The sequence below is a fragment of the Manis pentadactyla genome, chromosome 15 (assembly GCF_030020395.1).
Source record: "Manis pentadactyla isolate mManPen7 chromosome 15, mManPen7.hap1, whole genome shotgun sequence".
In the NCBI taxonomy this organism is placed as follows: Eukaryota; Metazoa; Chordata; class Mammalia; order Pholidota; family Manidae; genus Manis; species Manis pentadactyla.
The window spans coordinates 28,475,559-28,547,647 of NC_080033.1; positions in this window are offsets into that span (position 1 = coordinate 28,475,559).

Here is a 72,089-nt window from a genome sequence, read left to right on the forward strand (position 1 = left end):
AAACACAAATACCAGACCAAATGCATAATGTGAACCTAGGAGCAAACACGGCACTGGGGGCGACCACTTTGAATATCGCCTTGAAACCTGATGATGTCCAAGGCCATCAGAGGCCTGTGAAAGTAGGATAAATGCAGCCGGTGTGGTGGACACGGTACTGGTATTTCTCACATTTGGAGCTACCATGGCATAGCTCTTCTTATACACATAAATATGCGCCCTCATATATGTATGTATATGTGCCTGAAGAATTAATGTTTGCTGTCTAAGATGATGGACCTTTCCAGGCTGGGGCAATTCAGGCCCTCTAGTGGAGGACGCTGCAACTGCAGCAGTGTTGCCTGCAGGTTCTGTGGCATCACAGCAGCGACCGTTTCCTCGAGACAGAATGTGCTCGGTGAGGGGAGCAGTTTCCTAGCTCCGGGCTTGAGGCCTCTGCCTTGGGAGTGACTTTGGTGAGGTGGCAGCTGACCACCTTGGCAGCATTAAGGATCATGTCACCCAGAGCCAAGGCAATGTGTGTTTCTTTTCTGCGACATTGCCCTGACCCACGTGGCTGATGGAGAGTGCTGCTCAGATCCTTCTGAAGAAGGTGCGTCCGGGTCATGCTCATGAACTCTACTGTAGCCACAATCCTAGGAAAACCCGCGTCCTGCCAAAAATGACAAATGGCAGCAGTCTGAGTGCGGCTTTACCCTCTTGAATATTGTTATGGGAACAGTTGGCCAGGGACCTACTTCACTCTCACCCTCAGCATTATCGTTCTCCCCTCACACTCCATGCCTCACCCACACCTCATTGATGAACCAGCACACGACACACAGCAATCTCAACACAGCACACAAACAGGGATCACAGGAAACACACTAAACCACACAACAAACACACATAACGGAACAGGGAAACTACAACGCACGTAACACATCAACGAGCTTACGCACAGCACAACCATGGCAGCGAAACACAAGAATCAACACACACGGTCCACACACAACATGCAACCCGTAGAAACACAGATGAATCACAGCCTCACATATCACACACAGCGAATCACACACAAAATATCACACAGACAACACATCTCATACACACAGATTTCACACATCCAAGCCCACACACACACACACAAACAACACCATGCAGAAAAGATAATCGCAATTTCAAAGCACACACAACCCACAGCACAGGACACGAAATACTGCACATAACCCACAACACGAAGAACACAGGACACTTGCAACACACTTCACATTCCTACCCCACCCACAGAAGCACACATTCAACACACACCATGCACACCGCCAGCCTGCAAACTTTGAATAACCAACACAAACACAGCACACAAACACACAAAATAACAGTCACAGCACGCACAGTGAACACAACAGCACGCAACACACACCGAACACTAAACACGCACTACGCTCAACATACAAAGGACCATATACACAGCACAGAGCACAGTACATCACACAATACAAAACAGAGACGACACACGGATCACACCCTGCACATGAGGAGGGAAAGACACACAGAATCTCACACACACACACACACACAATACACAACCAACACGATCACGGACACAGGATGCAACACACACAGTGGAACACACACAATACTACACAACACGCTCAGCACAGCTGAGAGCAATCAATGCAAAGAACACAAACAGCGAACAACCACACAGAACACACAAAGCACAATCACACACACAACACATATAAATCGCTCCCAACAGACGGTAAACACAATGCACCCACCATAAACACACAACACACTCAACACAACAGACACAATACATCCAAAACTAAGGACGGAATGACACAGTCAACGCACACAACCAAGGAAAACAACACACTTACAAGACAGACATCTCGCCCAACACAGCACACACATTACACACAACCTAACACACGCACATCACAACACAGGCAACAAGCACACACAGTACCACGCAACGCACAATGCAGAGTATGCACACCACACAAAACACACAACCACACAACTTAGTAGACAACACAGCACACCACACACACTCAACACACTGCACACTGCACACCAAACACGGCCACAATGCATAACACAAGAAGCGTAAAGGGAAACGACCAACCCACACAGAACCTCAACTTTATACGCTAATTCAAATGCGTGACACTGTCCCTAACATTCAAAACTACGTTGAATATGAGAGGTCACCTTTCCATGTACACTGTGATCCTTAAGCCAACAAACTCTCGCTCAGCCTGAAAGTGGCTTACCGCCCCTCATTGCATTGTGGGGAAATGCGAAACATTGTAACCCCTGCGATGATACCCATCCACAGCTCGCAACCCAAGCATGGGCTTCACACGTGAGCCCCAACACAAATACCAGACCAAATGCATAATGTGAACCTAGGAGCAAACACGGCACTGGGGGCGACCACTTTGAATATCGCCTTGAAACCTGATGATGTCCAAGGCCATCAGAGGCCTGTGAAAGTAGGATAAATGCAGCCGGTGTGGTGGACACGGTACTGGTATTTCTCACATTTGGAGCTGCCATGGCATAGCTCTTCTTATACACATAAATATGCGCCCTCATATATGTATGTATATGTGCCTGAAGAATTAATGTTTGCTGTCTAAGATGATGGACCTTTCCAGGCTGGGGCAATTCAGGCCCTCTAGTGGAGGACGCTGCAACTGCAGCAGTGTTGCCTGCAGGTTCTGTGGCATCACAGCAGCGACCGTTTCCTCGAGACAGAATGTGCTCGGTGAGGGGAGCAGTTTCCTAGCTCCGGGCTTGAGGCCTCTGCCTTGGGAGTGACTTTGGTGAGGTGGCAGCTGACCACCTTGGCAGCATTAAGGATCATGTCACCCAGAGCCAAGGCAATGTGTGTTTCTTTTCTGCGACATTGCCCTGACCCACGTGGCTGATGGAGAGAGCCGCTCTGATCCTTCTGAAGAAGGTGCGTCCGGGTCATGCTCATGAACTCTACTGTAGCCACAATCCTAGGAAAACCCGCGTCCTGCCAAAAATGACAAATGGCAGCAGTCTGAGTGCGGCTTTACCCTCTTGAATATTGTTATGGGAACAGTTGGCCAGAGACCTACTTCACTCTCACCCTCAGCATTATTGTTCTCCCCTCACACTCCATGCCTCACCCACACCTCATTGATGACCCAGCACACGACACACAGCAATCTCAACACAGCACACAAACAAGGATCACAGGAAACACACTAAACCACACAACAAACACACATAACGGAACAGGGAAACTACAACGCACGTAACACATCAACGAGCTTACGCACAGCACAACCATGGCAGCGAAACACAGGAATCAACACACACGGTCCACACACATCATGCAACCCGAATAAACCCAGATGAATCACAGCTTCGCATATCACACACAGGGAATCACACACAAAAAATCACACAGACAACACATCTCATACACAGAGATTTCACACATCCAAGCCCCCCCACGCACACACAAACAACACCATGCAGAAAAGATAATCGCAATTTCAAAGCACACACAACCCACAGCACAGGACACGAAATACCGCACATAACCCACAACACGAAGAACACAGGACAGTTGCAACACACTTCACATTCCTAACCCACCCACAGAAGCACACATTCAACACACACCATGCACACCGCCAGCCTGCAAACTCTGAAATAACCAACACAAACACAGCACACAAACACACAAAATAACAGTCACAGCACGCACAGTGAACACAACAGCACGCAACACACACCGAACACTAAACACGCACTACGCTAAACATACAAAGGACCATACACACAGCACAGAGCACAGTACATCACACAATACAAAACACAGAGGACACACGGATCACACACCGCACATGATGCAGGGAAAGACACACACACACACACACACACGCACACACACACACACAATACACAACCCACACGATCACGGACACAGGATGCAACACACACAGAGGAACACACACAATACTACACAACACGCTCAGCACAGCTGAGAGCAATCAATGCAAAGAACACAAACAGAGCGTACAACCACACAGAACACACAAAGCACAAGCACACACACAACACATATAAATTGCTCCCAACAGGCGGTAAACACAATGCACCCACCATAAACACACAACACACTCAGCACAACAGACACAATACATTCAAAACTAAGGACGGAATGACACAGTCAACGCACACAACCAAGGAAAACAACACACTTACAAGACAGACATCTCGCCCAACACAGCACACACATTACACACAACCTAACACACGCACATCACAACACAGGCAACAAGCACACACAGTACCACGCAACGCACAATGCAGAGTATGCACACCACACAAAAAACACACACAAAACACACAACCACACAACTTAGTAGACAACACAGCACACCACACACACTCAACACACTGCACACTGCACACCAAACACAGCCACAATGCATAACAAGAAGCGTAAAGGGAAACGACCAACCCACACAGAACCTCAACTTTATACGCTAATTCAAATGCGTGACTCTGTCCCTAACATTCAAAGCTACGTTGAATATGAGAGGTCACCTTTCCATGTACACTGTGATCCTTAAGCCAACAAACTCTCGCTCAGCCTGAAAGTGGCTTACCGCCCCTCATTGCATTGGGGGGAAATCCGAAAGATTGTAACCCCTGCGATGATACCCATCCACAGCTCGCAACCCAAGCATGGGCTTCACACGTGAGCCCCAACACAAATACCAGACCAAATGCATAATGTGAACCTAGGAGCAAACACGGCACTGGGGGCGACCACTTTGAATATCGCCTTGAAACCTGATGATGTCCAAGGCCATCAGAGGCCTCTGAAAGTAGGATAAATGCAGCCGGTGTGGTGGACACGGTACTGGTATTTCTCACATTTGGAGCTGCCATGGCATAGCTCTTCTTATACACATAAATATGCGCCCTCATATATGTATGTATATGTGCCTGAAGAATTAATGTTTGCTGTCTAAGATGATGGACCTTTCCAGGCTGGGGCAATTCAGGCCCTCTAGTGGAGGACGCTGCAACTGCAGCAGTGTTGCCTGCAGGTTCTGTGGCATCACAGCAGCGACCGTTTCCTCGAGACAGAATGTGCTCGGTGAGGGGAGCAGTTTCCTAGCTCCGGGCTTGAGGCCTCTGCCTTGGGAGTGACTTTGGTGAGGTGGCAGCTGACCACCTTGGCAGCATTAAGGATCATGTCACCCAGAGCCAAGGCAATGTGTGTTTCTTTTCTGCGACATTGCCCTGACCCACGTGGCTGATGGAGAGTGCTGCTCAGATCCTTCTGAAGAAGGTGCGTCCGGGTCATGCTCATGAACTCTACTGTAGCCACAATCCTAGGAAAACCCGCGTCCTGCCAAAAATGACAAATGGCAGCAGTCTGAGTGCGGCTTTACCCTCTTGAATATTGTTATGGGAACAGTTGGCCAGGGACCTACTTCACTCTCACCCTCAGCATTATCGTTCTCCCCTCACACTCCATGCCTCACCCACACCTCATTGATGAACCAGCACACGACACACAGCAATCTCAACACAGCACACAAACAAGGATCACAGGAAACACACTAAACCACACAACAAACACACATAACGGAACAGGGAAACTACAACGCACGTAACACATCAACGAGCTTACGCACAGCACAACCATGGCAGCGAAACACAGGAATCAACACACACGGTCCACACACATCATGCAACCCGAATAAACCCAGATGAATCACAGCTTCGCATATCACACACAGGGAATCACACACAAAAAATCACACAGACAACACATCTCATACACAGAGATTTCACACATCCAAGCCCCCCCACGCACACACAAACAACACCATGCAGAAAAGATAATCGCAATTTCAAAGCACACACAACCCACAGCACAGGACACGAAATACCGCACATAACCCACAACACGAAGAACACAGGACAGTTGCAACACACTTCACATTCCTAACCCACCCACAGAAGCACACATTCAACACACACCATGCACACCGCCAGCCTGCAAACTCTGAAATAACCAACACAAACACAGCACACAAACACACAAAATAACAGTCACAGCACGCACAGTGAACACAACAGCACGCAACACACACCGAACACTAAACACGCACTACGCTAAACATACAAAGGACCATACACACAGCACAGAGCACAGTACATCACACAATACAAAACACAGAGGACACACGGATCACACACCGCACATGATGCAGGGAAAGACACACACACACACACACGCACACACACACACACACAGTACACAACCCACACGATCACGGACACAGGATGCAACACACACAGAGGAACACACACAATACTACACAACACGCTCAGCACAGCTGAGAACAATCAATGCAAAGAACACAAACAGAGCGTACAACCACACAGAACACACAAAGCACAAGCACACACACAACACATATAAATTGCTCCCAACAGGCGGTAAACACAATGCACCCACCATAAACACACAACACACTCAGCACAACAGACACAATACATTCAAAACTAAGGACGGAATGACACAGTCAACGCACACAACCAAGGAAAACAACACACTTACAAGACAGACATCTCGCCCAACGCAGCACACACATTACACACAACCTAACACACGCACATCACAACACAGGCAACAAGCACACACAGTACCACGCAACGCACAATGCAGAGTATGCACACCACACAAAAAACACACACAAAACACACAACCACACAACTTAGTAGACAACACAGCACACCACACACACTCAACACACTGCACACTGCACACCAAACACAGCCACAATGCATAACAAGAAGCGTAAAGGGAAACGACCAACCCACACAGAACCTCAACTTTATACGCTAATTCAAATGCGTGACTCTGTCCCTAACATTCAAAGCTACGTTGAATATGAGAGGTCACCTTTCCATGTACACTGTGATCCTTAAGCCAACAAACTCTCGCTCAGCCTGAAAGTGGCTTACCGCCCCTCATTGCATTGGGGGGAAATCCGAAAGATTGTAACCCCTGCGATGATACCCATCCACAGCTCGCAACCCAAGCATGGGCTTCACACGTGCGCCCAAACACAAATACCAGACCAAATGCATAATGTGAACCTAGGAGCAAACACGGCACTGGGGGCGACCACTTTGAATATCGCCTTGAAACCTGATGATGTCCAAGGCCATCAGAGGCCTGTGAAAGTAGGATAAATGCAGCCGGTGTGGTGGACACGGTACTGGTATTTCTCACATTTGGAGCTACCATGGCATAGCTCTTCTTATACACATAAATATGCGCCCTCATATATGTATGTATATGTGCCTGAAGAATTAATGTTTGCTGTCTAAGATGATGGACCTTTCCAGGCTGGGGCAATTCAGGCCCTCTAGTGGAGGACGCTGCAACTGCAGCAGTGTTGCCTGCAGGTTCTGTGGCATCACAGCAGCGACCGTTTCCTCGAGACAGAATGTGCTCGGTGAGGGGAGCAGTTTCCTAGCTCCGGGCTTGAGGCCTCTGCCTTGGGAGTGACTTTGGTGAGGTGGCAGCTGACCACCTTGGCAGCATTAAGGATCATGTCACCCAGAGCCAAGGCAATGTGTGTTTCTTTTCTGCGACATTGCCCTGACCCACGTGGCTGATGGAGAGTGCTGCTCAGATCCTTCTGAAGAAGGTGCGTCCGGGTCATGCTCATGAACTCTACTGTAGCCACAATCCTAGGAAAACCCGCGTCCTGCCAAAAATGACAAATGGCAGCAGTCTGAGTGCGGCTTTACCCTCTTGAATATTGTTATGGGAACAGTTGGCCAGGGACCTACTTCACTCTCACCCTCAGCATTATCGTTCTCCCCTCACACTCCATGCCTCACCCACACCTCATTGATGAACCAGCACACGACACACAGCAATCTCAACACAGCACACAAACAGGGATCACAGGAAACACACTAAACCACACAACAAACACACATAACGGAACAGGGAAACTACAACGCACGTAACACATCAACGAGCTTACGCACAGCACAACCATGGCAGCGAAACACAAGAATCAACACACACGGTCCACACACAACATGCAACCCGTAGAAACACAGATGAATCACAGCCTCACATATCACACACAGCGAATCACACACAAAATATCACACAGACAACACATCTCATACACACAGATTTCACACATCCAAGCCCACACACACACACACAAACAACACCATGCAGAAAAGATAATCGCAATTTCAAAGCACACACAACCCACAGCACAGGACACGAAATACTGCACATAACCCACAACACGAAGAACACAGGACACTTGCAACACACTTCACATTCCTACCCCACCCACAGAAGCACACATTCAACACACACCATGCACACCGCCAGCCTGCAAACTTTGAATAACCAACACAAACACAGCACACAAACACACAAAATAACAGTCACAGCACGCACAGTGAACACAACAGCACGCAACACACACCGAACACTAAACACGCACTACGCTCAACATACAAAGGACCATATACACAGCACAGAGCACAGTACATCACACAATACAAAACAGAGACGACACACGGATCACACCCTGCACATGAGGAGGGAAAGACACACAGAATCTCACACACACACACACACACAATACACAACCAACACGATCACGGACACAGGATGCAACACACACAGTGGAACACACACAATACTACACAACACGCTCAGCACAGCTGAGAGCAATCAATGCAAAGAACACAAACAGCGAACAACCACACAGAACACACAAAGCACAATCACACACACAACACATATAAATCGCTCCCAACAGACGGTAAACACAATGCACCCACCATAAACACACAACACACTCAACACAACAGACACAATACATCCAAAACTAAGGACGGAATGACACAGTCAACGCACACAACCAAGGAAAACAACACACTTACAAGACAGACATCTCGCCCAACACAGCACACACATTACACACAACCTAACACACGCACATCACAACACAGGCAACAAGCACACACAGTACCACGCAACGCACAATGCAGAGTATGCACACCACACAAAACACACAACCACACAACTTAGTAGACAACACAGCACACCACACACACTCAACACACTGCACACTGCACACCAAACACGGCCACAATGCATAACACAAGAAGCGTAAAGGGAAACGACCAACCCACACAGAACCTCAACTTTATACGCTAATTCAAATGCGTGACACTGTCCCTAACATTCAAAACTACGTTGAATATGAGAGGTCACCTTTCCATGTACACTGTGATCCTTAAGCCAACAAACTCTCGCTCAGCCTGAAAGTGGCTTACCGCCCCTCATTGCATTGTGGGGAAATGCGAAACATTGTAACCCCTGCGATGATACCCATCCACAGCTCGCAACCCAAGCATGGGCTTCACACGTGAGCCCCAACACAAATACCAGACCAAATGCATAATGTGAACCTAGGAGCAAACACGGCACTGGGGGCGACCACTTTGAATATCGCCTTGAAACCTGATGATGTCCAAGGCCATCAGAGGCCTGTGAAAGTAGGATAAATGCAGCCGGTGTGGTGGACACGGTACTGGTATTTCTCACATTTGGAGCTGCCATGGCATAGCTCTTCTTATACACATAAATATGCGCCCTCATATATGTATGTATATGTGCCTGAAGAATTAATGTTTGCTGTCTAAGATGATGGACCTTTCCAGGCTGGGGCAATTCAGGCCCTCTAGTGGAGGACGCTGCAACTGCAGCAGTGTTGCCTGCAGGTTCTGTGGCATCACAGCAGCGACCGTTTCCTCGAGACAGAATGTGCTCGGTGAGGGGAGCAGTTTCCTAGCTCCGGGCTTGAGGCCTCTGCCTTGGGAGTGACTTTGGTGAGGTGGCAGCTGACCACCTTGGCAGCATTAAGGATCATGTCACCCAGAGCCAAGGCAATGTGTGTTTCTTTTCTGCGACATTGCCCTGACCCACGTGGCTGATGGAGAGAGCCGCTCTGATCCTTCTGAAGAAGGTGCGTCCGGGTCATGCTCATGAACTCTACTGTAGCCACAATCCTAGGAAAACCCGCGTCCTGCCAAAAATGACAAATGGCAGCAGTCTGAGTGCGGCTTTACCCTCTTGAATATTGTTATGGGAACAGTTGGCCAGAGACCTACTTCACTCTCACCCTCAGCATTATTGTTCTCCCCTCACACTCCATGCCTCACCCACACCTCATTGATGACCCAGCACACGACACACAGCAATCTCAACACAGCACACAAACAAGGATCACAGGAAACACACTAAACCACACAACAAACACACATAACGGAACAGGGAAACTACAACGCACGTAACACATCAACGAGCTTACGCACAGCACAACCATGGCAGCGAAACACAGGAATCAACACACACGGTCCACACACATCATGCAACCCGAATAAACCCAGATGAATCACAGCTTCGCATATCACACACAGGGAATCACACACAAAAAATCACACAGACAACACATCTCATACACAGAGATTTCACACATCCAAGCCCCCCCACGCACACACAAACAACACCATGCAGAAAAGATAATCGCAATTTCAAAGCACACACAACCCACAGCACAGGACACGAAATACCGCACATAACCCACAACACGAAGAACACAGGACAGTTGCAACACACTTCACATTCCTAACCCACCCACAGAAGCACACATTCAACACACACCATGCACACCGCCAGCCTGCAAACTCTGAAATAACCAACACAAACACAGCACACAAACACACAAAATAACAGTCACAGCACGCACAGTGAACACAACAGCACGCAACACACACCGAACACTAAACACGCACTACGCTAAACATACAAAGGACCATACACACAGCACAGAGCACAGTACATCACACAATACAAAACACAGAGGACACACGGATCACACACCGCACATGATGCAGGGAAAGACACACACACACACACACACACGCACACACACACACACAATACACAACCCACACGATCACGGACACAGGATGCAACACACACAGAGGAACACACACAATACTACACAACACGCTCAGCACAGCTGAGAGCAATCAATGCAAAGAACACAAACAGAGCGTACAACCACACAGAACACACAAAGCACAAGCACACACACAACACATATAAATTGCTCCCAACAGGCGGTAAACACAATGCACCCACCATAAACACACAACACACTCAGCACAACAGACACAATACATTCAAAACTAAGGACGGAATGACACAGTCAACGCACACAACCAAGGAAAACAACACACTTACAAGACAGACATCTCGCCCAACACAGCACACACATTACACACAACCTAACACACGCACATCACAACACAGGCAACAAGCACACACAGTACCACGCAACGCACAATGCAGAGTATGCACACCACACAAAAAACACACACAAAACACACAACCACACAACTTAGTAGACAACACAGCACACCACACACACTCAACACACTGCACACTGCACACCAAACACAGCCACAATGCATAACAAGAAGCGTAAAGGGAAACGACCAACCCACACAGAACCTCAACTTTATACGCTAATTCAAATGCGTGACTCTGTCCCTAACATTCAAAGCTACGTTGAATATGAGAGGTCACCTTTCCATGTACACTGTGATCCTTAAGCCAACAAACTCTCGCTCAGCCTGAAAGTGGCTTACCGCCCCTCATTGCATTGGGGGGAAATCCGAAAGATTGTAACCCCTGCGATGATACCCATCCACAGCTCGCAACCCAAGCATGGGCTTCACACGTGAGCCCCAACACAAATACCAGACCAAATGCATAATGTGAACCTAGGAGCAAACACGGCACTGGGGGCGACCACTTTGAATATCGCCTTGAAACCTGATGATGTCCAAGGCCATCAGAGGCCTCTGAAAGTAGGATAAATGCAGCCGGTGTGGTGGACACGGTACTGGTATTTCTCACATTTGGAGCTGCCATGGCATAGCTCTTCTTATACACATAAATATGCGCCCTCATATATGTATGTATATGTGCCTGAAGAATTAATGTTTGCTGTCTAAGATGATGGACCTTTCCAGGCTGGGGCAATTCAGGCCCTCTAGTGGAGGACGCTGCAACTGCAGCAGTGTTGCCTGCAGGTTCTGTGGCATCACAGCAGCGACCGTTTCCTCGAGACAGAATGTGCTCGGTGAGGGGAGCAGTTTCCTAGCTCCGGGCTTGAGGCCTCTGCCTTGGGAGTGACTTTGGTGAGGTGGCAGCTGACCACCTTGGCAGCATTAAGGATCATGTCACCCAGAGCCAAGGCAATGTGTGTTTCTTTTCTGCGACATTGCCCTGACCCACGTGGCTGATGGAGAGTGCTGCTCAGATCCTTCTGAAGAAGGTGCGTCCGGGTCATGCTCATGAACTCTACTGTAGCCACAATCCTAGGAAAACCCGCGTCCTGCCAAAAATGACAAATGGCAGCAGTCTGAGTGCGGCTTTACCCTCTTGAATATTGTTATGGGAACAGTTGGCCAGGGACCTACTTCACTCTCACCCTCAGCATTATCGTTCTCCCCTCACACTCCATGCCTCACCCACACCTCATTGATGAACCAGCACACGACACACAGCAATCTCAACACAGCACACAAACAAGGATCACAGGAAACACACTAAACCACACAACAAACACACATAACGGAACAGGGAAACTACAACGCACGTAACACATCAACGAGCTTACGCACAGCACAACCATGGCAGCGAAACACAAGAATCAACACACACGGTCCACACACAACATGCAACCCGTAGAAACCCAGATGAATCACAGCCTCACATATCACACACAGCGAATCACACACAAAATATCACACAGACAACACATCTCATACACACAGATTTCACACATCCAAGCCCACACACACACACACAAACAACACCATGCAGAAAAGATAATCGCAATTTCAAAGCACACACAACCCACAGCACAGGACACGAAATACTGCACATAACCCACAACACGAAGAACACAGGACACTTGCAACACACTTCACATTCCTACCCCACCCACAGAAGCACACATTCAACACACACCATGCACACCGCCAGCCTGCAAACTTTGAATAACCAACACAAACACAGCACACAAACACACAAAATAACAGTCACAGCACGCACAGTGAACACAACAGCACGCAACACACACCGAACACTAAACACGCACTACGCTCAACATACAAAGGACCATATACACAGCACAGAGCACAGTACATCACACAATACAAAACAGAGACGACACACGGATCACACCCTGCACATGAGGAGGGAAAGACACACAGAATCTCACACACACACACACACACAATACACAACCAACACGATCACGGACACAGGATGCAACACACACAGTGGAACACACACAATAATACACAACACGCTCAGCACAGCTGAGAGCAATCAATGCAAAGAACACAAACAGCGAACAACCACACAGAACACACAAAGCACAATCACACACACAACACATATAAATCGCTCCCAACAGACGGTAAACACAATGCACCCACCATAAACACACAACACACTCAACACAACAGACACAATACATCCAAAACTAAGGACGGAATGACACAGTCAACGCACACAACCAAGGAAAACAACACACTTACAAGACAGACATCTCGCCCAACACAGCACACACATTACACACAACCTAACACACGCACATCACAACACAGGCAACAAGCACACACAGTACCACGCAACGCACAATGCAGAGTATGCACACCACACAAAACACACAACCACACAACTTAGTAGACAACACAGCACACCACACACACTCAACACACTGCACACTGCACACCAAACACGGCCACAATGCATAACACAAGAAGCGTAAAGGGAAACGACCAACCCACACAGAACCTCAACTTTATACGCTAATTCAAATGCGTGACACTGTCCCTAACATTCAAAACTACGTTGAATATGAGAGGTCACCTTTCCATGTACACTGTGATCCTTAAGCCAACAAACTCTCGCTCAGCCTGAAAGTGGCTTACCGCCCCTCATTGCATTGGGGGGAAATGCGAAACATTGTAACCCTGCGATGATACCCATCCACAGCTCGCAACCCAAGCATGGGCTTCACACGTGAGCCCCAACACAAATACCAGACCAAATGCATAATGTGAACCTAGGAGCAAACACGGCACTGGGGGCGACCACTTTGAATATCGCCTTGAAACCTGATGATGTCCAAGGCCATCAGAGGCCTGTGAAAGTAGGATAAATGCAGCCGGTGTGGTGGACACGGTACTGGTATTTCTCACATTTGGAGCTGCCATGGCTTAGCTCTTCTTATACACATAAATATGCGCCCTCATATATGTATGTATATGTGCCTGAAGAATTAATGTTTGCTGTCTAAGATGATGGACCTTTCCAGGCTGGGGCAATTCAGGCCCTCTAGTGGAGGACGCTGCAACTGCAGCAGTGTTGCCTGCAGGTTCTGTGGCATCACAGCAGCGACCGTTTCCTCGAGACAGAATGTGCTCGGTGAGGGGAGCAGTTTCCTAGCTCCGGGCTTGAGGCCTCTGCCTTGGGAGTGACTTTGGTGAGGTGGCAGCTGACCACCTTGGCAGCATTAAGGATCATGTCACCCAGAGCCAAGGCAATGTGTGTTTCTTTTCTGCGACATTGCCCTGACCCACGTGGCTGATGGAGAGTGCTGCTCAGATCCTTCTGAAGAAGGTGCGTCCGGGTCATGCTCATGAACTCTACTGTAGCCACAATCCTAGGAAAACCCGCGTCCTGCCAAAAATGACAAATGGCAGCAGTCTGAGTGTGGCTTTACCCTCTTGAATATTGTTATGGGAACAGTTGGCCAGAGACCTACTTCACTCTCACCCTCAGCATTATCGTTCTCCCCTCACACTCCATGCCTCACCCACACCTCATTGATGACCCAGCACACGACACACAGCAATCTCAACACAGCACACAAACAAGGATCACAGGAAACACACTAAACCACACAACAAACACACATAACGGAACAGGGAAACTACAACGCACGTAACACATCAACGAGCTTACGCACAGCACAACCATGGCAGCGAAACACAGGAATCAACACACACGGTCCACACACATCATGCAACCCGAATAAACCCAGATGAATCACAGCTTCGCATATCACACACAGGGAATCACACACAAAAAATCACACAGACAACACATCTCATACACAGAGATTTCACACATCCAAGCCCCCCCACGCACACACAAACAACACCATGCAGAAAAGATAATCGCAATTTCAAAGCACACACAACCCACAGCACAGGACACGAAATACCGCACATAACCCACAACACGAAGAACACAGGACAGTTGCAACACACTTCACATTCCTAACCCACCCACAGAAGCACACATTCAACACACACCATGCACACCGCCAGCCTGCAAACTCTGAAATAACCAACACAAACACAGCACACAAACACACAAAATAACAGTCACAGCACGCACAGTGAACACAACAGCACGCAACACACACCGAACACTAAACACGCACTACGCTAAACATACAAAGGACCATACACACAGCACAGAGCACAGTACATCACACAATACAAAACACAGAGGACACACGGATCACACACCGCACATGATGCAGGGAAAGACACACACACACACACACACACGCACACACACACACACAATACACAACCCACACGATCACGGACACAGGATGCAACACACACAGAGGAACACACACAATACTACACAACACGCTCAGCACAGCTGAGAGCAATCAATGCAAAGAACACAAACAGAGCGTACAACCACACAGAACACACAAAGCACAAGCACACACACAACACATATAAATTGCTCCCAACAGGCGGTAAACACAATGCACCCACCATAAACACACAACACACTCAGCACAACAGACACAATACATTCAAAACTAAGGACGGAATGACACAGTCAACGCACACAACCAAGGAAAACAACACACTTACAAGACAGACATCTCGCCCAACACAGCACACACATTACACACAACCTAACACACGCACATCACAACACAGGCAACAAGCACACACAGTACCACGCAACGCACAATGCAGAGTATGCACACCACACAAACCACACACACAAAACACACAACCACACAACTTAGTAGACAACACAGCACACCACACACACTCAAAACACTGCACACTGCACACCAAACACAGCCACAATGCATAACACAAGAAGCGTAAAGGGAAACGACCAACCCACACAGAACCTCAACTTTATACGCTAATTCAAATGCGTGACACTGTCCCTAACATTCAAAGCTACGTTGAATATGAGAGGTCACCTTTCCATGTACACTGTGATCCTTAAGCCAACAAACTCTCGCTCAGCCTGAAAGTGGCTTACCGCCCCTCATTGCATTGGGGGGAAATCCGAAAGATTGTAACCCCTGCGATGATACCCATCCACAGCTCGCAACCCAAGCATGGGCTTCACACGTGAGCCATAACACAAATACCAGACCAAATGCATAATGTGAACCTAGGAGCAAACACGGCACTGGGGGCGACCACTTTGAATATCGCCTTGAAACCTGATGATGTCCAAGGCCAGCAGAGGCCTCTGAAAGTAGGATAAATGCAGCCGGTGTGGTGGACACGGTACTGGTATTTCTCACATTTGGAGCTGCCATGGCATAGCTCTTCTTATACACATAAATATGCGCCCTCATATATGTATGTATATGTGCCTGAAGAATTAATGTTTGCTGTCTAAGATGATGGACCTTTCCAGGCTGGGGCAATTCAGGCCCTCTAGTGGAGGACGCTGCAACTGCAGCAGTGTTGCCTGCAGGTTCTGTGGCATCACAGCATAGACCGTTTCCTCGAGACAGAATGTGCTCGGTGAGGGGAGCAGTTTCCTAGCTCCGGGCTTGAGGCCTCTGCCTTGGGAGTGACTTTGGTGAGGTGGCAGCTGACCACCTTGGCAGCATTAAGGATCATGTCACTCAGAGCCAAGGCAATGTGTGTTTCTTTTCTGCGACATTGCCCTGACCCACGTGGCTGATGGAGAGAGCCGCTCTGATCCTTCTGAAGAAGGTGCGTCCGGGTCATGCTCATGAACTCTACTGTAGCCACAATCCTAGGAAAACCCGTGTCCTGCCAAAAATGACAAATGGCAGCAGTCTGAGTGCGGCTTTACCCTCTTGAATATTGTTATGGTAACAGTTGGCCAGAGACCTACTTCACTCTCACCCTCAGCATTATCGTTCTCCCCTCACACTCCATGCCTCACCCACACCTCATTGATGACCCAGCACACGACACACAGCAATCTCAACACAGCACACAAACAAGGATCACAGGAAACACACTAAACCACACAACAAACACACATAACGGAACAGGGAAACTACAACGCACGTAACACATCAACGAGCTTACGCACAGCACAACCATGGCAGCGAAACACAGGAATCAACACACACGGTCCACACACATCATGCAACCCGAATAAACCCAGATGAATCACAGCTTCGCATATCACACACAGGGAATCACACACAAAAAATCACACAGACAACACATCTCATACACAGAGATTTCACACATCCAAGCCCCCCCACGCACACACAAACAACACCATGCAGAAAAGATAATCGCAATTTCAAAGCACACACAACCCACAGCACAGGACACGAAATACCGCACATAACCCACAACACGAAGAACACAGGACAGTTGCAACACACTTCACATTCCTAACCCACCCACAGAAGCACACATTCAACACACACCATGCACACCGCCAGCCTGCAAACTCTGAAATAACCAACACAAACACAGCACACAAACACACAAAATAACAGTCACAGCACGCACAGTGAACACAACAGCACGCAACACACACCGAACACTAAACACGCACTACGCTAAACATACAAAGGACCATATACACAGCACAGAGCACAGAACATCACACAATACAAAACAGAGACTACACACGGATCACACCCTGCACATGAGGAGGGAAAGACACACAGAATCACACACACACACACACACACAATACACAACCCACACGATCACGGACACAGGATGCAACACACACAGTGGAACACACACAATAATACACAACACTCTCAGCACAGCTGAGAGCAATCAATGCAAAGAACACAAACAGCGTACAACCACACAGAACACACAAAGCACAAGCACACACACAACACATATAAATCGCTCCCAACAGACGGTAAAAACAATGCACCCACCATAAACACACAACACACTCAACACAACAGACACAATACATTCAAAACTAAGGACGGAATGACACAGTCAACGCACACAACCAAGGAAAACAACACACTTACAAGACAGACATCTCGCCCAACACAGCACACACATTACACACAACCTAACACACGCACATCACAACACAGGCAACAAGCACACACAGTACCACGCAACGCACAATGCAGAGTATGCACACCACACAAAACACACAACCACACAACTTAGTAGACAACACAGCACACCACACACACTCAACACACTGCACACTGCACACCAAACACGGCCACAATGCATAACACAAGAAGTGTAAAGGGAAACGACCAACCCACACAGAACCTCAACTTTATACGCTAATTCAAATGCGTGACACTGTCCCTAACATTCAAAACTACGTTGAATATGAGAGGTCACCTTTCCATGTACACTGTGATCCTTAAGCCAACAAACTCTCGCTCAGCCTGAAAGTGGCTTACCGCCCCTCATTGCATTGTGGGGAAATGCGAAACATTGTAACCCCTGCGATGATACCCATCCACAGCTCGCAACCCAAGCATGGGCTTCACACGTGAGCCCCAACACAAATACCAGACCAAATGCATAATGTGAACCTAGGAGCAAACACGGCACTGGGGGCGACCACTTTGAATATCGCCTTGAAACCTGATGATGTCCAAGGCCATCAGAGGCCTCTGAAAGTAGGATAAATGCAGCCGGTGTGGTGGACACGGTACTGGTATTTCTCACATTTGGAGCTGCCATGGCTTAGCTCTTCTTATACACATAAATATGCGCCCTCATATATGTATGTATATGTGCCTGAAGAATTAATGTTTGCTGTCTAAGATGATGGACCTTTCCAGGCTGGGGCAATTCAGGCCCTCTAGTGGAGGACGCTGCAACTGCAGCAGTGTTGCCTGCAGGTTCTGTGGCATCACAGCAGCGACCGTTTCCTCGAGACAGAATGTGCTCGGTGAGGGGAGCAGTTTCCTAGCTCCGGGCTTGAGGCCTCTGCCTTGGGAGTGACTTTGGTGAGGTGGCAGCTGACCACCTTGGCAGCATTAAGGATCATGTCACCCAGAGCCAAGGCAATGTGTGTTTCTTTTCTGCGACATTGCCCTGACCCACGTGGCTGATGGAGAGTGCTGCTCAGATCCTTCTGAAGAAGGTGCGTCCGGGTCATGCTCATGAACTCTACTGTAGCCACAATCCTAGGAAAACCCGCGTCCTGCCAAAAATGCCAAATGGCAGCAGTCTGAGTGCGGCTTTACCCTCTTGAATATTGTTATGGGAACAGTTGGCCAGAGACCTACTTCACTCTCACCCTCAGCATTATCGTTCTCCCCTCACACTCCATGCCTCACCCACACCTCATTGATGACCCAGCACACGACACACAGCAATCTCAACACAGCACACAAACAAGGATCACAGGAAACACACTAAACCACACAACAAACACACATAACGGAACAGGGAAACTACAACGCACGTAACACATCAACGAGCTTACGCACAGCACAACCATGGCAGCGAAACACAGGAATCAACACACACGGTCCACACACATCATGCAACCCGAATAAACCCAGATGAATCACAGCTTCGCATATCACACACAGGGAATCACACACAAAAAATCACACAGACAACACATCTCATACACAGAGATTTCACACATCCAAGCCCCCCCACGCACACACAAACAACACCATGCAGAAAAGATAATCGCAATTTCAAAGCACACACAACCCACAGCACAGGACACGAAATACCGCACATAACCCACAACACGAAGAACACAGGACAGTTGCAACACACTTCACATTCCTAACCCACCCACAGAAGCACACATTCAACACACACCATGCACACCGCCAGCCTGCAAACTCTGAAATAACCAACACAAACACAGCACACAAACACACAAAATAACAGTCACAGCACGCACAGTGAACACAACAGCACGCAACACACACCGAACACTAAACACGCACTACGCTAAACATACAAAGGACCATACACACAGCACAGAGCACAGTACATCACACAATACAAAACACAGAGGACACACGGATCACACACCGCACATGATGCAGGGAAAGACACACACACACACACACACACGCACACACACACACACAATACACAACCCACACGATCACGGACACAGGATGCAACACACACAGAGGAACACACACAATACTACACAACACGCTCAGCACAGCTGAGAGCAATCAATGCAAAGAACACAAACAGAGCGTACAACCACACAGAACACACAAAGCACAAGCACACACACAACACATATAAATTGCTCCCAACAGGCGGTAAACACAATGCACCCACCATAAACACACAACACACTCAGCACAACAGACACAATACATTCAAAACTAAGGACGGAATGACACAGTCAACGCACACAACCAAGGAAAACAACACACTTACAAGACAGACATCTCGCCCAACACAGCACACACATTACACACAACCTAACACACGCACATCACAACACAGGCAACAAGCACACACAGTACCACGCAACGCACAATGCAGAGTATGCACACCACACAAAAAACACACACAAAACACACAACCACACAACTTAGTAGACAACACAGCACACCACACACACTCAACACACTGCACACTGCACACCAAACACAGCCACAATGCATAACAAGAAGCGTAAAGGGAAACGACCAACCCACACAGAACCTCAACTTTATACGCTAATTCAAATGCGTGACTCTGTCCCTAACATTCAAAGCTACGTTGAATATGAGAGGTCACCTTTCCATGTACACTGTGATCCTTAAGCCAACAAACTCTCGCTCAGCCTGAAAGTGGCTTACCGCCCCTCATTGCATTGGGGGGAAATCCGAAAGATTGTAACCCCTGCGATGATACCCATCCACAGCTCGCAACCCAAGCATGGGCTTCACACGTGAGCCCCAACACAAATACCAGACCAAATGCATAATGTGAACCTAGGAGCAAACACGGCACTGGGGGCGACCACTTTGAATATCGCCTTGAAACCTGATGATGTCCAAGGCCATCAGAGGCCTCTGAAAGTAGGATAAATGCAGCCGGTGTGGTGGACACGGTACTGGTATTTCTCACATTTGGAGCTGCCATGGCATAGCTCTTCTTATACACATAAATATGCGCCCTCATATATGTATGTATATGTGCCTGAAGAATTAATGTTTGCTGTCTAAGATGATGGACCTTTCCAGGCTGGGGCAATTCAGGCCCTCTAGTGGAGGACGCTGCAACTGCAGCAGTGTTGCCTGCAGGTTCTGTGGCATCACAGCAGCGACCGTTTCCTCGAGACAGAATGTGCTCGGTGAGGGGAGCAGTTTCCTAGCTCCGGGCTTGAGGCCTCTGCCTTGGGAGTGACTTTGGTGAGGTGGCAGCTGACCACCTTGGCAGCATTAAGGATCATGTCACCCAGAGCCAAGGCAATGTGTGTTTCTTTTCTGCGACATTGCCCTGACCCACGTGGCTGATGGAGAGTGCTGCTCAGATCCTTCTGAAGAAGGTGCGTCCGGGTCATGCTCATGAACTCTACTGTAGCCACAATCCTAGGAAAACCCGCGTCCTGCCAAAAATGACAAATGGCAGCAGTCTGAGTGCGGCTTTACCCTCTTGAATATTGTTATGGGAACAGTTGGCCAGGGACCTACTTCACTCTCACCCTCAGCATTATCGTTCTCCCCTCACACTCCATGCCTCACCCACACCTCATTGATGAACCAGCACACGACACACAGCAATCTCAACACAGCACACAAACAAGGATCACAGGAAACACACTAAACCACACAACAAACACACATAACGGAACAGGGAAACTACAACGCACGTAACACATCAACGAGCTTACGCACAGCACAACCATGGCAGCGAAACACAAGAATCAACACACACGGTCCACACACAACATGCAACCCGTAGAAACCCAGATGAATCACAGCCTCACATATCACACACAGCGAATCACACACAAAATATCACACAGACAACACATCTCATACACACAGATTTCACACATCCAAGCCCACACACACACACACAAACAACACCATGCAGAAAAGATAATCGCAATTTCAAAGCACACACAACCCACAGCACAGGACACGAAATACTGCACATAACCCACAACACGAAGAACACAGGACACTTGCAACACACTTCACATTCCTACCCCACCCACAGAAGCACACATTCAACACACACCATGCACACCGCCAGCCTGCAAACTTTGAATAACCAACACAAACACAGCACACAAACACACAAAATAACAGTCACAGCACGCACAGTGAACACAACAGCACGCAACACACACCGAACACTAAACACGCACTACGCTCAACATACAAAGGACCATATACACAGCACAGAGCACAGTACATCACACAATACAAAACAGAGACGACACACGGATCACACCCTGCACATGAGGAGGGAAAGACACACAGAATCTCACACACACACACACACACAATACACAACCAACACGATCACGGACACAGGATGCAACACACACAGTGGAACACACACAATAATACACAACACGCTCAGCACAGCTGAGAGCAATCAATGCAAAGAACACAAACAGCGTACAACCACACAGAACACACAAAGCACAATCACACACACAACACATATAAATCGCTCCCAACAGACGGTAAACACAATGCACCCACCATAAACACACAACACACTCAACACAACAGACACAATACATCCAAAACTAAGGACGGAATGACACAGTCAACGCACACAACCAAGGAAAACAACACACTTACAAGACAGACATCTCGCCCAACACAGCACACACATTACACACAACCTAACACACGCACATCACAACACAGGCAACAAGCACACACAGTACCACGCAACGCACAATGCAGAGTATGCACACCACACAAAACACACAACCACACAACTTAGTAGACAACACAGCACACCACACACACTCAACACACTGCACACTGCACACCAAACACGGCCACAATGCATAACACAAGAAGCGTAAAGGGAAACGACCAACCCACACAGAACCTCAACTTTATACGCTAATTCAAATGCGTGACACTGTCCCTAACATTCAAAACTACGTTGAATATGAGAGGTCACCTTTCCATGTACACTGTGATCCTTAAGCCAACAAACTCTCGCTCAGCCTGAAAGTGGCTTACCGCCCCTCATTGCATTGGGGGGAAATGCGAAACATTGTAACCCTGCGATGATACCCATCCACAGCTCGCAACCCAAGCATGGGCTTCACACGTGAGCCCCAACACAAATACCAGACCAAATGCATAATGTGAACCTAGGAGCAAACACGGCACTGGGGGCGACCACTTTGAATATCGCCTTGAAACCTGATGATGTCCAAGGCCATCAGAGGCCTGTGAAAGTAGGATAAATGCAGCCGGTGTGGTGGACACGGTACTGGTATTTCTCACATTTGGAGCTGCCATGGCTTAGCTCTTCTTATACACATAAATATGCGCCCTCATATATGTATGTATATGTGCCTGAAGAATTAATGTTTGCTGTCTAAGATGATGGACCTTTCCAGGCTGGGGCAATTCAGGCCCTCTAGTGGAGGACGCTGCAACTGCAGCAGTGTTGCCTGCAGGTTCTGTGGCATCACAGCAGCGACCGTTTCCTCGAGACAGAATGTGCTCGGTGAGGGGAGCAGTTTCCTAGCTCCGGGCTTGAGGCCTCTGCCTTGGGAGTGACTTTGGTGAGGTGGCAGCTGACCACCTTGGCAGCATTAAGGATCATGTCACCCAGAGCCAAGGCAATGTGTGTTTCTTTTCTGCGACATTGCCCTGACCCACGTGGCTGATGGAGAGTGCTGCTCAGATCCTTCTGAAGAAGGTGCGTCCGGGTCATGCTCATGAACTCTACTGTAGCCACAATCCTAGGAAAACCCGCGTCCTGCCAAAAATGACAAATGGCAGCAGTCTGAGTGTGGCTTTACCCTCTTGAATATTGTTATGGGAACAGTTGGCCAGAGACCTACTTCACTCTCACCCTCAGCATTATCGTTCTCCCCTCACACTCCATGCCTCACCCACACCTCATTGATGACCCAGCACACGACACACAGCAATCTCAACACAGCACACAAACAAGGATCACAGGAAACACACTAAACCACACAACAAACACACATAACGGAACAGGGAAACTACAACGCACGTAACACATCAACGAGCTTACGCACAGCACAACCATGGCAGCGAAACACAGGAATCAACACACACGGTCCACACACATCATGCAACCCGAATAAACCCAGATGAATCACAGCTTCGCATATCACACACAGGGAATCACACACAAAAAATCACACAGACAACACATCTCATACACAGAGATTTCACACATCCAAGCCCCCCCACGCACACACAAACAACACCATGCAGAAAAGATAATCGCAATTTCAAAGCACACACAACCCACAGCACAGGACACGAAATACCGCACATAACCCACAACACGAAGAACACAGGACAGTTGCAACACACTTCACATTCCTAACCCACCCACAGAAGCACACATTCAACACACACCATGCACACCGCCAGCCTGCAAACTCTGAAATAACCAACACAAACACAGCACACAAACACACAAAATAACAGTCACAGCACGCACAGTGAACACAACAGCACGCAACACACACCGAACACTAAACACGCACTACGCTAAACATACAAAGGACCATACACACAGCACAGAGCACAGTACATCACACAATACAAAACACAGAGGACACACGGATCACACACCGCACATGATGCAGGGAAAGACACACACACACACACACACACGCACACACACACACACAATACACAACCCACACGATCACGGACACAGGATGCAACACACACAGAGGAACACACACAATACTACACAACACGCTCAGCACAGCTGAGAGCAATCAATGCAAAGAACACAAACAGAGCGTACAACCACACAGAACACACAAAGCACAAGCACACACACAACACATATAAATTGCTCCCAACAGGCGGTAAACACAATGCACCCACCATAAACACACAACACACTCAGCACAACAGACACAATACATTCAAAACTAAGGACGGAATGACACAGTCAACGCACACAACCAAGGAAAACAACACACTTACAAGACAGACATCTCGCCCAACACAGCACACACATTACACACAACCTAACACACGCACATCACAACACAGGCAACAAGCACACACAGTACCACGCAACGCACAATGCAGAGTATGCACACCACACAAACCACACACACAAAACACACAACCACACAACTTAGTAGACAACACAGCACACCACACACACTCAAAACACTGCACACTGCACACCAAACACAGCCACAATGCATAACACAAGAAGCGTAAAGGGAAACGACCAACCCACACAGAACCTCAACTTTATACGCTAATTCAAATGCGTGACACTGTCCCTAACATTCAAAGCTACGTTGAATATGAGAGGTCACCTTTCCATGTACACTGTGATCCTTAAGCCAACAAACTCTCGCTCAGCCTGAAAGTGGCTTACCGCCCCTCATTGCATTGGGGGGAAATCCGAAAGATTGTAACCCCTGCGATGATACCCATCCACAGCTCGCAACCCAAGCATGGGCTTCACACGTGAGCCATAACACAAATACCAGACCAAATGCATAATGTGAACCTAGGAGCAAACACGGCACTGGGGGCGACCACTTTGAATATCGCCTTGAAACCTGATGATGTCCAAGGCCAGCAGAGGCCTCTGAAAGTAGGATAAATGCAGCCGGTGTGGTGGACACGGTACTGGTATTTCTCACATTTGGAGCTGCCATGGCATAGCTCTTCTTATACACATAAATATGCGCCCTCATATATGTATGTATATGTGCCTGAAGAATTAATGTTTGCTGTCTAAGATGATGGACCTTTCCAGGCTGGGGCAATTCAGGCCCTCTAGTGGAGGACGCTGCAACTGCAGCAGTGTTGCCTGCAGGTTCTGTGGCATCACAGCATAGACCGTTTCCTCGAGACAGAATGTGCTCGGTGAGGGGAGCAGTTTCCTAGCTCCGGGCTTGAGGCCTCTGCCTTGGGAGTGACTTTGGTGAGGTGGCAGCTGACCACCTTGGCAGCATTAAGGATCATGTCACTCAGAGCCAAGGCAATGTGTGTTTCTTTTCTGCGACATTGCCCTGACCCACGTGGCTGATGGAGAGAGCCGCTCTGATCCTTCTGAAGAAGGTGCGTCCGGGTCATGCTCATGAACTCTACTGTAGCCACAATCCTAGGAAAACCCGTGTCCTGCCAAAAATGACAAATGGCAGCAGTCTGAGTGCGGCTTTACCCTCTTGAATATTGTTATGGTAACAGTTGGCCAGAGACCTACTTCACTCTCACCCTCAGCATTATCGTTCTCCCCTCACACTCCATGCCTCACCCACACCTCATTGATGACCCAGCACACGACACACAGCAATCTCAACACAGCACACAAACAAGGATCACAGGAAACACACTAAACCACACAACAAACACACATAACGGAACAGGGAAACTACAACGCACGTAACACATCAACGAGCTTACGCACAGCACAACCATGGCAGCGAAACACAGGAATCAACACACACGGTCCACACACATCATGCAACCCGAATAAACCCAGATGAATCACAGCTTCGCATATCACACACAGGGAATCACACACAAAAAATCACACAGACAACACATCTCATACACAGAGATTTCACACATCCAAGCCCCCCCACGCACACACAAACAACACCATGCAGAAAAGATAATCGCAATTTCAAAGCACACACAACCCACAGCACAGGACACGAAATACCGCACATAACCCACAACACGAAGAACACAGGACAGTTGCAACACACTTCACATTCCTAACCCACCCACAGAAGCACACATTCAACACACACCATGCACACCGCCAGCCTGCAAACTCTGAAATAACCAACACAAACACAGCACACAAACACACAAAATAACAGTCACAGCACGCACAGTGAACACAACAGCACGCAACACACACCGAACACTAAACACGCACTACGCTAAACATACAAAGGACCATATACACAGCACAGAGCACAGAACATCACACAATACAAAACAGAGACTACACACGGATCACACCCTGCACATGAGGAGGGAAAGACACACAGAATCACACACACACACACACACACAATACACAACCCACACGATCACGGACACAGGATGCAACACACACAGTGGAACACACACAATAATACACAACACTCTCAGCACAGCTGAGAGCAATCAATGCAAAGAACACAAACAGCGTACAACCACACAGAACACACAAAGCACAAGCACACACACAACACATATAAATCGCTCCCAACAGACGGTAAAAACAATGCACCCACCATAAACACACAACACACTCAACACAACAGACACAATACATTCAAAACTAAGGACGGAATGACACAGTCAACGCACACAACCAAGGAAAACAACACACTTACAAGACAGACATCTCGCCCAACACAGCACACACATTACACACAACCTAACACACGCACATCACAACACAGGCAACAAGCACACACAGTACCACGCAACGCACAATGCAGAGTATGCACACCACACAAAACACACAACCACACAACTTAGTAGACAACACAGCACACCACACACACTCAACACACTGCACACTGCACACCAAACACGGCCACAATGCATAACACAAGAAGTGTAAAGGGAAACGACCAACCCACACAGAACCTCAACTTTATACGCTAATTCAAATGCGTGACACTGTCCCTAACATTCAAAACTACGTTGAATATGAGAGGTCACCTTTCCATGTACACTGTGATCCTTAAGCCAACAAACTCTCGCTCAGCCTGAAAGTGGCTTACCGCCCCTCATTGCATTGTGGGGAAATGCGAAACATTGTAACCCCTGCGATGATACCCATCCACAGCTCGCAACCCAAGCATGGGCTTCACACGTGAGCCCCAACACAAATACCAGACCAAATGCATAATGTGAACCTAGGAGCAAACACGGCACTGGGGGCGACCACTTTGAATATCGCCTTGAAACCTGATGATGTCCAAGGCCATCAGAGGCCTCTGAAAGTAGGATAAATGCAGCCGGTGTGGTGGACACGGTACTGGTATTTCTCACATTTGGAGCTGCCATGGCTTAGCTCTTCTTATACACATAAATATGCGCCCTCATATATGTATGTATATGTGCCTGAAGAATTAATGTTTGCTGTCTAAGATGATGGACCTTTCCAGGCTGGGGCAATTCAGGCCCTCTAGTGGAGGACGCTGCAACTGCAGCAGTGTTGCCTGCAGGTTCTGTGGCATCACAGCAGCGACCGTTTCCTCGAGACAGAATGTGCTCGGTGAGGGGAGCAGTTTCCTAGCTCCGGGCTTGAGGCCTCTGCCTTGGGAGTGACTTTGGTGAGGTGGCAGCTGACCACCTTGGCAGCATTAAGGATCATGTCACCCAGAGCCAAGGCAATGTGTGTTTCTTTTCTGCGACATTGCCCTGACCCACGTGGCTGATGGAGAGTGCTGCTCAGATCCTTCTGAAGAAGGTGCGTCCGGGTCATGCTCATGAACTCTACTGTAGCCACAATCCTAGGAAAACCCGCGTCCTGCCAAAAATGACAAATGGCAGCAGTCTGAGTGCGGCTTTACCCTCTTGAATATTGTTATGGGAACAGTTGGCCAGAGACCTACTTCACTCTCACCCTCAGCATTATCGTTCTCCCCTCACACTCCATGCCTCACCCACACCTCATTGATGACCCAGCACACGACACACAGCAATCTCAACACAGCACACAAACAAGGATCACAGGAAACACACTAAACCACACAACAAACACACATAACGGAACAGGGAAACTACAACGCACGTAACACATCAACGAGCTTACGCACAGCACAACCATGGCAGCGAAACACAGGAATCAACACACACGGTCCACACACATCATGCAACCCGAATAAACCCAGATGAATCACAGCTTCGCATATCACACACAGGGAATCACACACAAAAAATCACACAGACAACACATCTCATACACAGAGATTTCACACATCCAAGCCCCCCCACGCACACACAAACAACACCATGCAGAAAAGATAATCGCAATTTCAAAGCACACACAACCCACAGCACAGGACACGAAATACCGCACATAACCCACAACACGAAGAACACAGGACAGTTGCAACACACTTCACATTCCTAACCCACCCACAGAAGCACACATTCAACACACACCATGCACACCGCCAGCCTGCAAACTCTGAAATAACCAACACAAACACAGCACACAAACACACAAAATAACAGTCACAGCACGCACAGTGAACACAACAGCACGCAACACACACCGAACACTAAACACGCACTACGCTAAACATACAAAGGACCATACACACAGCACAGAGCACAGTACATCACACAATACAAAACACAGAGGACACACGGATCACACACCGCACATGATGCAGGGAAAGACACACACACACACACACACACGCACACACACACACACAATACACAACCCACACGATCACGGACACAGGATGCAACACACACAGAGGAACACACACAATACTACACAACACGCTCAGCACAGCTGAGAGCAATCAATGCAAAGAACACAAACAGAGCGTACAACCACACAGAACACACAAAGCACAAGCACACACACAACACATATAAATTGCTCCCAACAGGCGGTAAACACAATGCACCCACCATAAACACACAACACACTCAGCACAACAGACACAATACATTCAAAACTAAGGACGGAATGACACAGTCAACGCACACAACCAAGGAAAACAACACACTTACAAGACAGACATCTCGCCCAACACAGCACACACATTACACACAACCTAACACACGCACATCACAACACAGGCAACAAGCACACACAGTACCACGCAACGCACAATGCAGAGTATGCACACCACACAAAACACACAACCACACAACTTAGTAGACAACACAGCACACCACACACACTCAACACACTGCACACTGCACACCAAACACAGCCACAATGCATAACACAAGAAGCGTAAAGGGAAACGACCAACCCACACAGAACCTCAACTTTATACGCTAATTCAAATGCGTGACACTGTCCCTAACATTCAAAACTACGTTGAATATGAGAGGTCACCTTTCCATGTACACTGTGATCCTTAAGCCAACAAACTCTCGCTCAGCCTGAAAGTGGCTTACCGCCCCTCATTGCATTGTGGGGAAATGCGAAACATTGTAACCCCTGCGATGATACCCATCCACAGCTCGCAACCCAAGCATGTACTTCACACGTGAGCCCCAACACAAATACCAGACCAAATGCATAATGTGAACCTAGGAGCAAACACGGCACGGGGGCGACCACTTTGAATATCGCCTTGAAACCTGATGATGTCCAAGGCCATCAGAGGCCTCTGAAAGTAGGATAAATGCAGCCGGTGTGGTGGACACGGTACTGGTATTTCTCACATTTGGAGCTGCCATGGCTTAGCTCTTCTTATACACATAAATATGCGCCCTCATATATGTATGTATATGTGCCTGAAGAATTAATGTTTGCTGTCTAAGATGATGGACCTTTCCAGGCTGGGGCAATTCAGGCCCTCTAGTGGAGGACGCTGCAACTGCAGCAGTGTTGCCTGCAGGTTCTGTGGCATCACAGCAGCGACCGTTTCCTCGAGACAGAATGTGCTCGGTGAGGGGAGCAGTTTCCTAGCTCCGGGCTTGAGGCCTCTGCCTTGGGAGTGACTTTGGTGAGGTGGCAGCTGACCACCTTGGCAGCATTAAGGATCATGTCACCCAGAGCCAAGGCAATGTGTGTTTCTTTTCTGCGACATTGCCCTGACCCACGTGGCTGATGGAGAGTGCTGCTCAGATCCTTCTGAAGAAGGTGCGTCCGGGTCATGCTCATGAACTCTACTGTAGCCACAATCCTAGGAAAACCCGCGTCCTGCCAAAAATGACAAATGGCAGCAGTCTGAGTGCGGCTTTACCCTCTTGAATATTGTTATGGGAACAGTTGGCCAGGGACCTACTTCACTCTCACCCTCAGCATTATCGTTCTCCCCTCACACTCCATGCCTCACCCACACCTCATTGATGAACCAGCACACGACACACAGCAATCTCAACACAGCACACAAACAAGGATCACAGGAAACACACTAAACCACACAACAAACACACATAACGGAACAGGGAAACTACAACGCACGTAACACATCAACGAGCTTACGCACAGCACAACCATGGCAGCGAAACACAGGAATCAACACACACGGTCCACACACATCATGCAACCCAAATAAACCCAGATGAATCACAGCTTCGCATATCACACACAGGGAATCACACACAAAAAATCACACAGACAACACATCTCATACACAGAGATTTCACACATCCAAGCCCCCCCACGCACACACAAACAACACCATGCAGAAAAGATAATCGCAATTTCAAAGCACACACAACCCACAGCACAGGACACGAAATACCGCACATAACCCACAACACAAAGAACACAGGACAGTTGCAACACACTTCACATTCCTAACCCACCCACAGAAGCACACATTCAACACACACCATGCACACCGCCAGCCTGCAAACTTTGAAATAACCAACACAAACACAGCACACAAACACACAAAATAACAGTCACAGCACGCACAGTGAACAAAACAGCACGCAACACACACCGAACACTAAACCCGCACTACGCTAAACATACAAAGGACCATATACACAGCACAGAGCACAGTACATCACACAATACAAAACAGAGACTACACACGGATCACACCCTGCACATGAGGAGGGAAAGACACACAGAATCACACACACACACACACACACAATACACAACCCACACGATCACGGACACAGGATGCAACACACACAGTGGAACACACACAATAATACACAACACTCTCAGCACAGCTGAGAGCAATCAATGCAAAGAACACAAACAGCGTACAACCACACAGAACACAGAAAGCACAAGCACACACACAACACATATATATCGCTCCCAACAGACGGTAAACACAATGCACCCACCATAAACACACAACACACTCAACACAACAGACACAATACATCCAAAACTAAGGACGGAATGACACAGTCAACGCACACAACCAAGGAAAACAACACACTTACAAGACAGACATCTCGCCCAACACAGCACACACATTACACACAACCTAACACACGCACATCACAACACAGGCAACAAGCACACACAGTACCACGCAACGCACAATGCAGAGTATGCACTCCACACAAAACACACAACCACACAAGTTAGTAGACAACACAGCACACCACACACACTCAACACACTGCACACTGCACACCAAACACAGCCACAATGCATAACACAAGAAGCGTAAAGGGAAACGACCAACCCACACAGAACCTCAACTTTATACGCTAATTCAAATGCGTGACACTGTCCCTAACATTCAAAGCTACGTTGAATATGAGAGGTCACCTTTCCATGTACACTGTGATCCTTAAGCCAACAAACTCTCGCTCAGCCTGAAAGTGGCTTACCGCCCCTCATTGCATTGGGGGGAAATCCGAAAGATTGTAACCCCTGCGATGATACCCATCCACAGCTCGCAACCCAAGCATGGGCTTCACACGTGAGCCATAACACAAATACCAGACCAAATGCATAATGTGAACCTAGGAGCAAACACGGCACTGGGGGCGACCACTTTGAATATCGCCTTGAAACCTGATGATGTCCAAGGCCATCAGAGGCCTGTGAAAGTAGGATAAATGCAGCCGGTGTGGTGGACACGGTACTGGTATTTCTCACATTTGGAGCTGCCATGGCATAGCTCTTCTTATACACATAAATATGCGCCCTCATATATGTATGTATATGTGCCTGAAGAATTAATGTTTGCTGTCTAAGATGATGGACCTTTCCAGGCTGGGGCAATTCAGGCCCTCTAGTGGAGGACGCTGCAACTGCAGCAGTGTTGCCTGCAGGTTCTGTGGCATCACAGCAGCGACCGTTTCCTCGAGACAGAATGTGCTCGGTGAGGGGAGCAGTTTCCTAGCTCCGGGCTTGAGGCCTCTGCCTTGGGAGTGACTTTGGTGAGGTGGCAGCTGACCACCTTGGCAGCATTAAGGATCATGTCACCCAGAGCCAAGGCAATGTGTGTTTCTTTTCTGCGACATTGCCCTGACCCACGTGGCTGATGGAGAGAGCCGCTCTGATCCTTCTGAAGAAGGTGCGTCCGGGTCATGCTCATGAACTCTACTGTAGCCACAATCCTAGGAAAACCCGCGTCCTGCGAAAAATGACAAATGGCAGCAGTCTGAGTGCGGCTTTACCCTCTTGAATATTGTTATGGGAACAGTTGGCCAGAGACCTACTTCACTCTCACCCTCAGCATTATCGTTCTCCCCTCACACTCCATGCCTCACCCACACCTCATTGATGACCCAGCACACGACACACAGCAATCTCAACACAGCACACAAACAAGGATCACAGGAAACACACTAAACCACACAACAAACACACATAACGGAACAGGGAAACTACAACGCACGTAACACATCAACGAGCTTACGCACAGCACAACCATGGCAGCGAAACACAGGAATCAACACACACGGTCCACACACATCATGCAACCCGAATAAACCCAGATGAATCACAGCTTCGCATATCACACACAGGGAATCACACACAAAAAATCACACAGACAACACATCTCATACACAGAGATTTCACACATCCAAGCCCCCCCACGCACACACAAACAACACCATGCAGAAAAGATAATCGCAATTTCAAAGCACACACAACCCACAGCACAGGACACGAAATACCGCACATAACCCACAACACGAAGAACACAGGACAGTTGCAACACACTTCACATTCCTAACCCACCCACAGAAGCACACATTCAACACACACCATGCACACCGCCAGCCTGCAAACTTTGAAATAACCAACACAAACACAGCACACAAACACACAAAATAACAGTCACAGCACGCACAGTGAACAAAACAGCACGCAACACACACCGAACACTAAACACGCACTACGCTAAACATACAAAGGACCATACACACAGCACAGAGCACAGTACATCACACAATACAAAACACAGAGGACACACGGATCACACACCGCACATGATGCAGGGAAAGACACACACACACACACACACACGCACACACACACACACAATACACAACCCACACGATCACGGACACAGGATGCAACACACACAGAGGAACACACACAATACTACACAACACGCTCAGCACAGCTGAGAGCAATCAATGCAAAGAACACAAACAGAGCGTACAACCACACAGAACACACAAAGCACAAGCACACACACAACACATATAAATTGCTCCCAACAGGCGGTAAACACAATGCACCCACCATAAACACACAACACACTCAGCACAACAGACACAATACATTCAAAACTAAGGACGGAATGACACAGTCAACGCACACAACCAAGGAAAACAACACACTTACAAGACAGACATCTCGCCCAACACAGCACACACATTACACACAACCTAACACACGCACATCACAACACAGGCAACAAGCACACACAGTACCACGCAACGCACAATGCAGAGTATGCACACCACACAAAACACACAACCACACAACTTAGTAGACAACACAGCACACCACACACACTCAACACACTGCACACTGCACACCAAACACAGCCACAATGCATAACACAAGAAGCGTAAAGGGAAACGACCAACCCACACAGAACCTCAACTTTATACGCTAATTCAAATGCGTGACACTGTCCCTAACATTCAAAACTACGTTGAATATGAGAGGTCACCTTTCCATGTACACTGTGATCCTTAAGCCAACAAACTCTCGCTCAGCCTGAAAGTGGCTTACCGCCCCTCATTGCATTGTGGGGAAATGCGAAACATTGTAACCCCTGCGATGATACCCATCCACAGCTCGCAACCCAAGCATGTACTTCACACGTGAGCCCCAACACAAATACCAGACCAAATGCATAATGTGAACCTAGGAGCAAACACGGCACGGGGGCGACCACTTTGAATATCGCCTTGAAACCTGATGATGTCCAAGGCCATCAGAGGCCTCTGAAAGTAGGATAAATGCAGCCGGTGTGGTGGACACGGTACTGGTATTTCTCACATTTGGAGCTGCCATGGCTTAGCTCTTCTTATACACATAAATATGCGCCCTCATATATGTATGTATATGTGCCTGAAGAATTAATGTTTGCTGTCTAAGATGATGGACCTTTCCAGGCTGGGGCAATTCAGGCCCTCTAGTGGAGGACGCTGCAACTGCAGCAGTGTTGCCTGCAGGTTCTGTGGCATCACAGCAGCGACCGTTTCCTCGAGACAGAATGTGCTCGGTGAGGGGAGCAGTTTCCTAGCTCCGGGCTTGAGGCCTCTGCCTTGGGAGTGACTTTGGTGAGGTGGCAGCTGACCACCTTGGCAGCATTAAGGATCATGTCACCCAGAGCCAAGGCAATGTGTGTTTCTTTTCTGCGACATTGCCCTGACCCACGTGGCTGATGGAGAGTGCTGCTCAGATCCTTCTGAAGAAGGTGCGTCCGGGTCATGCTCATGAACTCTACTGTAGCCACAATCCTAGGAAAACCCGCGTCCTGCCAAAAATGACAAATGGCAGCAGTCTGAGTGCGGCTTTACCCTCTTGAATATTGTTATGGGAACAGTTGGCCAGGGACCTACTTCACTCTCACCCTCAGCATTATCGTTCTCCCCTCACACTCCATGCCTCACCCACACCTCATTGATGAACCAGCACACGACACACAGCAATCTCAACACAGCACACAAACAAGGATCACAGGAAACACACTAAACCACACAACAAACACACATAACGGAACAGGGAAACTACAACGCACGTAACACATCAACGAGCTTACGCACAGCACAACCATGGCAGCGAAACACAGGAATCAACACACACGGTCCACACACATCATGCAACCCGAATAAACCCAGATGAATCACAGCTTCGCATATCACACACAGGGAATCACACACAAAAAATCACACAGACAACACATCTCATACACAGAGATTTCACACATCCAAGCCCCCCCACGCACACACAAACAACACCATGCAGAAAAGATAATCGCAATTTCAAAGCACACACAACCCACAGCACAGGACACGAAATACCGCACATAACCCACAACACGAAGAACACAGGACAGTTGCAACACACTTCACATTCCTAACCCACCCACAGAAGCACACATTCAACACACACCATGCACACCGCCAGCCTGCAAACTTTGAATAACCAACACAAACACAGCACACAAACACACAAAATAACAGTCACAGCACGCACAGTGAACACAACAGCACGCAACACACACCGAACACTAAACACGCACTACGCTAAACATACAAAGGACCATACACACAGCACAGAGCACAGTACATCACACAATACAAAACACAGAGGACACACGGATCACACACCGCACATGATGCAGGGAAAGACACACACACACACACACACACGCACACACACACACACAGTACACAACCCACACGATCACGGACACAGGATGCAACACACACAGAGGAACACACACAATACTACACAACACGCTCAGCACAGCTGAGAGCAATCAATGCAAAGAACACAAACAGAGCGTACAACCACACAGAACACACAAAGCACAAGCACACACACAACACATATAAATTGCTCCCAACAGGCGGTAAACACAATGCACCCACCATAAACACACAACACACTCAGCACAACAGACACAATACATTCAAAACTAAGGACGGAATGACACAGTCAACGCACACAACCAAGGAAAACAACACACTTACAAGACAGACATCTCGCCCAACACAGCACACACATTACACACAACCTAACACACGCACATCACAACACAGGCAACAAGCACACACAGTACCACGCAACGCACAATGCAGAGTATGCACACCACACAAAAAACACACACAAAACACACAACCACACAACTTAGTAGACAACACAGCACACCACACACACTCAACACACTGCACACTGCACACCAAACACAGCCACAATGCATAACAAGAAGCGTAAAGGGAAACGACCAACCCACACAGAACCTCAACTTTATACGCTAATTCAAATGCGTGACTCTGTCCCTAACATTCAAAGCTACGTTGAATATGAGAGGTCACCTTTCCATGTACACTGTGATCCTTAAGCCAACAAACTCTCGCTCAGCCTGAAAGTGGCTTACCGCCCCTCATTGCATTGGGGGGAAATCCGAAAGATTGTAACCCCTGCGATGATACCCATCCACAGCTCGCAACCCAAGCATGGGCTTCACACGTGCGCCCAAACACAAATACCAGACCAAATGCATAATGTGAACCTAGGAGCAAACACGGCACTGGGGGCGACCACTTTGAATATCGCCTTGAAACCTGATGATGTCCAAGGCCATCAGAGGCCTGTGAAAGTAGGATAAATGCAGCCGGTGTGGTGGACACGGTACTGGTATTTCTCACATTTGGAGCTACCATGGCATAGCTCTTCTTATACACATAAATATGCGCCCTCATATATGTATGTATATGTGCCTGAAGAATTAATGTTTGCTGTCTAAGATGATGGACCTTTCCAGGCTGGGGCAATTCAGGCCCTCTAGTGGAGGACGCTGCAACTGCAGCAGTGTTGCCTGCAGGTTCTGTGGCATCACAGCAGCGACCGTTTCCTCGAGACAGAATGTGCTCGGTGAGGGGAGCAGTTTCCTAGCTCCGGGCTTGAGGCCTCTGCCTTGGGAGTGACTTTGGTGAGGTGGCAGCTGACCACCTTGGCAGCATTAAGGATCATGTCACCCAGAGCCAAGGCAATGTGTGTTTCTTTTCTGCGACATTGCCCTGACCCACGTGGCTGATGGAGAGTGCTGCTCAGATCCTTCTGAAGAAGGTGCGTCCGGGTCATGCTCATGAACTCTACTGTAGCCACAATCCTAGGAAAACACGCGTCCTGCCAAAAATGACAAATGGCAGCAGTCTGAGTGCGGCTTTACCCTCTTGAATATTGTTATGGGAACAGTTGGCCAGGGACCTACTTCACTCTCACCCTCAGCATTATCGTTCTCCCCTCACACTCCATGCCTCACCCACACCTCATTGATGAACCAGCACACGACACACAGCAATCTCAACACAGCACACAAACAGGGATCACAGGAAACACACTAAACCACACAACAAACACACATAACGGAACAGGGAAACTACAACGCACGTAACACATCAACGAGCTTATGCACAGCACAACCATGGCAGCGAAACACAAGAATCAACACACACGGTCCACACACAACATGCAACCCGTAGAAACACAGATGAATCACAGCCTCACATATCACACACAGCGAATCACACACAAAATATCACACAGACAACACATCTCATACACACAGATTTCACACATCCAAGCCCACACACACACACACAAACAACACCATGCAGAAAAGATAATCGCAATTTCAAAGCACACACAACCCACAGCACAGGACACGAAATACTGCACATAACCCACAACACGAAGAACACAGGACACTTGCAACACACTTCACATTCCTACCCCACCCACAGAAGCACACATTCAACACACACCATGCACACCGCCAGCCTGCAAACTTTGAATAACCAACACAAACACAGCACACAAACACACAAAATAACAGTCACAGCACGCACAGTGAACACAACAGCACGCAACACACACCGAACACTAAACACGCACTACGCTCAACATACAAAGGACCATATACACAGCACAGAGCACAGTACATCACACAATACAAAACAGAGACGACACACGGATCACACCCTGCACATGAGGAGGGAAAGACACACAGAATCTCACACACACACACACACACAATACACAACCAACACGATCACGGACACAGGATGCAACACACACAGTGGAACACACACAATACTACACAACACGCTCAGCACAGCTGAGAGCAATCAATGCAAAGAACACAAACAGCGTACAACCACACAGAACACACAAAGCACAATCACACACACAACACATATAAATCGCTCCCAACAGACGGTAAACACAATGCACCCACCATAAACACACAACACACTCAACACAACAGACACAATACATTCAAAACTAAGGACGGAATGACACAGTCAACGCACACAACCAAGGAAAACAACACACTTACAAGACAGACATCTCGCCCAACACAGCACACACATTACACACAACCTAACACACGCACATCACAACACAGGCAACAAGCACACACAGTACCACGCAACGCACAATGCAGAGTATGCACACCACACAAAACACACAACCACACAACTTAGTAGACAACACAGCACACCACACACACTCAACACACTGCACACTGCACACCAAACACGGCCACAATGCATAACACAAGAAGCGTAAAGGGAAACGACCAACCCACACAGAACCTCAACTTTATACGCTAATTCAAATGCGTGACACTGTCCCTAACATTCAAAACTACGTTGAATATGAGAGGTCACCTTTCCATGTACACTGTGATCCTTAAGCCAACAAACTCTCGCTCAGCCTGAAAGTGGCTTACCGCCCCTCATTGCATTGTGGGGAAATGCGAAACATTGTAACCCCTGCGATGATACCCATCCACAGCTCGCAACCCAAGCATGGGCTTCACACGTGAGCCCCAACACAAATACCAGACCAAATGCATAATGTGAACCTAGGAGCAAACACAGCACTGGGGGCGACCACTTTGAATATCGCCTTGAAACCTGATGATGTCCAAGGCCATCAGAGGCCTGTGAAAGTAGGATAAATGCAGCCGGTGTGGTGGACACGGTACTGGTATTTCTCACATTTGGAGCTGCCATGGCATAGCTCTTCTTATACACATAAATATGCGCCCTCATATATGTATGTATATGTGCCTGAAGAATTAATGTTTGCTGTCTAAGATGATGGACCTTTCCAGGCTGGGGCAATTCAGGCCCTCTAGTGGAGGACGCTGCAACTGCAGCAGTGTTGCCTGCAGGTTCTGTGGCATCACAGCAGCGACCGTTTCCTCGAGACAGAATGTGCTCGGTGAGGGGAGCAGTTTCCTAGCTCCGGGCTTGAGGCCTCTGCCTTGGGAGTGACTTTGGTGAGGTGGCAGCTGACCACCTTGGCAGCATTAAGGATCATGTCACCCAGAGCCAAGGCAATGTGTGTTTCTTTTCTGCGACATTGCCCTGACCCACGTGGCTGATGGAGAGAGCCGCTCTGATCCTTCTGAAGAAGGTGCGTCCGGGTCATGCTCATGAACTCTACTGTAGCCACAATCCTAGGAAAACCCGCGTCCTGCCAAAAATGACAAATGGCAGCAGTCTGAGTGCGGCTTTACCCTCTTGAATATTGTTATGGGAACAGTTGGCCAGAGACCTACTTCACTCTCACCCTCAGCATTATCGTTCTCCCCTCACACTCCATGCCTCACCCACACCTCATTGATGACCCAGCACACGACACACAGCAATCTCAACACAGCACACAAACAAGGATCACAGGAAACACACTAAACCACACAACAAACACACATAACGGAACAGGGAAACTACAACGCACGTAACACATCAACGAGCTTACGCACAGCACAACCATGGCAGCGAAACACAGGAATCAACACACACGGTCCACACACATCATGCAACCCGAATAAACCCAGATGAATCACAGCTTCGCATATCACACACAGGGAATCACACACAAAAAATCACACAGACAACACATCTCATACACAGAGATTTCACACATCCAAGCCCCCCCACGCACACACAAACAACACCATGCAGAAAAGATAATCGCAATTTCAAAGCACACACAACCCACAGCACAGGACACGAAATACCGCACATAACCCACAACACGAAGAACACAGGACAGTTGCAACACACTTCACATTCCTAACCCACCCACAGAAGCACACATTCAACACACACCATGCACACCGCCAGCCTGCAAACTCTGAAATAACCAACACAAACACAGCACACAAACACACAAAATAACAGTCACAGCACGCACAGTGAACACAACAGCACGCAACACACACCGAACACTAAACACGCACTACGCTAAACATACAAAGGACCATACACACAGCACAGAGCACAGTACATCACACAATACAAAACACAGAGGACACACGGATCACACACCGCACATGATGCAGGGAAAGACACACACACACACACACGCACACACACACACACAGTACACAACCCAACACGATCACGGACACAGGATGCAACACACACAGAGGAACACACACAATACTACACAACACGCTCAGCACAGCTGAGAACAATCAATGCAAAGAACACAAACAGAGCGTACAACCACACAGAACACACAAAGCACAAGCACACACACAACACATATAAATTGCTCCCAACAGGCGGTAAACACAATGCACCCACCATAAACACACAACACACTCAGCACAACAGACACAATACATTCAAAACTAAGGACGGAATGACACAGTCAACGCACACAACCAAGGAAAACAACACACTTACAAGACAGACATCTCGCCCAACACAGCACACACATTACACACAACCTAACACACGCACATCACAACGCAGGCAACAAGCACACACAGTACCACGCAACGCACAATGCAGAGTATGCACACCACACAAAAAACACACACAAAACACACAACCACACAACTTAGTAGACAACACAGCACACCACACACACTCAACACACTGCACACTGCACACCAAACACAGCCACAATGCATAACAAGAAGCGTAAAGGGAAACGACCAACCCACACAGAACCTCAACTTTATACGCTAATTCAAATGCGTGACTCTGTCCCTAACATTCAAAGCTACGTTGAATATGAGAGGTCACCTTTCCATGTACACTGTGATCCTTAAGCCAACAAACTCTCGCTCAGCCTGAAAGTGGCTTACCGCCCCTCATTGCATTGGGGGGAAATCCGAAAGATTGTAACCCCTGCGATGATACCCATCCACAGCTCGCAACCCAAGCATGGGCTTCACACGTGCGCCCAAACACAAATACCAGACCAAATGCATAATGTGAACCTAGGAGCAAACACGGCACTGGGGCGACCACTTTGAATATCGCCTTGAAACCTGATGATGTCCAAGGCCATCAGAGGCCTGTGAAAGTAGGATAAATGCAGCCGGTGTGGTGGACACGGTACTGGTATTTCTCACATTTGGAGCTACCATGGCATAGCTCTTCTTATACACATAAATATGCGCCCTCATATATGTATGTATATGTGCCTGAAGAATTAATGTTTGCTGTCTAAGATGATGGACCTTTCCAGGCTGGGGCAATTCAGGCCCTCTAGTGGAGGACGCTGCAACTGCAGCAGTGTTGCCTGCAGGTTCTGTGGCATCACAGCAGCGACCGTTTCCTCGAGACAGAATGTGCTCGGTGAGGGGAGCAGTTTCCTAGCTCCGGGCTTGAGGCCTCTGCCTTGGGAGTGACTTTGGTGAGGTGGCAGCTGACCACCTTGGCAGCATTAAGGATCATGTCACCCAGAGCCAAGGCAATGTGTGTTTCTTTTCTGCGACATTGCCCTGACCCACGTGGCTGATGGAGAGTGCTGCTCAGATCCTTCTGAAGAAGGTGCGTCCGGGTCATGCTCATGAACTCTACTGTAGCCACAATCCTAGGAAAACCCGCGTCCTGCCAAAAATGACAAATGGCAGCAGTCTGAGTGCGGCTTTACCCTCTTGAATATTGTTATGGGAACAGTTGGCCAGGGACCTACTTCACTCTCACCCTCAGCATTATCGTTCTCCCCTCACACTCCATGCCTCACCCACACCTCATTGATGAACCAGCACACGACACACAGCAATCTCAACACAGCACACAAACAGGGATCACAGGAAACACACTAAACCACACAACAAACACACATAACGGAACAGGGAAACTACAACGCACGTAACACATCAACGAGCTTACGCACAGCACAACCATGGCAGCGAAACACAAGAATCAACACACACGGTCCACACACAACATGCAACCCGTAGAAACACAGATGAATCACAGCCTCACATATCACACACAGCGAATCACACACAAAATATCACACAGACAACACATCTCGTACACACAGATTTCACACATCCAAGCCCACACACACACACACAAACAACACCATGCAGAAAAGATAATCGCAATTTCAAAGCACACACAACCCACAGCACAGGACACGAAATACTGCACATAACCCACAACACGAAGAACACAGGACACTTGCAACACACTTCACATTCCTACCCCACCCACAGAAGCACACATTCAACACACACCATGCACACCGCCAGCCTGCAAACTTTGAATAACCAACACAAACACAGCACACAAACACACAAAATAACAGTCACAGCACGCACAGTGAACACAACAGCACGCAACACACACCGAACACTAAACACGCACTACGCTCAACATACAAAGGACCATATACACAGCACAGAGCACAGTACATCACACAATACAAAACAGAGACGACACACGGATCACACCCTGCACATGAGGAGGGAAAGACACACAGAATCTCACACACACACACACACACAATACACAACCAACACGATCACGGACACAGGATGCAACACACACAGTGGAACACACACAATACTACACAACACGCTCAGCACAGCTGAGAGCAATCAATGCAAAGAACACAAACAGCGAACAACCACACAGAACACACAAAGCACAATCACACACACAACACATATAAATCGCTCCCAACAGACGGTAAACACAATGCACCCACCATAAACACACAACACACTCAACACAACAGACACAATACATCCAAAACTAAGGACGGAATGACACAGTCAACGCACACAACCAAGGAAAACAACACACTTACAAGACAGACATCTCGCCCAACACAGCACACACATTACACACAACCTAACACACGCACATCACAACACAGGCAACAAGCACACACAGTACCACGCAACGCACAATGCAGAGTATGCACACCACACAAAACACACAACCACACAACTTAGTAGACAACACAGCACACCACACACACTCAACACACTGCACACTGCACACCAAACACGGCCACAATGCATAACACAAGAAGCGTAAAGGGAAACGACCAACCCACACAGAACCTCAACTTTATACGCTAATTCAAATGCGTGACACTGTCCCTAACATTCAAAACTACGTTGAATATGAGAGGTCACCTTTCCATGTACACTGTGATCCTTAAGCCAACAAACTCTCGCTCAGCCTGAAAGTGGCTTACCGCCCCTCATTGCATTGTGGGGAAATGCGAAACATTGTAACCCCTGCGATGATACCCATCCACAGCTCGCAACCCAAGCATGGGCTTCACACGTGAGCCCCAACACAAATACCAGACCAAATGCATAATGTGAACCTAGGAGCAAACACAGCACTGGGGGCGACCACTTTGAATATCGCCTTGAAACCTGATGATGTCCAAGGCCATCAGAGGCCTGTGAAAGTAGGATAAATGCAGCCGGTGTGGTGGACACGGTACTGGTATTTCTCACATTTGGAGCTGCCATGGCATAGCTCTTCTTATACACATAAATATGCGCCCTCATATATGTATGTATATGTGCCTGAAGAATTAATGTTTGCTGTCTAAGATGATGGACCTTTCCAGGCTGGGGCAATTCAGGCCCTCTAGTGGAGGACGCTGCAACTGCAGCAGTGTTGCCTGCAGGTTCTGTGGCATCACAGCAGCGACCGTTTCCTCGAGACAGAATGTGCTCGGTGAGGGGAGCAGTTTCCTAGCTCCGGGCTTGAGGCCTCTGCCTTGGGAGTGACTTTGGTGAGGTGGCAGCTGACCACCTTGGCAGCATTAAGGATCATGTCACCCAGAGCCAAGGCAATGTGTGTTTCTTTTCTGCGACATTGCCCTGACCCACGTGGCTGATGGAGAGAGCCGCTCTGATCCTTCTGAAGAAGGTGCGTCCGGGTCATGCTCATGAACTCTACTGTAGCCACAATCCTAGGAAAACCCGCGTCCTGCCAAAAATGACAAATGGCAGCAGTCTGAGTGCGGCTTTACCCTCTTGAATATTGTTATGGGAACAGTTGGCCAGAGACCTACTTCACTCTCACCCTCAGCATTATTGTTCTCCCCTCACACTCCATGCCTCACCCACACCTCATTGATGACCCAGCACACGACACACAGCAATCTCAACACAGCACACAAACAAGGATCACAGGAAACACACTAAACCACACAACAAACACACATAACGGAACAGGGAAACTACAACGCACGTAACACATCAACGAGCTTACGCACAGCACAACCATGGCAGCGAAACACAGGAATCAACACACACGGTCCACACACATCATGCAACCCGAATAAACCCAGATGAATCACAGCTTCGCATATCACACACAGGGAATCACACACAAAAAATCACACAGACAACACATCTCATACACAGAGATTTCACACATCCAAGCCCCCCCACGCACACACAAACAACACCATGCAGAAAAGATAATCGCAATTTCAAAGCACACACAACCCACAGCACAGGACACGAAATACCGCACATAACCCACAACACGAAGAACACAGGACAGTTGCAACACACTTCACATTCCTAACCCACCCACAGAAGCACACATTCAACACACACCATGCACACCGCCAGCCTGCAAACTCTGAAATAACCAACACAAACACAGCACACAAACACACAAAATAACAGTCACAGCACGCACAGTGAACACAACAGCACGCAACACACACCGAACACTAAACACGCACTACGCTAAACATACAAAGGACCATACACACAGCACAGAGCACAGTACATCACACAATACAAAACACAGAGGACACACGGATCACACACCGCACATGATGCAGGGAAAGACACACACACACACACACACACGCACACACACACACACAATACACAACCCACACGATCACGGACACAGGATGCAACACACACAGAGGAACACACACAATACTACACAACACGCTCAGCACAGCTGAGAGCAATCAATGCAAAGAACACAAACAGAGCGTACAACCACACAGAACACACAAAGCACAAGCACACACACAACACATATAAATTGCTCCCAACAGGCGGTAAACACAATGCACCCACCATAAACACACAACACACTCAGCACAACAGACACAATACATTCAAAACTAAGGACGGAATGACACAGTCAACGCACACAACCAAGGAAAACAACACACTTACAAGACAGACATCTCGCCCAACACAGCACACACATTACACACAACCTAACACACGCACATCACAACACAGGCAACAAGCACACACAGTACCACGCAACGCACAATGCAGAGTATGCACACCACACAAAAAACACACACAAAACACACAACCACACAACTTAGTAGACAACACAGCACACCACACACACTCAACACACTGCACACTGCACACCAAACACAGCCACAATGCATAACAAGAAGCGTAAAGGGAAACGAGCAACCCACACAGAACCTCAACTTTATACGCTAATTCAAATGCGTGACTCTGTCCCTAACATTCAAAGCTACTTTGAATATGAGAGGTCACCTTTCCCTGTACACTGTGATCCTTAAGCCAACAAACTCTCGCTCAGCCTGAAAGTGGCTTACCGCCCCTCATTGCATTGGGGGGAAATCCGAAAGATTGTAACCCCTGCGATGATACCCATCCACAGCTCGCAACCCAAGCATGGGCTTCACACGTGAGCCCAAACACAAATACCAGACCAAATGCATAATGTGAACCTAGGAGCAAACACGGCACTGGGGGCGACCACTTTGAATATCGCCTTGAAACCTGATGATGTCCAAGGCCATCAGAGGCCTGTGAAAGTAGGATAAATGCAGCCGGTGTGGTGGACACGGTACTGGTATTTCTCACATTTGGAGCTGCCATGGCATAGCTCTTCTTATACACATAAATATGCGCCCTCATATATGTATGTATATGTGCCTGAAGAATTAATGTTTGCTGTCTAAGATGATGGACCTTTCCAGGCTGGGGCAATTCAGGCCCTCTAGTGGAGGACGCTGCAACTGCAGCAGTGTTGCCTGCAGGTTCTGTGGCATCACAGCAGCGACCGTTTCCTCGAGACAGAATGTGCTCGGTGAGGGGAGCAGTTTCCTAGCTCCGGGCTTGAGGCCTCTGCCTTGGGAGTGACTTTGGTGAGGTGGCAGCTGACCACCTTGGCAGCATTAAGGATCATGTCACCCAGAGCCAAGGCAATGTGTGTTTCTTTTCTGCGACATTGCCCTGACCCACGTGGCTGATGGAGAGTGCTGCTCAGATCCTTCTGAAGAAGGTGCGTCCGGGTCATGCTCATGAACTCTACTGTAGCCACAATCCTAGGAAAACCCGCGTCCTGCCAAAAATGACAAATGGCAGCAGTCTGAGTGCGGCTTTACCCTCTTGAATATTGTTATGGGAACAGTTGGCCAGGGACCTACTTCACTCTCACCCTCAGCATTATCGTTCTCCCCTCACACTCCATGCCTCACCCACACCTCATTGATGAACCAGCACACGACACACAGCAATCTCAACACAGCACACAAACAAGGATCACAGGAAACACACTAAACCACACAACAAACACACATAACGGAAAAGGGAAACTACAACGCACGTAACACATCAACGAGCTTACGCACAGCACAACCATGGCAGCGAAACACAAGAATCAACACACACGGTCCACACACAACATGCAACCCGTAGAAACCCAGATGAATCACAGCCTCACATATCACACACAGCGAATCACACACAAAATATCACACAGACAACACATCTCATACACACAGATTTCACACATCCAAGCCCACACACACACACACAAACAACACCATGCAGAAAAGATAATCGCAATTTCAAAGCACACACAACCCACAGCACAGGACACGAAATACTGCACATAACCCACAACACGAAGAACACAGGACACTTGCAACACACTTCACATTCCTACCCCACCCACAGAAGCACACATTCAACACACACCATGCACACCGCCAGCCTGCAAACTTTGAATAACCAACACAAACACAGCACACAAACACACAAAATAACAGTCACAGCACGCACAGTGAACACAACAGCACGCAACACACACCGAACACTAAACACGCACTACGCTCAACATACAAAGGACCATATACACAGCACAGAGCACAGTACATCACACAATACAAAACAGAGACGACACACGGATCACACCCTGCACATGAGGAGGGAAAGACACACAGAATCTCACACACACACACACACACAATACACAACCAACACGATCACGGACACAGGATGCAACACACACAGTGGAACACACACAATACTACACAACACGCTCAGCACAGCTGAGAGCAATCAATGCAAAGAACACAAACAGCGTACAACCACACAGAACACACAAAGCACAATCACACACACAACACATATAAATCGCTCCCAACAGACGGTAAACACAATGCACCCACCATAAACACACAACACACTCAACACAACAGACACAATACATCCAAAACTAAGGACGGAATGACACAGTCAACGCACACAACCAAGGAAAACAACACACTTACAAGACAGACATCTCGCCCAACAGAGCACACACATTACACACAACATAACACACGCACATCACAACACAGGCAACAAGCACACACAGTACCACGCAACGCACAATGCAGAGTATGCACACCACACAAAACACACAACTTAGTAGACAACACAGCACACCACACACACTCAACACACTGCACACTGCACACCAAACACGGCCACAATGCATAACACAAGAAGCGTAAAGGGAAACGACCAACCCACACAGAACCTCAACTTTATACGCTAATTCAAATGCGTGACACTGTCCCTAACATTCAAAACTACGTTGAATATGAGAGGTCACCTTTCCATGTACACTGTGATCCTTAAGCCAACAAACTCTCGCTCAGCCTGAAAGTGGCTTACCGCCCCTCATTGCATTGGGGGGAAATGCGAAACATTGTAACCCTGCGATGATACCCATCCACAGCTCGCAACCCAAGCATGGGCTTCACACGTGAGCCCCAACACAAATACCAGACCAAATGCATAATGTGAACCTAGGAGCAAACACGGCACTATGGGCGACCACTTTGAATATCGCCTTGAAACCTGATGATGTCCAAGGCCATCAGAGGCCTGTGAAAGTAGGATAAATGCAGCCGGTGTGGTGGACACGGTACTGGTATTTCTCACATTTGGAGCTGCCATGGCTTAGCTCTTCTTATACACATAAATATGCGCCCTCATATATGTATGTATATGTGCCTGAAGAATTAATGTTTGCTGTCTAAGATGATGGACCTTTCCAGGCTGGGGCAATTCAGGCCCTCTAGTGGAGGACGCTGCAACTGCAGCAGTGTTGCCTGCAGGTTCTGTGGCATCACAGCAGCGACCGTTTCCTCGAGACAGAATGTGCTCGGTGAGGGGAGCAGTTTCCTAGCTCCGGGCTTGAGGCCTCTGCCTTGGGAGTGACTTTGGTGAGGTGGCAGCTGACCACCTTGGCAGCATTAAGGATCATGTCACCCAGAGCCAAGGCAATGTGTGTTTCTTTTCTGCGACATTGCCCTGACCCACGTGGCTGATGGAGAGTGCTGCTCAGATCCTTCTGAAGAAGGTGCGTCCGGGTCATGCTCATGAACTCTACTGTAGCCACAATCCTAGGAAAACCCGCGTCCTGCCAAAAATGACAAATGGCAGCAGTCTGAGTGTGGCTTTACCCTCTTGAATATTGTTATGGGAACAGTTGGCCAGAGACCTACTTCACTCTCACCCTCAGCATTATCGTTCTCCCCTCACACTCCATGCCTCACCCACACCTCATTGATGACCCAGCACACGACACACAGCAATCTCAACACAGCACACAAACAAGGATCACAGGAAACACACTAAACCACACAACAAACACACATAACGGAACAGGGAAACTACAACGCACGTAACACATCAACGAGCTTACGCACAGCACAACCATGGCAGCGAAACACAGGAATCAACACACACGGTCCACACACATCATGCAACCCGAATAAACCCAGATGAATCACAGCTTCGCATATCACACACAGGGAATCACACACAAAAAATCACACAGACAACACATCTCATACACAGAGATTTCACACATCCAAGCCCCCCCACGCACACACAAACAACACCATGCAGAAAAGATAATCGCAATTTCAAAGCACACACAACCCACAGCACAGGACACGAAATACCGCACATAACCCACAACACGAAGAACACAGGACAGTTGCAACACACTTCACATTCCTAACCCACCCACAGAAGCACACATTCAACACACACCATGCACACCGCCAGCCTGCAAACTCTGAAATAACCAACACAAACACAGCACACAAACACACAAAATAACAGTCACAGCACGCACAGTGAACACAACAGCACGCAACACACACCGAACACTAAACACGCACTACGCTAAACATACAAAGGACCATACACACAGCACAGAGCACAGTACATCACACAATACAAAACACAGAGGACACACGGATCACACACCGCACATGATGCAGGGAAAGACACACACACACACACACACACGCACACACACACACACAATACACAACCCACACGATCACGGACACAGGATGCAACACACACAGAGGAACACACACAATACTACACAACACGCTCAGCACAGCTGAGAGCAATCAATGCAAAGAACACAAACAGAGCGTACAACCACACAGAACACACAAAGCACAAGCACACACACAACACATATAAATTGCTCCCAACAGGCGGTAAACACAATGCACCCACCATAAACACACAACACACTCAGCACAACAGACACAATACATTCAAAACTAAGGACGGAATGACACAGTCAACGCACACAACCAAGGAAAACAACACACTTACAAGACAGACATCTCGCCCAACACAGCACACACATTACACACAACCTAACACACGCACATCACAACACAGGCAACAAGCACACACAGTACCACGCAACGCACAATGCAGAGTATGCACACCACACAAAACACACAACCACACAACTTAGTAGACAACACAGCACACCACACACACTCAACACACTGCACACTGCACACCAAACACAGCCACAATGCATAACACAAGAAGCGTAAAGGGAAACGACCAACCCACACAGAACCTCAACTTTATACGCTAATTCAAATGCGTGACACTGTCCCTAACATTCAAAACTACGTTGAATATGAGAGGTCACCTTTCCATGTACACTGTGATCCTTAAGCCAACAAACTCTCGCTCAGCCTGAAAGTGGCTTACCGCCCCTCATTGCATTGTGGGGAAATGCGAAACATTGTAACCCCTGCGATGATACCCATCCACAGCTCGCAACCCAAGCATGTACTTCACACGTGAGCCCCAACACAAATACCAGACCAAATGCATAATGTGAACCTAGGAGCAAACACGGCACGGGGGCGACCACTTTGAATATCGCCTTGAAACCTGATGATGTCCAAGGCCATCAGAGGCCTCTGAAAGTAGGATAAATGCAGCCGGTGTGGTGGACACGGTACTGGTATTTCTCACATTTGGAGCTGCCATGGCTTAGCTCTTCTTATACACATAAATATGCGCCCTCATATATGTATGTATATGTGCCTGAAGAATTAATGTTTGCTGTCTAAGATGATGGACCTTTCCAGGCTGGGGCAATTCAGGCCCTCTAGTGGAGGACGCTGCAACTGCAGCAGTGTTGCCTGCAGGTTCTGTGGCATCACAGCAGCGACCGTTTCCTCGAGACAGAATGTGCTCGGTGAGGGGAGCAGTTTCCTAGCTCCGGGCTTGAGGCCTCTGCCTTGGGAGTGACTTTGGTGAGGTGGCAGCTGACCACCTTGGCAGCATTAAGGATCATGTCACCCAGAGCCAAGGCAATGTGTGTTTCTTTTCTGCGACATTGCCCTGACCCACGTGGCTGATGGAGAGTGCTGCTCAGATCCTTCTGAAGAAGGTGCGTCCGGGTCATGCTCATGAACTCTACTGTAGCCACAATCCTAGGAAAACCCGCGTCCTGCCAAAAATGACAAATGGCAGCAGTCTGAGTGCGGCTTTACCCTCTTGAATATTGTTATGGGAACAGTTGGCCAGAGACCTACTTCACTCTCACCCTCAGCATTATCGTTCTCCCCTCACACTCCATGCCTCACCCACACCTCATTGATGACCCAGCACACGACACACAGCAATCTCAACACAGCACACAAACAAGGATCACAGGAAACACACTAAACCACACAACAAACACACATAACGGAACAGGGAAACTACAACGCACGTAACACATCAACGAGCTTACGCACAGCACAACCATGGCAGCGAAACACAGGAATCAACACACACGGTCCACACACATCATGCAACCCGAATAAACCCAGATGAATCACAGCTTCGCATATCACACACAGGGAATCACACACAAAAAATCACACAGACAACACATCTCATACACAGAGATTTCACACATCCAAGCCCCCCCACGCACACACAAACAACACCATGCAGAAAAGATAATCGCAATTTCAAAGCACACACAACCCACAGCACAGGACACGAAATACCGCACATAACCCACAACACGAAGAACACAGGACAGTTGCAACACACTTCACATTCCTAACCCACCCACAGAAGCACACATTCAACACACACCATGCACACCGCCAGCCTGCAAACTCTGAAATAACCAACACAAACACAGCACACAAACACACAAAATAACAGTCACAGCACGCACAGTGAACACAACAGCACGCAACACACACCGAACACTAAACACGCACTACGCTAAACATACAAAGGACCATACACACAGCACAGAGCACAGTACATCACACAATACAAAACACAGAGGACACACGGATCACACACCGCACATGATGCAGGGAAAGACACACACACACACACACACACACGCACACACACACACACAATACACAACCCACACGATCACGGACACAGGATGCAACACACACAGAGGAACACACACAATACTACACAACACGCTCAGCACAGCTGAGAGCAATCAATGCAAAGAACACAAACAGAGCGTACAACCACACAGAACACACAAAGCACAAGCACACACACAACACATATAAATTGCTCCCAACAGGCGGTAAACACAATGCACCCACCATAAACACACAACACACTCAGCACAACAGACACAATACATTCAAAACTAAGGACGGAATGACACAGTCAACGCACACAACCAAGGAAAACAACACACTTACAAGACAGACATCTCGCCCAACACAGCACACACATTACACACAACCTAACACACGCACATCACAACACAGGCAACAAGCACACACAGTACCACGCAACGCACAATGCAGAGTATGCACACCACACAAAACACACACACAAAACACACAACCACACAACTTAGTAGACAACACAGCACACCACACACACTCAACACACTGCACACTGCACACCAAACACAGCCACAATGCATAACACAAGAAGCGTAAAGGGAAACGACCAACCCACACAGAACCTCAACTTTATACGCTAATTCAAATGCGTGACACTGTCCCTAACATTCAAAGCTACGTTGAATATGAGAGGTCACCTTTCCATGTACACTGTGATCCTTAAGCCAACAAACTCTCGCTCAGCCTGAAAGTGGCTTACCGCCCCTCATTGCATTGGGGGGAAATCCGAAAGATTGTAACCCCTGCGATGATACCCATCCACAGCTCGCAACCCAAGCATGGGCTTCACACGTGAGCCATAACACAAATACCAGACCAAATGCATAATGTGAACCTAGGAGCAAACACGGCACTGGGGGCGACCACTTTGAATATCGCCTTGAAACCTGATGATGTCCAAGGCCATCAGAGGCCTCTGAAAGTAGGATAAATGCAGCCGGTGTGGTGGACACGGTACTGGTATTTCTCACATTTGGAGCTGCCATGGCATAGCTCTTCTTATACACATAAATATGCGCCCTCATATATGTATGTATATGTGCCTGAAGAATTAATGTTTGCTGTCTAAGATGATGGACCTTTCCAGGCTGGGGCAATTCAGGCCCTCTAGTGGAGGACGCTGCAACTGCAGCAGTGTTGCCTGCAGGTTCTGTGGCATCACAGCATAGACCGTTTCCTCGAGACAGAATGTGCTCGGTGAGGGGAGCAGTTTCCTAGCTCCGGGCTTGAGGCCTCTGCCTTGGGAGTGACTTTGGTGAGGTGGCAGCTGACCACCTTGGCAGCATTAAGGATCATGTCACCCAGAGCCAAGGCAATGTGTGTTTCTTTTCTGCGACATTGCCCTGACCCACGTGGCTGATGGAGAGAGCCGCTCTGATCCTTCTGAAGAAGGTGCGTCCGGGTCATGCTCATGAACTCTACTGTAGCCACAATCCTAGGAAAACCCGCGTCCTGCCAAAAATGACAAATGGCAGCAGTCTGAGTGCGGCTTTACCCTCTTGAATATTGTTATGGGAACAGTTGGCCAGAGACCTACTTCACTCTCACCCTCAGCATTATCGTTCTCCCCTCACACTCCATGCCTCACCCACACCTCATTGATGACCCAGCACACGACACACAGCAATCTCAACACAGCACACAAACAAGGATCACAGGAAACACACTAAACCACACAACAAACACACATAACGGAACAGGGAAACTACAACGCACGTAACACATCAACGAGCTTACGCACAGCACAACCATGGCAGCGAAACACAGGAATCAACACACACGGTCCACACACATCATGCAACCCGAATAAACCCAGATGAATCACAGCTTCGCATATCACACACAGGGAATCACACACAAAAAATCACACAGACAACACATCTCATACACAGAGATTTCACACATCCAAGACCCCCCACGCACACACAAACAACAACATGCAGAAAAGATAATCGCAATTTCAAAGCACACACAACCCACAGCACAGGACACGAAATACCGCACATAACCCACAACACGAAGAACACAGGACAGTTGCAACACACTTCACATTCCTAACCCACCCACAGAAGCACACATTCAACACACACCATGCACACCGCCAGCCTGCAAACTTTGAATAACCAACACAAACACAGCACACAAACACACAAAATAACAGTCACAGCACGCACAGTGAACACAACAGCACGCAACACACACCGAACACTAAACACGCACTACGCTCAACATACAAAGGACCATATACACAGCACAGAGCACAGTACATCACACAATACAAAACAGAGACGACACACGGATCACACCCTGCACATGAGGAGGGAAAGACACACAGAATCTCACACACACACACACACACAATACACAACCAACACGATCACGGACACAGGATGCAACACACACAGTGGAACACACACAATACTACACAACACGCTCAGCACAGCTGAGAGCAATCAATGCAAAGAACACAAACAGCGTACAACCACACAGAACACACAAAGCACAATCACACACACAACACATATAAATCGCTCCCAACAGACGGTAAACACAATGCACCCACCATAAACACACAACACACTCAACACAACAGACACAATACATCCAAAACTAAGGACGGAATGACACAGTCAACGCACACAACCAAGGAAAACAACACACTTACAAGACAGACATCTCGCCCAACACAGCACACACATTACACACAACCTAACACACGCACATCACAACACAGGCAACAAGCACACACAGTACCACGCAACGCACAATGCAGAGTATGCACACCACACAAAACACACAACCACACAACTTAGTAGACAACACAGCACACCACACACACTCAACACACAGCACACTGCACACCAAAAACGGCCACAATGCATAACACAAGAAGCGTAAAGGGAAACGACCAACCCACACAGAACCTCAACTTTATACGCTAATTCAAATGCGTGACACTGTCCCTAACATTCAAAACTACGTTGAATATGAGAGGTCACCTTTCCATGTACACTGTGATCCTTAAGCCAACAAACTCTCGCTCAGCCTGAAAGTGGCTTACCGCCCCTCATTGCATTGTGGGGAAATGCGAAACATTGTAACCCCTGCGATGATACCCATCCACAGCTCGCAACCCAAGCATGGGCTTCACACGTGAGCCCCAACACAAATACCAGACCAAATGCATAATGTGAACCTAGGAGCAAACACAGCACTGGGGGCGACCACTTTGAATATCGCCTTGAAACCTGATGATGTCCAAGGCCATCAGAGGCCTGTGAAAGTAGGATAAATGCAGCCGGTGTGGTGGACATGGTACTGGTATTTCTCACATTTGGAGCTGCCATGGCATAGCTCTTCTTATACACATAAATATGCGCCCTCATATATGTATGTATATGTGCCTGAAGAATTAATGTTTGCTGTCTAAGATGATGGACCTTTCCAGGCTGGGGCAATTCAGGCCCTCTAGTGGAGGACGCTGCAACTGCAGCAGTGTTGCCTGCAGGTTCTGTGGCATCACAGCAGCGACCGTTTCCTCGAGACAGAATGTGCTCGGTGAGGGGAGCAGTTTCCTAGCTCCGGGCTTGAGGCCTCTGCCTTGGGAGTGACTTTGGTGAGGTGGCAGCTGACCACCTTGGCAGCATTAAGGATCATGTCACCCAGAGCCAAGGCAATGTGTGTTTCTTTTCTGCGACATTGCCCTGACCCACGTGGCTGATGGAGAGAGCCGCTCTGATCCTTCTGAAGAAGGTGCGTCCGGGTCATGCTCATGAACTCTACTGTAGCCACAATCCTAGGAAAACCCGCGTCCTGCCAAAAATGACAAATGGCAGCAGTCTGAGTGCGGCTTTACCCTCTTGAATATTGTTATGGGAACAGTTGGCCAGAGACCTACTTCACTCTCACCCTCAGCATTATCGTTCTCCCCTCACACTCCATGCCTCACCCACACCTCATTGATGACCCAGCACACGACACACAGCAATCTCAACACAGCACACAAACAAGGATCACAGGAAACACACTAAACCACACAACAAACACACATAACGGAACAGGGAAACTACAACGCACGTAACACATCAACGAGCTTACGCACAGCACAACCATGGCAGCGAAACACAGGAATCAACACACACGGTCCACACACATCATGCAACCCGAATAAACCCAGATGAATCACAGCTTCGCATATCACACACAGGGAATCACACACAAAAAATCACACAGACAACACATCTCATACACAGAGATTTCACACATCCAAGACCCCCCACGCACACACAAACAACAACATGCAGAAAAGATAATCGCAATTTCAAAGCACACACAACCCACAGCACAGGACACGAAATACCGCACATAACCCACAACACGAAGAACACAGGACAGTTGCAACACACTTCACATTCCTAACCCACCCACAGAAGCACACATTCAACACACACCATGCACACCGCCAGCCTGCAAACTTTGAATAACCAACACAAACACAGCACACAAACACACAAAATAACAGTCACAGCACGCACAGTGAACACAACAGCACGCAACACACACCGAACACTAAACACGCACTACGCTCAACATACAAAGGACCATATACACAGCACAGAGCACAGTACATCACACAATACAAAACAGAGACGACACACGGATCACACCCTGCACATGAGGAGGGAAAGACACACAGAATCTCACACACACACACACACACAATACACAACCAACACGATCACGGACACAGGATGCAACACACACAGTGGAACACACACAATACTACACAACACGCTCAGCACAGCTGAGAGCAATCAATGCAAAGAACACAAACAGCGTACAACCACACAGAACACACAAAGCACAATCACACACACAACACATATAAATCGCTCCCAACAGACGGTAAACACAATGCACCCACCATAAACACACAACACACTCAACACAACAGACACAATACATCCAAAACTAAGGACGGAATGACACAGTCAACGCACACAACCAAGGAAAACAACACACTTACAAGACAGACATCTCGCCCAACACAGCACACACATTACACACAACCTAACACACGCACATCACAACACAGGCAACAAGCACACACAGTACCACGCAACGCACAATGCAGAGTATGCACACCACACAAAACACACAACCACACAACTTAGTAGACAACACAGCACACCACACACACTCAACACACAGCACACTGCACACCAAAAACGGCCACAATGCATAACACAAGAAGCGTAAAGGGAAACGACCAACCCACACAGAACCTCAACTTTATACGCTAATTCAAATGCGTGACACTGTCCCTAACATTCAAAACTACGTTGAATATGAGAGGTCACCTTTCCATGTACACTGTGATCCTTAAGCCAACAAACTCTCGCTCAGCCTGAAAGTGGCTTACCGCCCCTCATTGCATTGTGGGGAAATGCGAAACATTGTAACCCCTGCGATGATACCCATCCACAGCTCGCAACCCAAGCATGGGCTTCACACGTGAGCCCCAACACAAATACCAGACCAAATGCATAATGTGAACCTAGGAGCAAACACAGCACTGGGGGCGACCACTTTGAATATCGCCTTGAAACCTGATGATGTCCAAGGCCATCAGAGGCCTGTGAAAGTAGGATAAATGCAGCCGGTGTGGTGGACATGGTACTGGTATTTCTCACATTTGGAGCTGCCATGGCATAGCTCTTCTTATACACATAAATATGCGCCCTCATATATGTATGTATATGTGCCTGAAGAATTAATGTTTGCTGTCTAAGATGATGGACCTTTCCAGGCTGGGGCAATTCAGGCCCTCTAGTGGAGGACGCTGCAACTGCAGCAGTGTTGCCTGCAGGTTCTGTGGCATCACAGCAGCGACCGTTTCCTCGAGACAGAATGTGCTCGGTGAGGGGAGCAGTTTCCTAGCTCCGGGCTTGAGGCCTCTGCCTTGGGAGTGACTTTGGTGAGGTGGCAGCTGACCACCTTGGCAGCATTAAGGATCATGTCACCCAGAGCCAAGGCAATGTGTGTTTCTTTTCTGCGACATTGCCCTGACCCACGTGGCTGATGGAGAGAGCCGCTCTGATCCTTCTGAAGAAGGTGCGTCCGGGTCATGCTCATGAACTCTACTGTAGCCACAATCCTAGGAAAACCCGCGTCCTGCCAAAAATGACAAATGGCAGCAGTCTGAGTGCGGCTTTACCCTCTTGAATATTGTTATGGGAACAGTTGGCCAGAGACCTACTTCACTCTCACCCTCAGCATTATCGTTCTCCCCTCACACTCCATGCCTCACCCACACCTCATTGATGACCCAGCACACGACACACAGCAATCTCAACACAGCACACAAACAAGGATCACAGGAAACACACTAAACCACACAACAAACACACATAACGGAACAGGGAAACTACAACGCACGTAACACATCAACGAGCTTACGCACAGCACAACCATGGCAGCGAAACACAGGAATCAACACACACGGTCCACACACATCATGCAACCCGAATAAACCCAGATGAATCACAGCTTCGCATATCACACACAGGGAATCACACACAAAAAATCACACAGACAACACATCTCATACACAGAGATTTCACACATCCAAGCCCCCCCACGCACACACAAACAACACCATGCAGAAAAGATAATCGCAATTTCAAAGCACACACAACCCACAGCACAGGACACGAAATACCGCACATAACCCACAACACGAAGAACACAGGACAGTTGCAACACACTTCACATTCCTAACCCACCCACAGAAGCACACATTCAACACACACCATGCACACCGCCAGCCTGCAAACTCTGAAATAACCAACACAAACACAGCACACAAACACACAAAATAACAGTCACAGCACGCACAGTGAACACAACAGCACGCAACACACACCGAACACTAAACACGCACTACGCTAAACATACAAAGGACCATACACACAGCACAGAGTGCAGTACATCACACAATACAAAACAGAGACTACACACGGATCACACTCTGCACATGAGGAGGGAAAGACACACAGAATCACACACACACACACACACACACAATACACAACCCACACGATCACGGACACAGGATGCAACACACACAGTGGAACACACACAATAATACAAAACACTCTCAGCACAGCTGAGAGCAATCAATGCAAAGAACACAAACAGCGTACAACCACACAGAACACACAAAGCACAAGCACACAAACAACACATATAAATCGCTCCCAACAGATGGTAAACACAATGCACCCACCATAAACACACAACACACTCAACACAACAGACACAATACATTCAAAACTAAGGACGGAATGACACAGTCAACGCACACAACCAAGGAAAACAACACACTTACAAGACAGACATCTCGCCCAACAGAGCACACACATTACACACAACCTAACACACGCACATCACAACACAGGCAACAAGCACACACAGTACCACGCAACGCACAATGCAGAGTATGCACACCACACAAAACACACAACTTAGTAGACAACACAGCGCACCACACACACTCAACACACTGCACACTGCACACCAAACACGGCCACAATGCATAACACAAGAAGCGTAAAGGGAAACGACCAACCCACACAGAACCTCAACTTTATACGCTAATTCAAATGCGTGACACTGTCCCTAACATTCAAAACTACGTTGAATATGAGAGGTCACCTTTCCATGTACACTGTGATCCTTAAGCCAACAAACTCTCGCTCAGCCTGAAAGTGGCTTACCGCCCCTCATTGCATTGGGGGGAAATGCGAAACATTGTAACCCTGCGATGATACCCATCCACAGCTCGCAACCCAAGCATGGGCTTCACACGTGAGCCCCAACACAAATACCAGACCAAATGCATAATGTGAACCTAGGAGCAAACACGGCACTGGGGGCGACCACTTTGAATATCGCCTTGAAACCTGATGATGTCCAAGGCCATCAGAGGCCTGTGAAAGTAGGATAAATGCAGCCGGTGTGGTGGACACGGTACTGGTATTTCTCACATTTGGAGCTGCCATGGCTTAGCTCTTCTTATACACATAAATATGCGCCCTCATATATGTATGTATATGTGCCTGAAGAATTAATGTTTGCTGTCTAAGATGATGGACCTTTCCAGGCTGGGGCAATTCAGGCCCTCTAGTGGAGGACGCTGCAACTGCAGCAGTGTTGCCTGCAGGTTCTGTGGCATCACAGCAGCGACCGTTTCCTCGAGACAGAATGTGCTCGGTGAGGGGAGCAGTTTCCTAGCTCCGGGCTTGAGGCCTCTGCCTTGGGAGTGACTTTGGTGAGGTGGCAGCTGACCACCTTGGCAGCATTAAGGATCATGTCACCCAGAGCCAAGGCAATGTGTGTTTCTTTTCTGCGACATTGCCCTGACCCACGTGGCTGATGGAGAGTGCTGCTCAGATCCTTCTGAAGAAGGTGCGTCCGGGTCATGCTCATGAACTCTACTGTAGCCACAATCCTAGGAAAACCCGCGTCCTGCCAAAAATGACAAATGGCAGCAGTCTGAGTGCGGCTTTACCCTCTTGAATATTGTTATGGGAACAGTTGGCCAGGGACCTACTTCACTCTCACCCTCAGCATTATCGTTCTCCCCTCACACTCCATGCCTCACCCACACCTCATTGATGAACCAGCACACGACACACAGCAATCTCAACACAGCACACAAACAAGGATCACAGGAAACACACTAAACCACACAACAAACACACATAACGGAACAGGGAAACTACAACGCACGTAACATATCAACGAGCTTACGCACAGCACAACCATGGCAGCGAAACACAAGAATCAACACACACGGTCCACACACAACATGCAACCCGTAGAAACCCAGATGAATCACAGCCTCACATATCACACACAGCGAATCACACACAAAATATCACACAGACAACACATCTCATACACACAGATTTCACACATCCAAGCCCACACACACACACACAAACAACACCATGCAGAAAAGATAATCGCAATTTCAAAGCACACACAACCCACAGCACAGGACACGAAATACTGCACATAACCCACAACACGAAGAACACAGGACACTTGCAACACACTTCACATTCCTACCCCACCCACAGAAGCACACATTCAACACACACCATGCACACCGCCAGCCTGCAAACTTTGAATAACCAACACAAACACAGCACACAAACACACAAAATAACAGTCACAGCACGCACAGTGAACACAACAGCACGCAACACACACCGAACACTAAACACGCACTACGCTCAACATACAAAGGACCATATACACAGCACAGAGCACAGTACATCACACAATACAAAACAGAGACGACACACGGATCACACCCTGCACATGAGGAGGGAAAGACACACAGAATCTCACACACACACACACACACAATACACAACCAACACGATCACGGACACAGGATGCAACACACACAGTGGAACACACACAATAATACACAACACTCTCAGCACAGCTGAGAGCAATCAATGCAAAGAACACAAACAGCGTACAACCACACAGAACACACAAAGCACAATCACACACACAACACATATAAATCGCTCCCAACAGACGGTAAACACAATGCACCCACCATAAACACACAACACACTCAACACAACAGACACAATACATCCAAAACTAAGGACGGAATGACACAGTCAACGCACACAACCAAGGAAAACAACACACTTACAAGACAGACATCTCGCCCAACACAGCACACACATTACACACAACCTAACACACGCACATCACAACACAGGCAACAAGCACACACAGTACCACGCAACGCACAATGCAGAGTATGCACACCACACAAAACACACAACCACACAACTTAGTAGACAACACAGCACACCACACACACTCAACACACTGCACACTGCACACCAAACACGGCCACAATGCATAACACAAGCGTAAAGGGAAACGACCAACCCACACAGAACCTCAACTTTATACGCTAATTCAAATGCGTGACACTGTCCCTAACATTCAAAACTACGTTGAATATGAGAGGTCACCTTTCCATGTACACTGTGATCCTTAAGCCAACAAACTCTCGCTCAGCCTGAAAGTGGCTTACCGCCCCTCATTGCATTGTGGGGAAATGCGAAACATTGTAACCCCTGCGATGATACCCATCCACAGCTCGCAACCCAAGCATGGGCTTCACACGTGAGCCCCAACACAAATACCAGACCAAATGCATAATGTGAACCTAGGAGCAAACACAGCACTGGGGGCGACCACTTTGAATATCGCCTTGAAACCTGATGATGTCCAAGGCCATCAGAGGCCTGTGAAAGTAGGATAAATGCAGCCGGTGTGGTGGACACGGTACTGGTATTTCTCACATTTGGAGCTGCCATGGCATAGCTCTTCTTATACACATAAATATGCGCCCTCATATATGTATGTATATGTGCCTGAAGAATTAATGTTTGCTGTCTAAGATGATGGACCTTTCCAGGCTGGGGCAATTCAGGCCCTCTAGTGGAGGACGCTGCAACTGCAGCAGTGTTGCCTGCAGGTTCTGTGGCATCACAGCATAGACCGTTTCCTCGAGACAGAATGTGCTCGGTGAGGGGAGCAGTTTCCTAGCTCCGGGCTTGAGGCCTCTGCCTTGGGAGTGACTTTGGTGAGGTGGCAGCTGACCACCTTGGCAGCATTAAGGATCATGTCACCCAGAGCCAAGGCAATGTGTGTTTCTTTTCGGCGACATTGCCCTGACCCACGTGGCTGATGGAGAGTGCTGCTCAGATCCTTCTGAAGAAGGTGCGTCCGGGTCATGCTCATGAACTCTACTGTAGCCACAATCCTAGGAAAACCCGCGTCCTGCCAAAAATGCCAAATGGCAGCAGTCTGAGTGCGGCTTTACCCTCTTGAATATTGTTATGGGAACAGTTGGCCAGAGACCTACTTCACTCTCACCCTCAGCATTATCGTTCTCCCCTCACACTCCATGCCTCACCCACACCTCATTGATGACCCAGCACACGACACACAGCAATCTCAACACAGCACACAAACAAGGATCACAGGAAACACACTAAACCACACAACAAACACACATAACGGAACAGGGAAACTACAACGCACGTAACACATCAACGAGCTTACGCACAGCACAACCATGGCAGCGAAACACAGGAATCAACACACACGGTCCACACACATCATGCAACCCGAATAAACCCAGATGAATCACAGCTTCGCATATCACACACAGGGAATCACACACAAAAAATCACACAGACAACACATCTCATACACAGAGATTTCACACATCCAAGCCCCCCCACGCACACACAAACAACACCATGCAGAAAAGATAATCGCAATTTCAAAGCACACACAACCCACAGCACAGGACACGAAATACCGCACATAACCCACAACACGAAGAACACAGGACAGTTGCAACACACTTCACATTCCTAACCCACCCACAGAAGCACACATTCAACACACACCATGCACACCGCCAGCCTGCAAACTTTGAAATAACCAACACAAACACAGCACACAAACACACAAAATAACAGTCACAGCACGCACACTGAACAAAACAGCACGCAACACACACCGAACACTAAACCCGCACTACGCTAAACATACAAAGGACCATATACACAGCACAGAGCGCAGTACATCACACAATACAAAACAGAGACTACACACGGATCACACTCTGCACATGAGGAGGGAAAGACACACAGAATCACACACACACACACACACACACAATACACAACCCACACGATCACGGACACAGGATGCAACACACACAGTGGAACACACACAATAATACACAACACTCTCAGCACAGCTGAGAGCAATCAATGCAAAGAACACAAACAGCGTACAACCACACAGAACACACAAAGCACAAGCACACAAACAACACATATAAATCGCTCCCAACAGATGGTAAACACAATGCACCCACCATAAACACACAACACACTCAACACAACAGACACAATACATTCAAAACTAAGGACGGAATGACACAGTCAACGCACACAACCAAGGAAAACAACACACTTACAAGACAGACATCTCGCCCAACACAGCACACACATTACACACAACCTAACACACGCACATCACAACACAGGCAACAAGCACACACAGTACCACGCAACGCACAATGCAGAGTATGCACACCACACAAAACACACAACTTAGTAGACAACACAGCACACCACACACACTCAACACACTGCACACTGCACACCAAACACGGCCACAATGCATAACACAAGAAGCGTAAAGGGAAACGACCAACCCACACAGAACCTCAACTTTATACGCTAATTCAAATGCGTGACACTGTCCCTAACATTCAAAACTACGTTGAATATGAGAGGTCACCTTTCCATGTACACTGTGATCCTTAAGCCAACAAACTCTCGCTCAGCCTGAAAGTGGCTTACCGCCCCTCATTGCATTGGGGGGAAATGCGAAACATTGTAACCCTGCGATGATACCCATCCACAGCTCGCAACCCAAGCATGGGCTTCACACGTGAGCCCCAACACAAATACCAGACCAAATGCATAATGTGAACCTAGGAGCAAACACGGCACTGGGGGCGACCACTTTGAATATCGCCTTGAAACCTGATGATGTCCAAGGCCATCAGAGGCCTGTGAAAGTAGGATAAATGCAGCCGGTGTGGTGGACACGGTACTGGTATTTCTCACATTTGGAGCTGCCATGGCTTAGCTCTTCTTATACACATAAATATGCGCCCTCATATATGTATGTATATGTGCCTGAAGAATTAATGTTTGCTGTCTAAGATGATGGACCTTTCCAGGCTGGGGCAATTCAGGCCCTCTAGTGGAGGACGCTGCAACTGCAGCAGTGTTGCCTGCAGGTTCTGTGGCATCACAGCAGCGACCGTTTCCTCGAGACAGAATGTGCTCGGTGAGGGGAGCAGTTTCCTAGCTCCGGGCTTGAGGCCTCTGCCTTGGGAGTGACTTTGGTGAGGTGGCAGCTGACCACCTTGGCAGCATTAAGGATCATGTCACCCAGAGCCAAGGCAATGTGTGTTTCTTTTCTGCGACATTGCCCTGACCCACGTGGCTGATGGAGAGAGCCGCTCTGATCCTTCTGAAGAAGGTGCGTCTGGTTCATGCTCATGAACTCTACTGTAGCCACAATCCTAGGAAAACCCGCGTCCTGCCAAAAATGACAAATGGCAGCAGTCTGAGTGCGGCTTTACCCTCTTGAATATTGTTATGGGAACAGTTGGCCAGAGACCTACTTCACTCTCACCCTCAGCATTATCGTTCTCCCCTCACACTCCATGCCTCACCCACACCTCATTGATGACCCAGCACACGACACACAGCAATCTCAACACAGCACACAAACAAGGATCTCAGGAAACACACTAAACCACACAACAAACACACATAACGGAACAGGGAAACTACAACGCACGTAACACATCAACGAGCTTACGCACAGCACAACCATGGCAGCGAAACACAGGAATCAACACACACGGTCCACACACATCATGCAACCCAAATAAACCCAGATGAATCACAGCTTCGCATATCACACACAGGGAATCACACACAAAAAATCACACAGACAACACATCTCATACACAGAGATTTAACACATCCAAGCCCCCCCACGCAAACACAAACAACACCATGCAGAAAAGATAATCGCAATTTCAAAGCACACACAACCCACAGCACAGGACACGAAATACCGCACATAACCCACAACACAAAGAACACAGGACAGTTGCAACACACTTCACATTCCTAACCCACCCACAGAAGCACACATTCAACACACACCATGCACACCGCCAGCCTGCAAACTTTGAAATAACCAACACAAACACAGCACACAAACACACAAAATAACAGTCACAGCACGCACAGTGAACAAAACAGCACGCAACACACACCGAACACTAAACCCGCACTACGCTAAACATACAAAGGACCATATACACAGCACAGAGCACAGTACATCACACAATACAAAACAGAGACTACACACGGATCACACCCTGCACATGAGGAGGGAAAGACACACAGAATCACACACACACACACACACACACAATACACAACCCACACGATCACGGACACAGGATGCAACACATACAGTGGAACACACACAATAATACACAACACTCTCAGCACAGCTGAGAGCAATCAATGCAAAGAACACAAACAGCGTACAACCACACAGAACACACAAAGCACAAGCACACACACAACACATATAAATCGCTCCCAACAGACGGTAAACACAATGCACCCACCATAAACACACAACACACTCAACACAACAGACACAATACATCCAAAACTAAGGACGGAATGACACAGTCAACGCACACAACCAAGGAAAACAACACACTTACAAGACAGACATCTCGCCCAACACAGCACACACATTACACACAACCTAACACACGCACATCACAACACAGGCAACAAGCACACACAGTACCACGCAACGCACAATGCAGAGTATGCACTCCACACAAAACACACAACCACACAACTTAGTAGACAACACAGCACACCACACACACTCAACACACTGCACACTGCACACCAAACACAGCCACAATGCATAACACAAGAAGCGTAAAGGGAAACGACCAACCCACACAGAACCTCAACTTTATACGCTAATTCAAATGCGTGACACTGTCCCTAACATTCAAAGCTACGTTGAATATGAGAGGTCACCTTTCCATGTACACTGTGATCCTTAAGCCAACAAACTCTCGCTCAGCCTGAAAGTGGCTTACCGCCCCTCATTGCATTGGGGGGAAATCCGAAAGATTGTAACCCCTGCGATGATACCCATCCACAGCTCGCAACCCAAGCATGGGCTTCACACGTGAGCCATAACACAAATACCAGACCAAATGCATAATGTGAACCTAGGAGCAAACACGGCACTGGGGGCGACCACTTTGAATATCGCCTTGAAACCTGATGATGTCCAAGGCCATCAGAGGCCTGTGAAAGTAGGATAAATGCAGCCGGTGTGGTGGACACGGTACTGGTATTTCTCACATTTGGAGCTGCCATGGCATAGCTCTTCTTATACACATAAATATGCGCCCTCATATATGTATGTATATGTGCCTGAAGAATTAATGTTTGCTGTCTAAGATGATGGACCTTTCCAGGCTGGGGCAATTCAGGCCCTCTAGTGGAGGACGCTGCAACTGCAGCAGTGTTGCCTGCAGGTTCTGTGGCATCACAGCAGCGACCGTTTCCTCGAGACAGAATGTGCTCGGTGAGGGGAGCAGTTTCCTAGCTCCGGGCTTGAGGCCTCTGCCTTGGGAGTGACTTTGGTGAGGTGGCAGCTGACCACCTTGGCAGCATTAAGGATCATGTCACCCAGAGCCAAGGCAATGTGTGTTTCTTTTCTGCGACATTGCCCTGACCCACGTGGCTGATGGAGAGAGCCGCTCTGATCCTTCTGAAGAAGGTGCGTCCGGGTCATGCTCATGAACTCTACTGTAGCCACAATCCTAGGAAAACCCGCATCCTGCGAAAAATGCCAAATGGCAGCAGTCTGAGTGCGGCTTTACCCTCTTGAATATTGTTATGGGAACAGTTGGCCAGAGACCTACTTCACTCTCACCCTCAGCATTATCGTTCTCCCCTCACACTCCATGCCTCACCCACACCTCATTGATGACCCAGCACACGACACACAGCAATCTCAACACAGCACACAAACAAGGATCACAGGAAACACACTAAACCACACAACAAACACACATAACGGAACAGGGAAACTACAACGCACGTAACACATCAACGAGCTTACGCACAGCACAACCATGGCAGCGAAACACAGGAATCAACACACACGGTCCACACACATCATGCAACCCGAATAAACCCAGATGAATCACAGCTTCGCATATCACACACAGGGAATCACACACAAAAAATCACACAGACAACACATCTCATACACAGAGATTTCACACATCCAAGCCCCCCCACGCACACACAAACAACACCATGCAGAAAAGATAATCGCAATTTCAAAGCACACACAACCCACAGCACAGGACACGAAATACCGCACATAACCCACAACACGAAGAACACAGGACAGTTGCAACACACTTCACATTCCTAACCCACCCACAGAAGCACACATTCAACACACACCATGCACACCGCCAGCCTGCAAACTTTGAAATAACCAACACAAACACAGCACACAAACACACAAAATAACAGTCACAGCACGCACAGTGAACAAAACAGCACGCAACACACACCGAACACTAAACACGCACTACGCTAAACATACAAAGGACCATACACACAGCACAGAGCACAGTACATCACACAATACAAAACACAGAGGACACACGGATCACACACCGCACATGATGCAGGGAAAGACACACACACACACACACACACGCACACACACACACACAGTACACAACCCACACGATCACGGACACAGGATGCAACACACACAGAGGAACACACACAATACTACACAACACGCTCAGCACAGCTGAGAGCAATCAATGCAAAGAACACAAACAGAGCGTACAACCACACAGAACACACAAAGCACAAGCACACACACAACACATATAAATTGCTCCCAACAGGCGGTAAACACAATGCACCCACCATAAACACACAACACACTCAGCACAACAGACACAATACATTCAAAACTAAGGACGGAATGACACAGTCAACGCACACAACCAAGGAAAACAACACACTTACAAGACAGACATCTCGCCCAACACAGCACACACATTACACACAACCTAACACACGCACATCACAACACAGGCAACAAGCACACACAGTACCACGCAACGCACAATGCAGAGTATGCACACCACACAAAAAACACACACAAAACACACAACCACACAACTTAGTAGACAACACAGCACACCACACACACTCAACACACTGCACACTGCACACCAAACACAGCCACAATGCATAACAAGAAGCGTAAAGGGAAACGACCAACCCACACAGAACCTCAACTTTATACGCTAATTCAAATGCGTGACTCTGTCCCTAACATTCAAAGCTACGTTGAATATGAGAGGTCACCTTTCCATGTACACTGTGATCCTTAAGCCAACAAACTCTCGCTCAGCCTGAAAGTGGCTTACCGCCCCTCATTGCATTGGGGGGAAATCCGAAAGATTGTAACCCCTGCGATGATACCCATCCACAGCTCGCAACCCAAGCATGGGCTTCACACGTGCGCCCAAACACAAATACCAGACCAAATGCATAATGTGAACCTAGGAGCAAACACGGCACTGGGGGCGACCACTTTGAATATCGCCTTGAAACCTGATGATGTCCAAGGCCATCAGAGGCCTGTGAAAGTAGGATAAATGCAGCCGGTGTGGTGGACACGATACTGGTATTTCTCACATTTGGAGCTACCATGGCATAGCTCTTCTTATACACATAAATATGCGCCCTCATATATGTATGTATATGTGCCTGAAGAATTAATGTTTGCTGTCTAAGATGATGGACCTTTCCAGGCTGGGGCAATTCAGGCCCTCTAGTGGAGGACGCTGCAACTGCAGCAGTGTTGCCTGCAGGTTCTGTGGCATCACAGCAGCGACCGTTTCCTCGAGACAGAATGTGCTCGGTGAGGGGAGCAGTTTCCTAGCTCCGGGCTTGAGGCCTCTGCCTTGGGAGTGACTTTGGTGAGGTGGCAGCTGACCACCTTGGCAGCATTAAGGATCATGTCACCCAGAGCCAAGGCAATGTGTGTTTCTTTTCTGCGACATTGCCCTGACCCACGTGGCTGATGGAGAGTGCTGCTCAGATCCTTCTGAAGAAGGTGCGTCCGGGTCATGCTCATGAACTCTACTGTAGCCACAATCCTAGGAAAACACGCGTCCTGCCAAAAATGACAAATGGCAGCAGTCTGAGTGCGGCTTTACCCTCTTGAATATTGTTATGGGAACAGTTGGCCAGGGACCTACTTCACTCTCACCCTCAGCATTATCGTTCTCCCCTCACACTCCATGCCTCACCCACACCTCATTGATGAACCAGCACACGACACACAGCAATCTCAACACAGCACACAAACAGGGATCACAGGAAACACACTAAACCACACAACAAACACACATAACGGAACAGGGAAACTACAACGCACGTAACACATCAACGAGCTTATGCACAGCACAACCATGGCAGCGAAACACAAGAATCAACACACACGGTCCACACACAACATGCAACCCGTAGAAACACAGATGA